Source organism: Ixodes scapularis, unplaced genomic scaffold (assembly GCF_016920785.2).
Source record: "Ixodes scapularis isolate PalLabHiFi unplaced genomic scaffold, ASM1692078v2 ptg000005l_1___fragment_1__unscaffolded, whole genome shotgun sequence".
Lineage (NCBI taxonomy): Eukaryota > Metazoa > Arthropoda > Arachnida > Ixodida > Ixodidae > Ixodes > Ixodes scapularis.
Window position 1 is genome coordinate 2,117,388 of NW_024609885.1, and position 71,927 is coordinate 2,189,314.

Genomic DNA, 71,927 nt, shown 5'->3' on the forward strand with positions numbered 1-71,927 from the left:
TCTAGCGTCTTGGTAGCTGAGATTGTGTTTGACCTTAAATGTAATTATCTCCTTTTCTTTCTTCCATTTCGGACATGTGCGTGAAAATGCGGGGTGTGGTCCGCCACAGTTTATGCATTTATGGTTGTTTTCACATATGTCAGCGACGTGGTCAGTGGCACTACATTTCGCACAAGTTTCTCGGCCACGGCAGTTTCGGGAGCCATGCCCAAAACGCTGGCAACGAAAGCACCGTTGTGGGTTTGGAACGAAAGGACGAACTCTGCAGTTTAGATACCCTGCCTTCACGGTGGAAGGCAGAGAGTGGAGTTCAAAAGTCAGGACTAGGTGTCGGGTTGGTATCTCCTGTCCGTCTCGTCGTAGCGTGATTCGCCGCACGGCAACAACAGCACTCCGACGCAGCCCTTCAAGGATTTCTTCTTCAGTACACTGAAGGAGGTCATCCTCAGAGATGACGCCGCGGAGAGTATTTAAAGTCCGGTGCGGGGTTACACAAACTTGGTGTTCACCTAAGCTGGTCAACTTCAGTAATGCTGTGCTTTGAGTTTTGTTTTCTACCTCAACGAGGAGGTCTCCAGCAAGTTTTTTTGCCTTGTAATTCTTTCCAATCGTCTGCTCTAGGACCTTAGAGACAAGGAAAGGTGACATCTTTGATAACGGTAGAGTCGTTCGCAGCATGAAGTACAAGAAATCGTGAAAAGGTGTCGGGTTCTTTGGCTTTTTCAAAAGTAGGGGGAGCGGGGCGAAACCTTTTGGGGGGTCGCTCTGCTCGGGGTTTAGAAGAGGGGGCAGCCATAAAAAGGCAAAGGGTGTTCAGAATCTGTGGCGCGCCGCCCACCACGGAGCCCAACGAGGGAATAGGTAACACCCCATAACAAATATGGCTTTGCTGGAAGCATTACTCTATTAGCGCTACCCAGAAACTATAACCAAGTGTGGATCTGGACGAGAGTATCTGTCACCACCCAAGGTTAGCCCTTGCCGCCAAAGAAGTTGAAAAGGAAAAAAGAGAAATGAGAAGAGTGAAAAGGAGGAGGAGATAAGGGTGAAAGAAGGGAGGGGATAGTAGAAGGAGTGGCGACTAGACTGAATCATCCTGGCCGGGCCTTACCAGGACTCCCGTCTATGGGAAGCAGGGGCCGAAGTGGTGTATTGCCTCGCCCGGGGGGCCCCGAAGGGTCCAAACCTACCCCGGGCTTGGCTCAACCACCAGGATGCCCTTTTCTTCAGACACGGGAAAGCCACGCACAGTCAGACGTGGGCGGGCGAACCCGCATGGCTCGGGGTCCGTGGAGACGCCACTCTCCAAACACCTGCTTTCACAGGTGCCCCCTGCGGGGCGTTTGAGCGAAATATCCGCCACCGAGATGGAACCAGCGACGCGACGACGCTACCTGACGTGGCTGCTAGTAGAGTACATTTTGACCTTTCCACCTTTCAAAGACTTTAAAGCGTCGCTCGCACCCTGGTTCAGTCTCAACACTAGGTTTACGCTCAGGTTATCTACACGCGAAGGCGAGTTGACCGATTTCCTCCGCGTGCCCGCAGCTCCAGTGCAGGACAAGATCACCAGGGACCGATACGAATACGTCCGCGAAGCCGGACTGAGAAAAATGGGGGTCCATTTTACGCCAAAGGCAAAACTTTATTTAAAGAATGCGTACGAAAAGTTGTTGCGCTTGATTCCCTACGACGTTCAGGGCGTGGTCATGTCCTTTTGGAAACGCAAGATGAACGTCCAGTGGGCACTGGTAGAGGTCTTGTTGACTTGCGTTTCTAATGACGTCAGGGCAGACGATTTGTTGGTCGGTGGCCACCTCGACGGTATCTGGCACCAGATCAGCGAGTACACTGTGCGCGAGGTCGCCGAGCAGATAGACGTGGCACCGGCCGTCGCCGATAGAGACACGCTTCGCCTGTTGAATCAGCGAGACGTGGAGCGTTACAAGATTGATTTGTTAAATTTAAACGCCACATTGAGGGTGGATCTGAATCGATCGGCTTCGTTCGTCGTGCTCTCGGACGCCGAGTACGAAAGACGAATGCGCTACGCGCACGAAAATTACAATCGAAACATATACTCCGAAGCGCCGAGGAATCAGGAGGAAGATGAGACATCACCTCCTCTTTCTCACTACGAAGACGAGGAGATAAAGAAGAAGGCCGGCGACACCAAGGTCGTCCTAATGTTGTGTTCGCCGTACTGCGTGTCGTTGACGGCACTCGCCTACGCTGGGTACGTCATGCTCAATAAATAATAAAATGGACGCCTACGTCTATTTGTACAATGCGATCAAAGAAAATTGGCCCGATGCGGATTGGATGTGCTACGCGTATTGGCTCGCCAAAGTCAAAAACGCGGACGCAGACGCCGCGTGGTCGCGGATACTGGCCAAGAACCGCGTCGTCGGTTCGGATGCTCAGGCTCTACTCGCCTGGCTCTTTGCAGAGTACGCCCTCACCATGCCCGGTCGTCGAGCTTTCCTCGAAAAGGTCGGCGACGTAGCCGTTGACTTTACCCCGGGCCTAGTCGACTTTAGAGAATTTGCATCTCAAAACGTTCGCGAATCCACTGCCGGTCGCCACGCGCACGAGACGTACGCCGACCACATAAAGCGAAACTTTGCAAAGTTGAAAATGACGCCCACCTCGTCCTCGTTCCGCAAGCTCGTCAACCTGTACGAGACGCTGTCCACAATCCAAGATCCGCTCGAGCTTAAAGGATTTTGTTTGCGAGCGTGGGCCCTGGACAAGGACGGCGTGTGGGTTGCGGCCGAGACGTTGAGCTTATTTGCGAAACAAAAGATTCCGGTCGGGACGCTCTTATCGTTGCACGGAGAGAAACTGCATTCTCATGCCGGCCCCGAGCAAGTCCGGCTCTTGCAAAAGGCCTTTGATTCGCAACAGCAACCGTCTACCAACGACGAGGCGAGCTACCGCCAAGATTTGATAGAGATGAACAATCGAATCCGATCGGCCACGCCGCTACCTTCAGTCGGTAGTCTAGTAGCGATCCTCGTTCCTTCGACAGCGATCGGATTGGTACTTGGAGTCGGGACGTATTTGATCACGCGTTGATCAATACAAAAATGTCTAGAGACGCGTTGAAAGAAGACTACGAACGGTTTTACGATTACGTAAAGGAAAATTGGACCAAAGTTGCCCTTCGCACTTTTCGATTTTGGCACCAACACGTCAAGAATATACAGATGTATGAATTCATAGGTCTGAGTAGACAACAACTTTTCTATATGCTAAATTCCAAAGTTCGCATGTGGATCGTCGCCGAGTATGCCCTGACTTTGCCGGGACGAACCAAGTTTGTGGAGACGGTATGGCCGTCCTACAGTCGAAGGGATCCCGAAATCTTTGACTCGTTTTACGACGACGACACCGCACTGACCAAAGAAAACGATGGCAAGAACAAATGGTGCTACGAACGGCAAGTCGACCAGTACTTTGCGGATAGATTTAGAGTTACGAATGCAGCGCCGATCACGTCCAGCACGGTCCGAAAATTTGTCGACGTGTACGAGAACCGTCTAAAGACGATCGAGTTGGCCAAACTGGAAGACCTGTGCGTGCGCGTCTGGTACAGCGAACACAAGGACGCGCTCTGGTTCCTCACCGAAGTGTTGGCGGCGTGCGCCGGTCGCGACCTGTCCACCGACCAACTCATGCTAATGTACGGCGAAGAGCTGCATTCGCATCTGAGTACGTCAAACTATAAAATTTTAACCGAAAAGTTGGACGTGGAAGCCACGGAAGAGGAACGCGGGTCCATATACAATTCGGACACGCTGTCAAATTACAGGGTGGACCTCGCCGAGATGGCCATGGAGCGGCAGATCACGTTTCTACCCAAACACTTTCGAAGTAGTAAATTCGCGACGACGACCGATGAGGAGCTGCCACCGCCCACTGACAGACCCGTTACGACCGACGACTCCACCCGTAAAATCGACCCCTTATTAAAACTCGTGATTCCGTCGGCCGCAACGGGTCTCTTTGCGGGCGTGAGCGTGCACCTCGTTACGAGTACAAAACAATAGAGGATGGATTTAGTTTCGTTTTATTCTTACGTCAAGAACAATTGGAGCAAAGTCAACGCCGCCGTCTTTCCGTACTGGCGAGTCCACGTTAAAGATTTGGACTACGACATGTGTTGGGAAGAGATAGTATTTCGCAAAAAGGGGCTCAACGGGGCCCTACTTTCCGTCTGGTTGGCGGCCGAATACGCCCTGACTCTACCGGGAATCACAAGGTTCGAGACGCACTTGCGCTCGAACGCCAAGATTGTGAGGAAAGACATCTTGGAGGAATTTTACGATTTCCGACCGCCCGCCACCGCAACGGAGCCGTCTGACGACATAAACCGTTACAAGTACGACGTAAATAGAAACTTTAATAGACTCGAAATTCAACTGACCTCGATCGTCTTCAGATTCTTTATCGAAGTGTACGAAACCTTCAAGACGGCCGCCCGCGAGATACTCGAAAAGGTCTGCATAATCACCTGGTTTCGCCACGGGAACCTCTGGCCCATGGCCGAAATCATGACGACCTTCGCCAACGAACGCCTACCGACCGACGAGTTTCTTCGCGAACACGGCGAAAAAATTTCCACGCAGGCGACGACCCTTCGAAACTATTTAATCTTGTGCGACGTCTTCGAACAGGAACAGGTTGGCGACTACGACGACACGCTAAGTCTCGCGTTACGATCGTTGACCACCTACGAGACGTCTCTCGCCAAACTTTCCGAGGCTCACGGCATCGACTTTATGGAGAAAAGCTTCACTCGTAGCGACACTCTGTCTACTTCTCGGCCCGAGGAGTCCGGCGCAATGACCGCGATTACGTTGAGCTCGACGGCCGTCGGCGTGGCTGCCGGACTAGGCGTGTATTACTTTACGGCTCACAGGTGAAATATAGTCTTGAGATACTTGTCGTCTCGACCTCTTTCGTCTCCCATCGCTGCCAGTCGAGCCTCCAAAAGGTTCTTACACTCCGTCAATTGCTCCTCTTCTTCTCTCCTCTGTTCGAATCTACAGTGATCCAACACGTTCGCGGCGGCATTATAAGCGTAGCGCAAAACGTCCGCGTCATCCACGTGCTTGGCCAAGACGTGCAGCAAGTGGTCCACGTTGCCCCGTATGGCCGACGCGGCCCTCCGTTCGGCACTGGGAGGCGGCGTGTAGTACATGAGTCCGTGGAACAACTTTCTATCGTCTTCGACATAAAAAGTGTCGTTTCCGAGCAGCGGTCTCACGTATTCTTCTAGGTAGCGTCTACATTCCTTGACTAGTTTGTCGTCTTCCCTTCCGTTTTCGCACAGCAGAGTGAACGTGGCGTAAACGGACATGTTTTTTTATCTAAAACAAAAAATGCCCACGTTCCAGGACGTATTGACGTCATACGTAAATCTCACGCGGGAACAGAAACACATACTAGACTCGCAAGTATCCAAAGACGCAGATAACGATCCGGACCGTTATTCGAAAGAGTACGTGTTCTTTGCGTCGCTGCGAGAGGCCCATAGGTTGAATCGAGACATATTGGAAACTCTGCGACAAAGCAAGGACGGCGTCCCGATCTGCGCCGACGAGTCCTTTTTTCAAAGCTTGCTCGATAGAATAAAGACGGCAAAAGACATTCACGACCACGTATCCAATTGGGGTATGGGACACCTGATGGCCCTGACAGTGAGCGTTCTAGGCCTGCAGCTCGTGGTCACATCGTTAATAGGCTACGGTTACAACGAGTACGTATTGAACAGATACGTACAGCGACAAATACAGGCGTTCGACGATAGAAGAAGAGACATTTCAGAGCCGAGAATCGCCAACCGACCGCTTCCACCGAGACCACAGATAGACAACGAATACGAAACGCTACCGCCCCCTTCGCCATCGGTGTACGACGTTCCGCGTAGTCCGGAATCTCTATACAGCGTTCCACCTCCGCCTCGGCCCGTGCAATAATTTTTCACTAACCTAGACGTATCTATAATAAAAATATAATGGCAGCAGTCGTACCAGGAGGAGGTGGTGGTGGTGGTGGTGCTGGTGCAGGGTCGCCGCCGCTCGCCGCAAATAACAATCAACATTCGTGGGCAAACGGAACTCTGCGTCACGCATATCACCAACCCGGCGCGTACACGGCCGAGGCCCCGAGTCCCGTCGAACACGTTGTTGAGGTCGTCCTCAGGGGTTCCTTCACGACAAACTACTGGGGTAGTTACGATCGAGACTCGTACGCCGACAACCCGATCGCCTTTAGACCCCACGTACCCAACAAGAGTCTACTCTACCCCTTTTTCAACACGAACGGCGATCCTCACGACGTGCACACGATTCCCTTCTTTCGCGTCTTGTACGCGGTACCCACCTTCTTTCACATTCCCGGAGAAACCCGTCGAATCATCCACGCCGAGAGCGACTGCGTGGAGAACCTGACCGCCAAGTGGCGTCTCACGATGGAACTGGACCCGAACCAAGGAATGCTCCTATTTCGAGTTGGCACGCGCTCCGTCATCGATAACGGATGGGTCCCCTCGCATGCCGTGCCCTTCGATCATGTATTGGCCCGCATGCTCTTTACCGACGAAATAGAGCCGCACCTCGGCGACCTGCCCTACGATTGGGCTCGCGAGTTTAGGGTAGGCTACGACAAGGCCCTGACTCTGATCCCCAATCACGACGAAATCTTTAGCGCGTGCAAGACGATCCTCAGGTCCCCGTACTTTGCAAATACAAAGATATTTGCGAAGACCCTCAACCCATTCACTTCGAGCAGGTCCTCGGTGTGGGACGCGTCGGCGGCCATCATGCTCCTGGCTGAGCGAGAAGGAGTCTTTTACGTTCCGGCTCTCAAGACCAGACTGGCCGAGCGGTACCCGTCGCACACACTGTACGGAACGGTGATCGACGTAGTGTACTCGTCGGCGACTCACGCGGTGGACAAGAACGTTTTGGGCCGATCGCACTATCACCTGCACGAGACAAAGTCTCTTTCGGACGACGTAGCCGAATGTCTCTTGGACTTTGTCGCTCTTCGCTACGTGTGCAAGGCGTACGCCCTCATGCGCGCCGGAATGGTAGTGTCCAACACCAATCTGCCCCGCCTGCTAAACTCGCAGACGGGCCGGCCCGAAGAATCGTCCACGTCGGTGCCGCCGGTGGTGGCCCAACTGTTTCCGCACGCCCTGCCTTTTTTCATCACGGGCGGCAGCGCCGAGAGCGACCTGATGCACATGGAGTACAGCTCGTCGGTTCTCTTTCGCTACCTCTACCATTTTGTGGTCACGGACCCGCTCCCCGACACGGACAGGCGCTTTGCCGTGACTAGGCGCGTCGCGGAGCTCTGGCTGCAAAACCTGGCACCGTACGTGATGCGCAGGGTGATTCTCACACACTTTTTACAAGGCACCGCCGACAACATCGAGACGCAGACCAGAGACGATTTCCACTACATGCGCATCATGAACAATTCGCGAAAACTAAACGAAATCATGGTACTAGTCGACGGACTCCGCAAGGCACTCGGCGTGGCATCTTCGATCGATAACGGAATAAACTTGGCCGTGTACGACGGAGACGCGCGGGTGGTCAAAAAATACCTTAGTCATCTGGGTGCCGGCGGGTCGGGCATCACCGACATGGTGGAAACGTACCACTTTCAACTCCCCATACACACGCACAACGGGCAGAGCCAACACTTGGACGCTCGTCTACCCTACGAGAGGGTGGCATTACCCGACTCTATGGAATCCCTCTGGGACAGGCGACCATCGGCACCGACGCAAGGGCGTGCGGCTCCGGCGCCCCCCCAACAACAACAACAACAACAACAAATCAGCTTCCCGGGACAACTCGTATTGCCAAACAAACTCATTATTTACGCCGCCAAGGTATCTACCGATTTCGTGGCGTCCCAAGTGGACGAAACGGTCGACTACGGCAGGAGACCTGAGAGAGACTCACCCGGCACCGTTGTCGGGACCGAAAACCCACCGCCGCCTCCTTCTCATTCATCACCAGCTCCGGCAGAGCATAGTGACAAGCCCAACAACGAAGTGTTTTACATGCTTACAATCGGGACGCTAGGAGGATTGCTGCTTGGCAGCGGTGTCGTGAATTACCACCAAACAAAAGAAAAACCAGCGACACCACAAACCAGAATCAATTAAATTTTATTTGTACCGCTTTCGATATATTCGCATTATTTCGTCGCTACTCATTTCCGTAACGGCCTTGCGCTTCCCGTACATCCTACCGGTCGTCTCCGACTGCATCGCGGAAGGGGACTTTGCATCTCGTCGTAGAGTAAACAGGTTTCCGGCCACGTTGCGGGCAAGCAGTCTTGCAAAGGGGGAATCGCTGACGACCAGTCCGTTGACGTGCAGTATCGCGTCGGCGACTTCGGAGCTGTTCTTGCCGAGGCTTTGTGCAATCTTGTACGCCAAGTCTTGGGCGTTGCGATTCTCGAAAGCGTAAGGAGCCATTCTCGCCATCAACTCGGTCATGAAGGTGGAAGAAGAGTCCATAGTGGCCTTGGCAGACGTCCTCGGCAGGACGAAACGACTCCTCTTGGATTGGTGGACGTACAACGAACAAATGGGAATTTCAAAGTTTATTCTCAAGAGAGCCAGCACCCGGACAGAGTTTAGTTTTCGTCGAGGCTGCCGAACTCGTCTTCAACGCACAGGACATGAACCTCAAACACTTGTTGCTCGTCGTCGTACCTGCGGTATATCACGTCTTTTCGCCGACACAGACCATGATGGCGACAAACACGCGCCTCGCCACAAACACCTTTTACAACATGAGAAACGCCCTGATCAAAGTACTCGAATACGTGGCCGTTCAAGCGCCGTCCAGGTGCGTCACGCCGTGCGTGTCCGATCTCGCACACTGCAGTCCCTTTGCCAAGCAACTGCTAGCCGACTGGAACCGCGTGTACCGTCAGCGTAAGTACGACGACGAAGGCGACGACGAGTGTCTGGATCTTCAGATCAGGTGCAGATTCATTGAGGCGCTGGGCTACGCGATCAAGGGCGACGTCGTCGACGTGACCGTTGGCATCAAAGACAAGATTACCAATCTAATGCTCCAATTCCTGTACGACGGCACCCTCGACATTTGGGACCAATATAGGCACGTGTGCGACATCAATCGACAGAGGAGAGAATTAAATCACATGTTTGATTACGCGAATCGGTGTTTCGAAATCCTATGCGAGGTAAAGTCGTGGATCAAGGGACATCGTCTGGTCGAGGCCTTCAAGGACCTGTGCGGAGCCAACCCCCGCAAGAGCTTCCGAGACTTGGAAAGCGTGGTGTTTCTCCTCCAAGACCTGGACGCCTTTGAAATTCGAGACGTAGCCGAGCAAGCGGACGGAGTTCTCGCCGACACGAGCCGTCACTTAAACTGCGCCGAGATGGACTTTAGCCAGTCCGTCAAAGAGTACGCTGCGCACGTATCGCTCGACGATTTTGTCAGAAACGAGGCCGAATACGCCAAGCTATACTTTCGAGTCGTTCACGATTTCTACTGGCGGCACAAGCAAAAGATGGCCAACGTCAATTACACTTACTGTCTGGACAATCTCAAGGTAGACGGAGCCGATGACCCCTATTATCCCCTGCAGAAACCGATCGAAGAGCTCGTCGAGGTCATGAAGTCTCTCGCGGCTCGACACGTAGAGTACAAACGGGTCTACTTTTCTCGAAATTGTCCCTGTAAACGGCACCGCCCAGAGCAGCAAGACGATGAACAAGACCGATGTTATCTATTTGACCTCAACGAGTACGCCGAGTGCCAGGAAACGGCATCCGTCCTCGAACTACACTCGATCCTCGGCTACTGCGATTCGGACGACTGCCGCTGCAAAACGGACAAACTCCTGTACAGCAAACACCTGTTGTACAAACAAAAGCGCTGTCACTTTTGGTTCATAGAACTCGTGTTGGAATTTCCCGTACGCGAGCACGTTCTGAATCTGGAATACACCAGATTGTAGATGGGCAAGGAGGGGTGGGACAAATATCGTCACGGAGATTTTGGGTCGTAAAATTCAAAGTCGTCCTCTTTTTCCTCCACGACGACGACCTTGCTGGTGTTTTGCAAGACGCCCACGTGCGAAATGTCGAGACCAAATGCAAAGTTGGTTGAAGTCCAGCCCCTCTTGCGTTCTTCGCACAGCGCCGACTTGACGAGCACTTTTTTGGGGTTCTCGAAACAGGCCGCCGAGAGGCGATCTCTCGACTTGCCAATGTACGATCGATTCAGAGAAGCAATTTTGTTTGGGTCTCGCGTCAGCATGTTGATGTACAAACGAATGTAGGCCAATAAAACGTTATCCTTGTTCGAATCGGCATCCAACACGGTCTTGAGACTCTTGTACAGGTGAGAATAGATGCGCCTGTTTGTTCGACACAATACAAACAGCGAAGACATGTGATCCAGTGGATCGATATAGTCTAGGTTCTTCAAGACCCACCGGGTAAACTGAGGGCACAGGTTGTTGGTAAAGTACTCTTGCGGAATGACAAAGACCAACTGCTCGTCTTCCGTCAAAAGGGCGCAGTCCAACAACTTTTCAACCACCACATCGCATCCGCTAAAGTCGACGGCGACCTCGTTCGCGAGACGAAAGTAGACCGGACTAAAGTCGCCGTTCTTGACCCTCTTGCCGTTAAACAGGGTGTACACAATCTGCTTGCCCTGATCGAGGGCGTCCACTTGCAGGCGCGACCGACCGGCCGCCCTCTGCCTAAACACCTGGATCGCGTTTTCACAGTCTCCTTCGCGCTCGTCGGGCTTGAGGTCCCCGTCCTTCACGTTGCGCATCAGATCTTTACAGGCCTTTTCTCGATTGTGCGAAGAGTCTAGATAGTCTTGGGTGAGTGGAGAGGTGATGTTTTGCGCCACCACGTCGCCCAGTACGATTCCCACTTGGGCAAAGGAAAACATCACGGTGCAAAACATGGCGGTGAAAAAATCCACGCCGCAAGCGTCGTCCACGTACTCGTCGTATTTGGGGGGCACGCGCATGTCCTCGTCGCAGTACGATATCAACACGAGCGTGTGGTGCAGCACGATCCTAAACATTTTGCGAGTGTAGTAGCGCAGGCTCGCAATCTGTTCCATCGCGTCGGGTGGGTCGCGATCGGTTGACACCAGAGTAGAGTGCACGACGGGGTCTAGGGGTGCCGCCACCGAAACGTCGTAAAATAGACAGCCGTCGTCAGTGGCATACTCGTACGTTTTCAATAACGCCTCTAGGGAGGGCAGACTACTGTTGGCATCCGGCTCCAGAGTCTGTAAATAGGCCTTTCGAATGTTACCCACTACTCTCCTGATTCTCTCCATAGATAAAATATGCGATGGACGGTATAAAGAGGGTGGGTTCGAAGCACCAATATATTCCAACCACAAAGAATGCCGAGAGCGGTGGTGGCATAAGCTGGAGCGTCGTCTATCTGGCGTCCAGCGTCGGATTCCTTTGCAGCTTATATTACGTTCATTACAAAAATAGGCGGAGGTTGTTGGAAACCTGTCGATCCTACAGACACCTTTGCGAGCGCAAAAACGCCAAGAAAAACGCCCAGATACTGACGGACGAGCAACTGCTCGAGATTCTAGACGGGCTCGCGTACGTCAAACTCAGAATACTCGCCAGCGACCCAAACAAGCTCAGAAAACTCGTTTATAAAGAAAATAATGTGGACGCAATATTCAAACATGCACCATTCTCTGTGTAACATAACGGCCGACGGTTACGTCTACAAGCACGGGCGGCTCATTGGCTACCCGAGCTGGTTCGTAACCGAAGAGTACGACAAGCGTCACATCGAGTGTAGGGTGGTCGATACCTCGGGCCTCCTCAAATCCGACCTCGAAGACTCGATGCGCCGAATGTTGGCACCCGACGTCATCCTGTCGCCCTACATCGACCGATGGGAGCAGAAACCGCCCGTCGTAGCCGTCGACGGAGAGTTTGTCTCACGAATTTACAGTGACCTCCGCGAGCTCAGAAACTCGGCCGCCTTTGTCGGTTTCGAAGACGCCTTCGAGCAGAGCCTCGTAAAAAATCTCCCCGACGGCGACGTAGTCTTCGATTTTAGATGCGTCGACCTGGCCTTTTCACTGTCCACCACTTACAAGACGGACCTCTTTCAATTTTTCTTCTACGTGCTCGTTCCCGTCTTGAGAAACTGCATCGTCCACGCCCAACTCACGCTCGACAACAACGAGTACGAAAACAGAACATTCTGCCACGCGTCCAACGTCCTCTACTACTTTCTGGAAAACCTAGTCTACCATCTCCTCACCAAAAATTCCTCGCGCAACAACGGACTTGCATCCCTCGAAATTGTAGACAAGTGCAAGCCCAGGGTCGACGACGCCAAAATCACCAAAAGCGTGCTCCAGCCCGTCTACGTCCGCAGAGCCATGACCGAGGCCTTTCGCCTCTCCTCGTGGGTGGGCGACGGATCCGTCGACTCCAACACACTCTGCATCCGCGTGGGCCATCTCAAGGCCCCGAGCACAGTCGAGATACGAAACGTAAACGCGCCCGTCTCGTACGTAAAGTACAACTCGGAATGTCGTTCGGAAGCCTATTTTGGCTCGGCAGCCACCTTTGTACTCGACGTACCCAACGACCGAGTCTTCAACTGGGCGGTCGTCAAGTGCAACGAGGCGCACGTCGAGGGGCTCCACTTCCCCATACCCGCCATCTCGGGTAGCCACACCGATCCCGTGTACATAAACTACCTAGACACGTGCGCCTCTAGCATCCGCGTGCTAGACATGGGCTACTTTACAGTGCCCGCCTTCTTTGGAAAACACGAATACAGCCAAAAGTTTACATCGCTCGAGTATCTCCGCTGCGGCAGCCTGCAAAGCGAAAGCTGGTACGCGATGCTACACGAAAACACCTCGCCCGTGGCCTTCGAGTGGAACAACATCGTGAGGATTCTAGACTCGCGTACTCAAAAGCCCTGCGCCCTAATCAAACTCATTTCGGACCACACGACCCACATTGGCCTCACTCACCCCGATGACCTATACTGGCTAACTCCAGAACTCGACGCAAAATCCTGGACCTCGGCGTCCTTCGTAGACATACCGCCGTACGAGTTGCACCACGAATATAGCGCTGGCGGCGACGTAGAAGAAGACTCGAACATAGTTATCATCACGCGAGACCGCTGGCCCTTCGTCAATCTTTTCAAGGTCAAGATATCCGTCGTAGAAGGGGGGCCACTCTGCAAGTATCTCGACTCGTGCATCTTCAAGCGCGACACGCCGCTCCTACCTCACTTGCAAACCTTTCACGTGCGGTGTCCCATAGACATGTTTACGCGCATATGCACCAAACACCTCAAGGGCGGCGAGCGACTACAAGAACTCACCGTCTACTGTGAAACCAGATTCTGCGACAACAGATACATTCAAATCATAAATCAAATATGCAAAACCGCCACGCGCCTGCGATCCCTGTCCATCTACAGCAACCCCTCGACCACCGCAGAGTATATTCTCAACAACATCCAGAGTCAAAGTCTCCAGTCCCTCTATCTTCTCTCCAACAACATTAGCGTACCTGGCATGAGCGTTCCAGTCATGTACGGCGAGTCCGAACTCTCTCGCAAATTTTGCGTCGACCTACTCAAAAAGTCCTTTCCGAATTTGCGCTACTGTCTATGCGCCTTCAATCACATGTACAACATGGACCTGTCACCCACGCCCGCTCTGTTGAGGCAAAACTTTATTAATCCGCCCACGCCCATATCGTCTGTACGAGAAGAAAACGAAGATACGTACCTGCCGGCAAAGAAGCCTCGTCCTCCGCCCAGACAACAGCAAAGGCCCGTAGAGCCACCCAAACAATCCAACATGTCAGAGACTCTCTTGGAACAAGACTTTATTCCACCACCCAGCATTTCGACAACTTCGATTGAAGAATTTAAAACTCCGGACCCACCCTTATCGTCCACCACGGAAACTCCTCTGATCAGCGAAGTAGACAGCGTTAAGAACTTTCCATCGTCCGAAGACGGCAACAGTATTAACCTATCCAATCTCGGCAACAAACCCTCCATTTCTACAGTCTATGCAGATGGCGCCGTCTACTCCGACACGTCGGTAGAGGCTAAAAGAGTCTTTGAAAACGACCAAGTCGGTCGAGACGTGGTGCAATCGATGCAACCCAAGCCCACCTTCCCAGTCAACCCCTATTTACTTAAAGGAACGGCACAAGAAGAATACGACGAAGACATTTAAAATAATAAAGTTTAATTATTTGCCTCCGACACCAGAGAAGCGGTCTACGTCCCGTCGGACAAGAGGGCGGCCGTGCAGTCTTTCCGCAAGTCTCTCTTTATTGACGAAGACCGGGTGTTTGATCCACCGCTGACCGACCGGGAAGTTAGCATTCGCCTCAACGACGACCGAAGAGGAGGGGGAGACAGGTTCGTCTATGCCTTCGAGATCGACAATCGACTCGTCGAGGAAACGAACCTACTATTCGCCAGGCACGTGCCTCAACTACTGGACGCTTCGCTATTTGTGCCGCACGAAGCGGAAAAACTCGTCTACCCAATCACAGACTCTTATCCGGCCGTCTGTTGGGTGACGCCCATCTTTTGCCTGTGCGCCTTTGCCGTTCTGTTTTCGAGCGAGTATGCGAATAATAAAAATGACTAATGAAACCAACAACGTCTACAGGGTCATGCTTCAGAGCATTTACTTATATAACCGAGACTTGCACGATCGACTATCCGACGTTGAGAATGGTTTGATAGTCGTTGGGATCTTATCAATACTTCTGTTTTTTGCTGTCGTTTTTCTCACCTTTCTCGTATACAGAGAGGGCCCGTCTTTGATACATAATAGTAAATAAGAAATGGAACTACCGGTTCTCGAGCGATTAGACATTTGGCAGGCGGACACAGAGCCGTCGCCTTCTGCATTCGGAGACTACATCGACGTCGGTTTGGACGTGTGCCGCTCCATAGACCCCACGATCCTGGTCTACGTGTCCCGGTACTTTGCGGAAAATCACCACGTCCAAGATCCGCCCTGCGAACAGGTAGACGCCAAAGACATCGTCCTGGTGTTTACCTTCAAGGCCACGACCACCGTGGACGACGACACGCGCTACAAGATGACGATGGTCGTAAACTTTGTGAACGCCTGTAGAGACGTCGTAATATCCGACATGATGTACAGCCGACGGCAGATTTTTCTACAACTGGAATATAAAAAGAGACTGTACGGCGGTCGTCACAAGTTTACAAAGACTCTGGGCCTGATCGACTACGTACTCAACGGCTACCTCAATTCCAAATCGGGATTTTACAAAATTTGGTACGATTATTACGACGTGTCCAAAGAAGACCGCGTAACAAAGACGATAAAGTACGTGGAGGGTCTAAAGTAGAAGGGCGTCTACAAGCAACAGGATTTTGAAAAATTATCATCTTCGTGTGGCGAGCGCAAGTGGATGAATTTGAGAAACGCCGTCATTTGCAACGGCGTCGACACGAACAAGTACTATTGTTACGTCACATACCTCGGTTGGGACCGATATGACTTTTACATAGTGCCGAGATAACCTTGACAGAAGACTACCGCCGTCTACGAAAAAAAATAGAATCGCGAAATACTCTACTCATCTACCCTCGCCTCCCCCCCTACACCGTCCACGCATGGTGTGATATTACGTGAGCGGCTCTCATTCGTCGGCTGATAACACGTGGGCTTCTCCGACGCGACTGCTTGTACTTACAGCAAAGTTAACCCTACCCTCTCCCCCCACATCGCTTCGAGCCAGCCCGAGAGTAGCACCATGTCCATCCTGAAGAAAATTTCCACCGCCGACCAGTGGGCCTCCAACTACGAGAATCTTCAGAAGATGTTCTCGTATGACGATTTTTTTAAACCCTACGTGGATGTGCCAAAACATCTCGGCGCCGCCACGAAGAACGTCCTCCAATATTTTATAGAGTGCGGGCACATTGTCTCCGGCAATGACAACTGTTTTATCAAGAACTTTGTGGTCGCCTTCGCGAACCCAACCGTCGACCCGGTGGATCAACGCATAGTCGACGTGATTAATATCATAAATGCGTGCCATTATCTGAATGTCTTTGAGTTGGCGGTGACAAAGTACTATCTCTTGATATTTGTGCGGATCGTGCCGTCGAAACGGACGGATGCTGTCGGGCTGCGGAGAATACTCTGTTTTTTACACAGCGTCATCACCAGCTACGTGGGAAACCACCACGTCGAGTGGAGCGAAGACTGCGACGTGTTGGCCCCGCCGCCCCCGTCCACGATCCCCATTTACGAACTGGACTACAGGGGGTTTTTGGAAGTGGTGGACACTGACGTTTTCGTGGCCGAGTTGAGAAGCCAGCTCAACCGGGAGCGTCCATGGACGACCCTGAGGAAACTAGTCGTGAGACACGCCGGCACTCCAAAATATTATATCGAGAGGGTACGCAACTACGACCGTGCGGTGATTTACTAGGAAAATAAAAAGAAAACACTCGCAAACCAGAAACTGTGTCTTTATTCCCACAAAAAACCAATCGCCCGGGTGGAAACGGGCGCATTCGTTCGTCTTTTCGGAAGGCAGTAAAGTTGTTCCCAACGCGTAACAATAGGCGCGGTAAAACGCTTTTCGAAATGGGGAAACACCTGCGCAGCGCAATTTTTGCTTTATACTAAGTCTTATATCGACCTTAGCACATCTCAATGTCAACGCTCTGGGACCAGGTGCATTCGTCTCTAGCTCTCCGAACAACTAGACTTCTGGAGGCGTTACCTAAGGCGGGAGGTAAAACATTCGCTTTAAAATTAAAAATGCATAAAGTCGTTTCCAACGCGTAACAATAGGCGCGGTAGAACGCTCTTCGAAAGGGGCAAACACCTGCGCAGCGCAATTTTTGCTTCATACTAAGTCTTATATCGACCTTAGCACATCTTAATGTCAACGCTCTGGGACCAGGTGCATTCGTCTCTAGCTCTCCGAACAACAGACTTCTGGAGGCGTTACCTAAGGCGGGAGGTAAAACATTCGCTTTAAAATTAAAAATGCATAAAGTCGTTTCCAACGCGTAACAATAGGCGCGGTAGAACGCTCTTCGAAAGGGGCAAACACCTACGCAGCGCAATTTTTGCTTCATACTAAGTCTTATATTGACCTTAGCACATCTTAATGTCAACGCTCTGGGAAAAGGTGCATTCGTCTCTAGCTTTCCGAACAGCAGACTTATGGAAGCGTTACCTAAGGCGGGGGGTAACCTAGGAACCCACCACGTCGAATGAAGCCAATACTGCGACGTGTTGGCCCCGCCGTTCCCGTCCACGATTACAAAGTACGAACAGGACTACAGGGGGATTTTTGGAAGTGGTGGACACTGCCTTTTTTTTTTCGTGGCCGAGCTCGGAACCCAGCTCAACCGGGAGCGTACGTGAACGACCCTGCGGAAACTAGTCGTGAGACACGCCGACACTCCGAAATATTATATCGAGAGTGTGCGCAACTACGACCGTGCGGTGATTCACTAGTAAAATAAAAAAAACACGCGCAAACCAGAAACTGTGTCTTTATTCCCACAAACACCAATCGTCCGGGTACCATGGGCTCGATTGAATAGTATCGACACGTCAGGCCGCCGGCGACGCTTCACAGGTGGGAGGGGCTGAGCTTGATACTATTGTAAAAATATTCTCGTGTTTATTATTCTCAAAATGAAATGAGCTCGTGCCGCGTAACGTCCTCTACCGTTGCTCGATCGGGCAATGGGATCCGGAACGTAGAGCGATGTTTGGTGACAGGCGTAGCGAGTCCACCACAGAGGGTTTCCGGTGGAGGAGGCCGACTTAACGGCCAAGAGGACGTAGGTGCTGTCGTGAGCGCCGACGACCGAAGATCCCTTGAGTGGTATGGGGAAGACGACCTTGACCGTCCTGGGCTCGGTGAACTCTATAGGTTCCTCGTCGCGCCCCAGCCGTATCTCGACCACCTCCTTGCATATGGTCACGGTGCTATCTTCTTGGGAATCGTCGTCGACAGTCTTCAAAACTACGTCCGCGCACTTTTCCACCTTCCAGACGTATTCTCGACCGCCGACATCGGTCAGTTGGATCGACCGAAGGTCGCACATTATTTAGATCTTTTCCACCACGGCAGATATTTTGTCGACGAGTCCTGATTCCATTAGAAGACATACACGCACCACGTGGACTCCGCGCACGCCCTGAGTCAGGAGGTGATCTAGCGGAATGACAGCCGCCTTTAGGAAGGAGAAGTGCTCAAACACGCTAATGTGCTCCTTTATATAGTCGGTGTTCTTTTTCAGCACGTGACAGAGTTCTGGGAAAGGGACGTACTTGACGGCAACGTCTTTGAGCTCTACCGTCACCACAATCTGCTGCATGTAGGATACGTACTTGAGGTCGGGATGCTCGGCGCACGCCTTTTGCGCGATGTGTACGAGCGCCTCGACTTTGGCGAGCGGCTGCGTGTCCTTTCGCGTGTGAAGCGACACGACACGCCCCATGCCGCCGACTTCTCCGTTGATCTTGGCGGCGATGCGTTTGAGTCTGTGCGACGAGTTGTCGTTCATGAGCGCGATGCGGAGAATGCCTTCGCCCGATTCCGTTTCGCAGTGATACACCGAGTCCAGTCCGCACTTCTTGACGATGTTTTCGTAGACCTCTAGTTTGGACTTGTTTAGCCTCATAAAGTCCGCGAGCTCCTTGGCACTGAGGGGCTTATCTCCGTCGAATTTTGTGGCGATGGGCACGTTAATCAGAAACTGGAGACATTCGGTGCTAAAGAGAGCCGAAGCGCCAAATCTTCCGTCAACGTTGCACGTTATGTAGTCGAGTATTTTGTCCAACCCGGAGACGCGCTTGTCTTCCACATCGCAAAGCGTTCGCACCGGCATGTTTTTATATAAATTAAAAACCAATTATGGAGTATGTCGTAGGGCTGCTGGCTTCTCTGCCTGCCGCGTATAATATACTGAAGAGGAAATTTAAAGGACTACCCGTATTTGTGTACATATATTCGAAAGAAAACCAGTGCGTTTTTTGGGATAACGTGGGTATGCGGTGGAACTCTCTAAATAATAGTTTATACCTGATGAGTGACGATTACAGTCCGGACAACCGCGGAACGACCGTCCTACTTTCGCCGGGCGAACTGGAAGTCGTGCACTCGAAGCGGGACAAGACAGCCGACGCGTACGTCCCTACGCACGAGAGCTCGCCTTATGCGAGCTCTCGGCTGCGAGGAGAAAATCTACGACGTCGTCTGGAATGGCGGTCAGCGCGTCGTCTACACTTCCATGGACCTGTTTCGAATGCTATACAACAAGGGCGTCTTTATTTGACGTCAAAGTTTGGAAAGTTGAGCGAGCACTTTAACAACCCGTTGAGCAGGCGCCTCGGAAGCCTGGCTCTGTACTCGTAAGGAGTCACGTCCGCCGTCGTCGGTCCGTAAATATGTAGCCACACCGAGTCTCGCTCGTCGCTTTCCGACGCCAATCTTCGGTTGGACGCGACGTCGTGGGGGCTTCGTCTCGCGTCGGGCGCGTACTTTACCATGTCCACCGGTACGTTTCGCGGTTCTAAATAACCCAAATTTCTGTTCATTGCAAACACGACAATCATGTTATCGTCGTGCGAGCGCCGCTTGTACGTTTCGTAATGTTCTCTGCGTACGCATCGTCTGATTCCTTTTCCGTAATTGCCGCATATTGCCTGCCCCGTGCATAGAGTCGAGCAGTCTCCGTCGTTGACGCAAGACACGTATTCCTTATCGCAATCCATATACTTTTTTGTTTGAAGAAGAGATGACCTTTAAAATTACTATACTCAAGGCTTCGGAAATAAACGGAGTCTATTTTCTGTGGGCTATGATACTGCTAGCATTTAGCGTTCTGGTTCTTTCGCTCACAATGTGCCGCGTCCTGTTTGCCCAAAGAATAAAACGGAAACCGAAAAAGGAATTGAGTAAACGGGACAAGCTCGTAAACAGCATTAATAACGACAGCGACTTTTCGGACGACTTGTACGAGAACGTTCTATAAATAAAAATGGACATGTTTAGGAGTGCATTCCTGCCTTCTTCGCGAATCGACAATTACAACAATCCCCACAGCACCACCACGGCCGCAACTCCCCCTTTCAATACGACTGCGCATACAACTACGGCTCCCATGACCACTATTACTACTACTGCAACTACTAGTACTACTACTGCTACTACTAGTAGTAGTACTAGTACGAACCACAGACTAGACACCGTCCCACTGACGACACCCGACCAAAGAAACGTAGCATCTAATGCGACCATAGTCTACGACATGATGCTGGCATATTTCTGGAAAAACACCGACAAGAACAAGCGATCCGACATTTACGACAGTCTCACTCTCCGGAACGCGGTGACTTCCGCGAGCGACCATCGAGCCGGTAGCGAACGTCTCTTTAGAAAACACGTTTACGAGGTTTTGGGCAGAACCTTTCCCTGGATCCTTAGCGTCGATAACGTCCGCGTCTGCGTCTCGGACCAGAGATCCGTACTGCCCATCGAGATCCTCATTCCACGCAGGGCGGCCTACACCAACGAGAGCGCAGACTTGGCTTTTGTCGGGCGCGTCCTATACGACCAGTACAAATCGGTGATTGATCCGTACGATCACGTCACGTATTTGGTTAGGAATCACCCCAAGCTCGTGGAACGCTACCCCATGTTCTGGTCCTACGTGTTTCTCAAAAACGTTCCGGCGTACAACGATTACGTGGAAGGCGACTGGAGCGACGAGAAGACAATCTTTTCGAGTCAGACCTATCAGGCGGGCTGGTTGAATGCAGACGCAATAACAATGCTGGCAAGCACAGTCACGAATCTGCCCTTTGGCGGAACGGGTGGCGTCGGCGAAGAGCCCGTAGCCCTGGGCGTGCGCGCCATGTACAACCTGGAGTTATTTAGTTCTGCCTACAACGGAGACTACCTGTTTACGGCCGCCGCCATCCGCAACGCGTACAAGTTTGCCTACGACTCGTGCCTCTACGTTCCGCGCGGCGTGGCCACGGCCGAGCTCCGTTCGCTAAAGAAGAGGGAGGTCCTTCTGGGCGTGCGGCAACCCACCATCTCCGACGTGGTCAACGACATCAACAACGTCAAGACGTCGTCCGTCATGGTCTACCTGGACGGAACCGTGAGAAAGAAGCGCGGCGGCGGCATCGCGAGTGGCGGCGTGGGTTGCCTCAAGGCTTCCGGCCTGCAAGAGGACGTGGTGGAGAAAATTGTCGAAAGCGTCGAGTCGACCGTCAAGACCATACTACCCCGACTGTGCGAGACGATAGGAATTCCGAGCGTGATTGCCAACGCCATGACGGCAACGAAAAAGATTCGGCTACTAGACGTGCTGCGCACCGTGGACAACGTCCTCTTCCAACACAGCGACTGGGAAGAGAGAATAAACAGGGGTCTTGCCGCGATTCCGTCTCTGATCAACAACATAACCAACGAGCCGATCGTCAGCTTTGTGCCGAGCAAAACGGCATACACGCACGTACCCACAGGCAGCACCCTCGAACTACCTGGCTTTGACAACTCGATTGTGCTCTCCACTCATCTCGATCCCGAAACAAACAAGCGCTTCTGTCCCCTCAAGTTCATTTTACAAGAGCCCTTCCTCTATCTAAACAAGGGGAGCGGGCGTTACTTTACCCACTCGAGTGGAGGTCACCCGATGCCCTTCACCCAGGTAGAGGGATTACGCATACTGTATCACTTTCTCGTCCAATAAAAAAAAAACACAACCTCCATTATTTGGCGTGACCTTGTGTGATGAGAGTACTTAAGCGTCGCCCTTCTACACACACAATAAACGTATTGACACCATGGGTATCCGAAATATTTGGAATACACTCAACGCAGTTTGCAACCGCGCCGTCGAGGAGGAACTGGCACCGTTACTCGAGTCTCAGTTACAGCTCTTGGACGACCCCGGCAGTAACGTCGAGACGGCCACGAACCTCGTTTTGCGGACGTATTTTTCGCCTACGCCGTCTGCGCGTCACTTCGACTATGAGAGCGTGACGTCCTCGTTCGTGATCGGAGAGTCGGCGCGCATTCAAGTCGTCGTCGACGGTAACATTTTTCTACACCACTGCAAGCACTCGCTGACGGACCACCATCTCAAGACGTTTGCGGACAAGATCGATGCCGCACGAGCGATCGCCGACCGAGAGGAACGAGAGCGAGCGTGGGAAGCCTTGAACCTCGAGATTATCAAACACTACGTTGGCGAGACCAACGGAGATCTGGTTGGCGATTACGTCGAAGACTATATCGAAGACGACGCGTTTGTTCTTCGAGATTTGGTCTGGGACAAGGAGTACGAGGCGAGACCGGGCGAACGCTGCATCCGATACGACGCCTTCTTCACGACGGTGTTTCATTGCATATCTAGGACGGTCAAGAGGGTCGTCAAGGGGCTGTCCCTAAACAGGCGTGTGGAAGTTGACGTGGTGGTGGTGTTTGACGGAATGTCGCCGACGGTAAAGTGGCCCGAGCAGTACAAGCGTCGCAGTAGAGAGCTGGCCAACGTCATCAAAAACTCGTCTGGCGAGGACACCAAGCGAGTTCGGACCATCGAAAATTCGAGACTGCAGTCTGTCCTGAACGGAAGGCTCAAAAACTTGGCACGCTACGGCAAAGACGCCATGGCCACAATCTGCCGATTGACCGCGGCCTCGGACGTGATGCAGCACGTCAGGGAATATGCCACGCTTCTCGAGAACCCACTCTACGCCAAAGAGGTGATTGACGGCTACTCGAACGAGTCGGCTGCAGCGTACCAACTCTCGTCCTTTACGATCCTGCCGCCGTTCTACGTGGGGGAAGGCGACGTCAAGGTCGTGGACTCTTTAATGTGTCCGCCGCCAAACGACGAGCGCTGGGACGTGTCCGTCGTTGTCACCGACGATTCGGACATTCTCCTCGGGGTAGCTGCGGTCGTGGAAAAGATACCCTCGCGAGACGTCTACGTGTATTCGGCCCGCCAGTACAGCGAGAGTAAGAAGCGACAGGACGAACACAGGTTCGAGTTTGGCGGCGTGCAACACGCCGTGTCTCTGCTGGACAAGTCTCTTCCCAGTCGTCAGGCGGGTTACTACCACATCAAGGACGATTTCTTTACTCGCGCTGTACGCGTCAGTAGTTCCGATCTTCACCCGCTGTCGTTTGTGGTGCCAATCTTGCTGTACGGCGGCTACGAGATGCTCCCGTTTATGATAAGCTCATCTAAAAAGGTGGACGGCAAGAAGGTGGACCTGTTTCGCGCAATGATGAACGCCGCAACGAAGGAGACTAGCTTCTTTGACATTTTACTGGCGGCGGTCGATGCCGCGGCACCTATGGAAGGGTCCACTACGCGGAGGCGAGCGGCCGCAATGTCCAAGGACTGGCCCAAGGCGAACGAGTGTCGGCAGAAAGTAGAGGAGATTGTCACGAAATACCTGAAGCTGCTTCAGTACACCGCGCTCTACACCACGCAGCAGGACCGGCTAGCGTGGTACGTAAAGCCCGTAGAGTTTGTGTACGAAGACCGCGTGGTAGAGAGGGACGCGACAACAAACGCTTTCGTCACGCGACCGATCACGACCATGGGGCAGAACAAGGCGTGCCGCGTGAGTCTCGCCGACGTTGCGAGCGTCATAAGGGCCCTAAAGGCCAGCGACGCGTTGGAATCTGCGGTGGACATACGAGCTTACGTTATCGAATCTAGCGGCGAACACCTTGCGGTTTCCAGCGCCATCAAGGCGCTTTCGGCGCTCTACATGATGGGTGCTATGGAGTTTGATGACGACTACGACAATTGGTCGGACGTGGAAGCCCTTGCTGCCGTCTACAAGTGGTACGAGACCCGCTGTCTGTGTCCCTGCATCAAGACGATGGATCTACGACGCGTCTTGTGCATCTTTAGACAGAGCAGCGACTGGTCTCGCACGTTCACCACTAGCCTCATCAGACGGGCCTATAAGAAGAACAAGCGGCGACTGAGCAACCTTCGATTTCCTAGTTTCGACGCCATTTACAACGACATGTTGTGAATAAAAGAACGTTTGTTTGGACACACACACACACAGACGCACACACATAGAGACACAGATGTATAGCAGCGTGCAAGCTAGCGTAAGCGTTTATTTTAGGCAAAGCAGACAAACACAAGCGAAAGCGAGTCACTTCTTGTAATACGACACTTTGTAAATGCCATAGTCGTTGGTGGACGTAATGTTTGACTTTGTAACATCTTTTAATATCTGCAATTTCTGTATAGTGATGTAGTAGAAACAGTCGACGAGCCTCAAGACGACCAGATTGTGTAGACACATCCAATGCTTCTCGCAATAAAGGCGATCTGACACATACTGTCCGTCTTCCTTGGGTTTGATTTTGGCCACGAGCGCCGGTAGAGAGGTGGTCACCTCGTAGGTGCCGTGGTACGTGACTGGAATCACGTCGAAGAAGGATTCTTGTTCTTCCAGGGGATCGAAAGTGTAATCCAGTGGCAAAGTGGTCGTCTTGTCGTTTACATAGCTTTGCAGAACGTGGTGGAGAAAGGGTAGAATTGCATGCACGTTGTGATGCGCCGACGAGTGACGGACGTAGAGGTAGACGTAGTGCTTGGTGCATATCACGTCGTGCACCTTGAGATCGCGCAGCACGTTGATGAAGTTTATGCAGTCCACCACCACTCGGTTGGCGTCCTTGTCCCTGTATGAAAAGACGAGTAGATAGTGGGACGACGAGCTGTCTTTCTGACAACACTCTGCTCCCTCTACGACCGATGGGACGTTGTTTTGAATAAAGAAATTTGCGATAGCGATCCAGATTTTATAGGGTATCGATACCGAAAGGTCCAGTTCGCAATGGAGATAGTCTCGCAGGGTCCTCATTTTTTGTTGCGAAAAGATATCGACGAACGTGACCTGTTTCAACATATTACTCCCTCGATCGTTCAAATCAGTCACCGAACCTTTTTGTTAATGTATATGGGGGCGTTGGCGGTTTTTTATTTCAAATGCATATGGGCGCGTTGCTGTCGTCGTCCTTGCTGTGAGGCGCGGACGTGGATGGATTGGAGAGCAGCGGCGCCATCATCGTGGAGACGTCTTCCATGGTTTTACGGAGCTTGTCTCGCATCGAGTTGGACAACAGGTCGTCGCTGTCGCATATCAGTCTGTTGAGAAACTTTGTTTCGACCGGAACGATGACTTCCACGTCGTCGGCCACGGACCACCTACAACGGGCTAGGAAGAGGCGCAAGGCCGTCGCCGAAACAAACTGCCCCCTAAACAGGTTGTAGCAATTAGACACGGAGGCAAAAGCCTCGAGTAGTTCCTTCTCGAGAAATTTCTTGTTGATGACGCTAATCTCGGTCTCGTCCTCGATAAAGAGCTTGATGAACATGTTCAAAAAGTCGGCTAGTACGCGTTGGTCCACCTCGCACGTGGATATGGCCGCCATGGCGCACTTCGCTCCGTTGGCGTCGCGCGTAGTGTGCATGGCAGTAGACATGGACGTGCACCACGAGATGATGGACGACGACACGCTAGGCGAGATGTGGTGTTCCAGACAGTTGGGCGACTGGACCCAGAGTAGAAAGTCGTTAAACAAGCGCGAGTCGTACAGGTAGGTGTTTTCGCCGCGGTAGCTCCTGCAGAAACGCGTGTGATAAAACAGGTTGGTGGCCATCCGAAATAGCGCCGTGTTTGAGTAGGTGGCAATTTCTTCCTGGCGCGGAGTGGGTATGCCCTTGGTCATCTTGAGGCACTGTAAGGTGGCCCCAAACATGTCCGAGTCCATCATCTCAAAGTTTAGGCACTGTAGAAACAGACCGAGGTTACGGGGCGAGACGCAACAGGCCTGGCTGTAAAATTTGTTGAGCTCCTGCGTGCCCTGGTCCGACTGTTTGTGCACTTCGACGAAGCGAGAGTCCACGCGCCCGTTGCTCGTGCACTCTTCTATGATGGAGGCGATGTTAAGGACCGACACCTCGGTGGCCGGCGCCTTCTCCTTCTGCAGGGCTAGCACGTAGTGGTTGGTACGCGGCACGGGGATCGTGTCGGAACTCTTCATGATGAGCTCGTTGTGGTCACGCAGCGTCGTAGAGACGGCCGGATCGATGATGTTGACGTCGTCCGTGACCCGCTCGGCCGGCATGACGGTCCGGAGCGTCATGTAGTCGGTGTCGCAGCGGGACACTCCGTTCTCGACGTTACTCGTGTACAACCTGTTGCTCTCTTCGACCAGGAGGTTGATGACGTCCTGTGGCTTGTTGTTTTGCGAAAACTTTACGCGAATGGCCCCGACAATGTTTTCGTTGACGGTGTGTGGCTGCGTGATCCTGTGCACGAGGCTGAGACCGTTGGCCACGTCGAGCCAGTTGTGGCCCATGGCGCTCTCAAACTGAAAGATGGGGTTGCACTTTACGCGCACCGCCGCGTAGTTGCACAGGGATACTAGCATGACCGCCGTAATCTTGGCTGCCGTCCTTGCGCCCACCGCCATACCGCGAGTCGCCTCGCGCGCATGGGAAAATATCTCTTCGATGTAGAGGAGTAGCAGGCGCAAAATGGCAGTAGCGTACGCGTCCACGTACGGCTTCAGATCCCTGATGACGCGCTGAGTGGTCGACGAGGAAGAGGTTTTCCTAAGTATGTTGAGACTGTTTCGTACGTATTCGATTCCCATTACGCAGTGAAATACTGTATTGTCATTCAGGAGCGTTTGGATGGCCATCTGATCCATGTCGACCGTCATCAGTATGTTACTACCGAGCTCGAAAACGCGAAAGAGCATATCTGCAACCGGTTCCACATCTCCGTTGGTCAGGAGCGTCGTGCGCGCCTTGGTAATGTGCTGCATGAGTTTCTTGGACGAGTAGCCGAGTAAGGTCGACGTGTCGTTCGGGAGCGTGGGCACGTATTTATCGCCATCTCTCCTGTAAGACACGTTTTGATTTTCCCGCTGCCGGAATACGGGTAATAAAATATCGGTGGCGTCTTCGTGATTCACCGAGTGTTGACATCGTCCCTTTTTCAACAGGTCTAAAAAATTTTCTGCGACAGACATTTTTATAATAAACAAAATTGCTACCGCCTATGGGAGGTCGACTCCGCTCCCAGTCGAGGTCAACCTAGATATGGAGAGAATATATATTGCGCACCGAGTAGAGGGCTCCTCTCATTATCGTCGCTATGGCGCACCTCGTTACGGATCCCATAAGCAAGGAAGTCGTGCGTCGCTTCAAGACGTTCGCCGAATGGCGACTTTGCACCAGATCCACGCCTCGAGACTTTGCCTATGCCGGCCTAGAATATTGCGCTGACCGGAAACACATCTACTGTCGGCACTGCAAATTTCAAGTCGCCGAACAGGACTGGGAGACGCTCACGTTTCACCCGATGGACCTTCACCGCCGAATGCCGTGCAAGTTTCTCGAGCAGTACAGGGACCCGCGGCTGAACGTAGCAAGGGTCGTGTCCGTCTTGCCGAGCTACTCTCACCCGGTCTACAAGAGATACGTCGACGAGAAGATTCGAGCCAAGACCTTTCACGATGTTCGAGGCCCTGCGTTCGCCAAGGCCGGCTTTTTCTGCTCGCACGACGACGAGCAGGGCTACCTCTCCCGCGAACAGATAGTGACCCGCATATTCGTTTGTTTCTACTGCGGGGTGCAAGTATTTTCGATCCTCGACTGCGAAGAAGACGATCCGTGGCTGCTACACGCCCGCAGGTCCCCCAATTGCGTGTTTCTACGAGTGAACAAGACCTATTACTACGTGCACGATGCAGTCGAAAAGTTTTACAGGAGCGAGATGTACTGGGCGTCTCACTTTCCCGAGATCGACGATCTCGTCAAGGACCCAAAGTTCCGCAACAGGACTATGAGTACTCTGTACACGGCCAACCTGACGCATCCCTTGAACGTATCGGCGATGGTGAGTGCCATTCGGAGCAGCAAGGCGACTCCGTTGGGCAGTCACACTCTGTTTGAGCCAGTGAACGCCCTTCCTTCGTTCGATCACAAGGCTATCGGTAGGTGGGGTAACTTTGTGATAGATAGCGCGATCTGTGATACGCACTATTCCGCTATAAAGTCACGAGACGAATCAACTAAGAGGTGCATCGTATGCATGAAGGCTCCGGCTAACATTGCCTACTTGCCGTGCGGACACTGCGTGTCGTGTTTCGACTGCACCATATTATTCAAACATTGCAAGGCCCGTAGACTCAAAATCGACTTTATTTCTAGAGTCTACTTTGCTTAAGAACATGTCTTTCTACTGGAGACTGTTCGACCACGACCCGACTGTGGCCAAGGTGATGTCCGACTTTAAAACTTTTGCGACGTGGCCTTTGCGCAACAGTACCCTCACACCCAAGGACTTTGCCATGGCAGGACTCGCCTACGATCCGGAGAAGCGGATTCTCAGCTGCTCGATGTGCCAGCAAAAGACTCAACTCTCTACTATCGTGGCCTCGGACGAAACACTTCCCCAAGGACTGCACGAATCCGACTGTGACGCACCGCTACGCACGCTGAGTCCAGACGTCTCGGCGGTGGTGACCGAACGAGCGCTTGCCTTTAGGCCCGAGTTTCAGACTTACACTGCGAGGTTCGCCTCCTTCGACGCTCGGCCGAAAGAAGAAGACGTCTTTGACGTGGATTACATGGCATCTGCGGGATTTTATTACCTGACCGATCGGACCGTGGAATGCTTTTGTTGCGGACTTCGGTTGCTTTCGTGGGAAGCCGACTACGACGACCCAGTCGAGGAACACGCCAAGTACAACCCTCGCTGCCCCTATCTTCGATTGTGCGCGAGCGTAACCTACATCAAGGAGGTGTCCGACGTGTATAGAAATAGCGATTTATTTTGGTTGCTAGAATATACCAAGGACATTGAGTTTGTCTCAAACAAATACAGCCTAGACTTTATAACAGCATTGGCCACTTCCAAGTTTGATCTTTCCTGTCCGAACAAGCTAAAGTCCTTTCTCGAAAACAGCGATTCTTTTTCGGCGCTGAGCGTAGGACGTCCGTATCCCACGCGCATCGACAAGACGAGCATCTCCATGAAGCGGTCCGATCCGTCCACGACGATTTGCGTCGTCTGCATGAACTGTCCGGTGTGTATAGTTACTTTGCCCTGTGCCCACGCCGCCTTATGTTTAAATTGTCTATTTCCAATGATTTACAATTCGAGAGAGCAATCTGTGTGTTGCCTTTGTAAATCTGCAGTGAGTGGAATGTATCGAATTCATTAAATAAACTATTTGTACTGGCACTAGTGTAGTGTGCATGCAAAAGAACGATTCGTGACTCAAAAATATAAGCACGCGAAATATTTATTTTCAAGCATAACTCAGTCGTCTTCTTCGCCCATTGAGTCTTCTCCTTCGTCGTAGTTGAAGGTGTTTAGGACGATCGGACCCAGCATTCTGTCGTCGTCCGATTCGAGATATTCGTCGGCGTCACTGTCGTAGTCGTCACTGTAGCCGTCGTCACCGTCACCGTCGTCACTGTCGAGGTCTTGGTACTCGATGTCACCCACAACACCGTCCACACCTTCGATAACGTCTAGGTCGGTTGGCGCAATGTTTCTTAGTGACGGAGACACTGTGCTAGAAATACACAAAGTGTATTCACCAAGGTAGACGTCCTTGTTGGGGACGTCTCTAGCGGTGAGTAGTCAGTCTTCGATGCACGTTGAGAAATTGGTGAAGCGTTTCTCGGCGTATAAATCCGAGTCCGGTCATGCAGAGGCTCCGTATGCCAACGTCGATGATCCTCTTTTCTGCGAGATATATCAAGGCTTCGTCGTCTAGGTCTAGGCACGATCAATCTGCAAGTGAGTCAAATTAGGTAGACCGTCCGCTAAGCACTTTACAGAGTCGTTGGTCAAGCCGGGTGCGTGACGTAGGAGCAAAGTCTTGATGTTCGGGTAGAAACGAACCAAATCACTGACGTGGCGGTCTCGCAGCATTGGATAGTGCACCAACTCCAAGAATGTGATGTGCGTAGGAAAGCTTCTTAATATTGAAATTTCGGTATACGCACAGTGAATTTGCCCTTCCACGTTGTCCCAAGCGTAGCCCTCTTTTTCGTGGTATATACTAAGCACCACTGTTTTCCAATCCACCGCGCTTGACACTCTGGACTGAGCGAACACTTGTACGCAGGTGTCGGCCAGCGGGAGAGATGGGGACCTGTCTAGTCGAGCCATTGTCGCTTTGGGTTATAGGGTAGTAGTCGTGTCGTGTCGTGATGTCGGGGGAGAGGGTAGGGTTAGCTTTGCTGTAAGCGTAGTACGTGCGAGTACATATATATATATATACCCTCACTCGCTATCTGAAAACGGAGATAACGTTTCGCTACAAAAAACAAAATCGTACATTTCCTGACTCAACTGATTCGAAGCGCAAAAGACAAAGTGCGTCACGTTATCTTTAGAGGCGAAGAGTTCCGTCGTTATCACCAAGATAGCGTATATTGATTCGTTGTTCTGCAATATCACTCGAAGGACAGCTCGACTGGCGTTTCTTATTCCAGTCAGACACAAACTCTTGAGTCGACGCAAAGGAGCCAGATGAATCAATCCCTCGTTCCTGATACGGCCACCGTTGTTGCTGATTTGAAGATGTTCGAGAGATTGAGCGTAGGTCGCCAAGTATTGTAGAGCAGAGTTTGACAATAGGGGGGCGTTCCTCAGGAGTATGGTCTTGAGGTGCGTATACGTACAAACAATGTACAACAATTGTGCGTCCTCCAAGGTCGGATAGTCGACAAGGTCCAAAACGGTCAGAGCGTTCGCGGACACATGAGAAAGTTTACAAATTTCGGAGAACAGGACGACCCTCTCTCGTTCAAACTCTTCCTCATTTGAGTCTTCCGAATAAACGTTGGCCACTACTCTGCTCCAGTCGAAGGTTCGCGATTGATCAAACTTGGTGGCCTCGCGAAACACTTTGGGCACGCTGGATGCTACTCCGGTCATGTTCTACGTTTGTCGACGCGCTTCGGCAGGCGCGCGTATATATACGTACGTTTTGTGTATGTAGAAAAATAAAGCCTCTCGAATGATTGTTTGTTTATTTCAAAAAAGACACGTACTAGACGTTGCGCAAAGCTCGCATAATGTGATCGCTTTCGGTGTAGTATCTCTTGTACTTGTAGCGCCTGATCTTGTCACTGACGTCGTCGTCACCGTCGTCACCGTCTTCAGCGTCGTCGTCGCTATCCACGTTGCGCTCAGCGTAGTCGTCGTCCGAATTTCCGTGAAACTTGGGCTCATTATTATTATTATTATTATTTGTCTCGTACACCGTCCGTCTGGTACGCAGAGTCGATTTGTAGCGGCCTCCGCCGGTCGAATGGAAGAAGCTATCCGTGGACGGACCCAGCGGTCTCTTTTCCGAGTCGTCCACGATCTTGTAGTTGGGGCGATTGGAAACGCGATACTTGAATTCCTTTCGCACGTTGTCGCGCGCGTTTGGACGAAACTTTGCACCAGACTCTCGGTGCACGATGTTGTCGGAATAATACGTGTCGTGCGTGGGCAAGTTTGTAAAGTCGCCGTTTATTGTCCTATACAACTCGCCTAGCTCGACCATCTCGTAGGCCACGACTATGGTTTCCAGAAAGGACGGCGGTGGGTCGCGAATCACGTCGATTCACTGCCCCACCTTGATCGAGCGGCTGGTGACCACGTCGTGAAACTTGCTAGATATCTTGTCAATGTTTACGTCCACCAAGACTCCCGAAACGTAGGGCGAATGATTATCTCCGGTGGTCCTACCGACTTTGGTTTCCAACAGGGCTGCGCCGTCGCTTCTCGCTTTAAACACGGGATAGAACGAGTTAGATCGAATAGCCTTGGCCGTTTCGGCGTACTCCCTTCCGCACATGACGTCGCCCTTCTTGTTACGCACGGGCACTATCGAGTACATGTCATTCAACACGTGAACTGGAAATTGATTGACGAAAATTGGGGCGCTGCGCTTGTGCATCTTAAAGACCTGAAAGTCTCTGATCACGTCGTTGGCACGCTTTATGAGACGGTTCTTGTCCGACCGCAACCCCTCGTGAGCGCTCGTGAGAAACCTGAGCAGGCTCGGCGGGAGTCGGTCGAAAGAATAATCCACGCGCAGTTGATACATTTTTTTATTACACGGGATACATGTACTTGGAGTCGCTGCTGGCGTTTCCGGACATTGTTCGCCTACCGACACTGACGCTGCGACCGAGTCGGCCTCGGTTGATGGAAATGCTACGGCTCCTCCTGTTGCCGACGCTGCGACTCCTCTTCCTTCCTCTTCTTCGACCCGAGGAGAGAACGCTCCTACTCCTACTCCTCCGCCGCGCGACGTTTCCGCTCCTGCTCCTCCGCCGCGCGACGCTTCCGCTCCTGCTCCTAGTCCTCCGCCGCGCGACGCTCTTGCTACGACTCCTCCTCGTTCTTTGACTCGATGGTCGAATCTTGTCGAGGATCGCGTGAGTTATCAGCGCGTGCCTGGCTCGATTGATCGGACATGACGCCGGCAGTCGGTGTTTGCGAGCAAAGGCCTGAATTAGTTTTTCCAATAAAAGTTTCAGGTAGGTTGGACTCTGTCCTCGTTTAACCCGCATGGAGCCGAGAATGCGCCTTTGATCTTCCTTGGTGAAATGTTCGAGGCGATACGGCTTTCTCGTATCGAGTCTACGACCGTTCCTGTTGCATCTCGAACACTTTGTTCTGGCGGTTCGTTTCGAGAAACCGCACTTGGAACATTTGACCATTTTTATTTACTCGTTAAAAGCCATGCCTCTCAACAGAGCCTCGACATTTTCTGGAACGCGCGTCGGAAGACGCTCTTTGTTCTTGAGTTTGTTCACGTAAGAAGAGACCTTGACGGCGATGGCGTTTTCGCGAAACGTTGTCGAAAGCGGGTGCTTGGTGACAGAGTTGTGGGTGACGACTCCCTTTTCAAAGTGTTCGCGGACGTCGCGGGGTATCTCTCTAAACTTGTAGCGTTTGGCCAGAACGTTTGTCGGGTACTGCGATATGTCGTACTGACGCTGCTTACAGTATTGTACGATCGCCTTTCTCAGAAGAAGGTTATTTAGCTGAGTCTTCAATTTCGGATTAGGAGTAAAGGACTTTTCAATTTCCAATCGCATGTCTGTCGGTAGACTACTAATGTCCGGGACTTTTGTCAGGGAATAAAATCCCTCACCCGTCTTCTTTGTCCGGCGGGCGCCGGTCCGTCGACGCTTATTCTTCATTCTCTCGAAACGAACGAACGTGGATATGTTTTCAAACAGAGCGTCTCATAGGGCTCTCGTAGGTTTTTTTTGCTCGTCGTCCATGATCATTCGGATGGCCGTTTGAATCCGCAAGTATCGCAACACGTCGCCCGTGTACAGGTGTTGATATGGTTTATAAACGACGGCAGTGTGTTCCCAAATGTCTTCACCAATCACAAAGTCCTCGATGAATTTCCTCAATATTTTTTTCTGCGAGTCCGATTCCATCATTTTTATAATTGTAGTATCGAGGGCCCTCCCTCGTAATCCATCACCGCATCACACAACGCTCGAGCGTTCAAGTCGCGATCTCTGGACAGTTCCTCGGCCAGGCTCGGTTCTGGTCCATACTTTTCTTTAAATTCGACTCGCCACTGCCGCTTGCAGATTTGCTTCTCCACGATGTCGACCCGTTCGTAGCACTTGACGTCGATTTTGTTGTCTTTCAACACGACGTTCATGACCCTGTAGTCATCTCGGCGCAGCACAAAATTTATAAACTCGATCACGTTGCGAAAGGCAACGTCCACCCTGGTCATGCGCTTAACTGCCACGAGCGCCTTGTAGAGGAATTCGCGTTGGCGCAACGCGCCGAGTTCCTCAAAGGCGCGTTCGAGTTTGTAGGCAAAACCCTGATCTACCGTGTAATGGTTTAAGGTCTCGATCGTCATAGGGCCCAAGATTTCTCTAAACTGTCGCCTGATGGCTTCCACCTTGTCCGCGTTACTTTCGGCCAGTTCAAAATTGTATTGCGGAACGTGAAACGGCGTCACGCCGGAATACCTGGGGGTTTCTATAGCGCTCGATGCCGGTGACTCCATCATTCCGTATTCTTCGTTTGTAAACAACATTGCGCGATCAGAGGCGTCGTCCAATTCCGAGTCCCTTTTCTTTCTAGCTGCGGGATGGGTAGGCGACGAAACGGGTGGTGGAGACGCAGACGACGACGAGGCGCTATAACTATCGAGTACCAGATACTCCGCGTCTTCGTCATCAGAGAATATGGGTGGTGGTGGTGGTGTTTGAGCTGCCCTCGCGGGTGGCGCTTGGGGTGGTGGTGGTGGTTTTTGAGCTGCCCTCGCGGGTGGCGCTTTTGCCGGTGGTGGCGGTGGCGGTGGCGGTGGCGGTGGTGGTGGTGTTTGAGCTGCCCTCACGGGTGGTGCTCGGTGGGGTGGCGGTGGTGTTTAAAAATAATTTGACATAAATAAGTGCTTTTTAGAGGCCTAGAGCTCTCTAAGAAGCCTCTATGAGGCCTAGAGGCCTTCTCTGCAAACCACTTCTCAAATCGCTCTAATGACACACCAAAGATGACAATGTCGCACTTAAAGTGTACCTTGTAAACGGAACCTTTGCGCCCAACTGGGAGTCCATGGCATTCATTTCGTCCTTCTATGGCATTGAACATGTGACATGACACCTGCGATTCTCAGTATTCTGATAGGAAGTGTATAGCGCAAAATTAGCAGATATGTATTTGATTGTGCATACTTGTTTGCAGGTGGTGGGAGCGATCAACATGTTCAGCTGCCTCAACTGCAGGATCTTCAGGATTACCATCTACAGGTGGAACCAGCCCAGTGTTTTCTAAGCATGATTCAGATTGCAGTGGAAGCCCACAACGGGAATTGGAGCTGCTGCGTAAAGCTGTAGAACTTCAGAAGAAGTGTTCAGTGGTGAGTTGGTTGTTATTTTGACTTGTTCCCAGCCATCTTTTGATTGCAGCAAAATGCAACAGAAGCTAAAAAGTAGGAACTCAAACCGAAAAACTGGCAGCTTTGTTACGGTTACAGCCGTACTATGAAATCGATTTTGTTTCGGTACGCTATTTACTTGAGTCTGAGCCGGCATTGATTTTATGCAGACCCCGAAAGGTAGAAAAATAATAAAAAATATACTCGAGTATGAGCCAATCGGAAGGTAAAGAAAACCGTGCATTTAAAAAAAAAAAAAAACCTGGCTCGTGCTTTCGACACTTCTTTCGCTTTTGCTTTAATGATTTTTATGATCATGGGAAGTGCTACTGCACTCTCCGTCGAATGGATCACTCGAAGTGAGATTCGCCAATAATAACAAAGTAAGTGAGTTTATTGCGGTTCAAGTAAGGTATCTGACACAAACCAGAATACATCGAAGTCAGGACAATGCTAAACTGGAGACGCGAGCTAAGATAACCAGCTCTTCAAAAAGTCGTAGAGGAATCAATCTCTTAGTTTTGCATAACCAGACCAAAAATCGAACCCAATTTTTCTTTTTAATTTTTGTTGGGAGGTGGTATTTTGAAACAGAAACTCGGGAAAGCATCAGAAAACCAGGTGATATGTCATTCACTAAATCTGCATATCAAAAGCCGAGCTAGTCGGATAATAAAAAAATATGTGCCGACTGACCTGCGCCGTCGCAGTTGGGGTCAGGGAATCCGGGATGCTAGTTACAGCCACTCACTGCCAATAGCGGAAAGACTAATTCTGTGGCAGATCAAAATTAGTACGGTGATTGTAACACACGCCGCAGTGCACACATAGAGCCTTAGCTCCCTTAGAGCACCTGTCTTTCAGCACCAAAACAATGCACGTTTCATGGCTGGCCTCTCTAAATTCGCAAAATAGGAAATGCTCTTTAAGGACATCCAGACCGATGATCTCGGTACTTACAGTCGAGGCTTTGCAGCCTACACGTGCTTCCTCGAAGGTGGAGATGGTTGCACACAAATCACACATCGCGAAGTTTGCGACTTTAGGACACAGCACCGGCCATGGGTATCTTCAAATATTCAGGTCCAGCTGAGAGGACAAGTTTCTTCGGAGGTCATGAAGGCATCCAACATTCAGAGGATTCGTTACAAGGCATTTGAAATTTAAGCATGAGTGCATTTGCTTTGTTTTTGAGCATGCTGCCCCTTGTCCCCGAGCGGAGCTGTGTTTGACGCTGGGGAACCGGCTGCTCTTCTTTCTAATGAAGCTGAAACTCGGGTTGAGCTACACTGCACTTGGTGTACTTTTAGTGTTGACAGAACAACGGCATCACGCCACTTTCGAGCTGTGCTAACAACGCTGACTGCTGCGACAGCGAGGTGGAGTTTTCGGCCTCCATTTAGCATTATGCGGGCTATGTTGCCAGAGTGTATTGAAGCCCACTACCTTAAATTCAAAATGAATATTGATTCCAACGAAGTGAGAACAGAGACGCCGAATAGTGTAGGCCAGCAGCGCGTGCTGTACTCGAGCTACGTGAGTGGCTACACTCTTAAGTTTCTGGTTGCTATACCCCTAATGGGGCTATTTGTTTCCGTTCAATGGCGTACGGAGGCCGATGCTCCGACATCCATTTTACGGTGGACTCTAGGTTCTGAAACATTGTGCAGCCCGGGGACGTAATACTGGCTGACAAATGTTTTCCGGGTATCAGGGAAAGTCTGGCAGACACTGATGCGGTGCTCGTGATGCCGCCTTTTTTATCGGTGCATGGGCAGTTCAGTGAGCCAGAAGTGTGCGACACACTACTTTGCCCAGGTCCGAATTCACGTTGAGCGAATGATACAGCGAATTAATATACTCGGGACAACGGTGCCCATTACTCTGATCCCCCCGATGGATGACGCTTCAACATGTGCTGTACGCTGGCAAATTTGCAACCTGCCATTATCAAGCCAAAGGAATAAATGGCAGCAAATGTAGGTACATTCAGACGCATGGCGAGGCTAGGTACAGAGCTCCAATTTCTCTCGTGGGGTTGGCTCTTCCTGGGTACCAGCGTAGGCTTCTTATCCGCAACCGAATTCTGCGCCAGAGATTGATTTAAGTGTTTCTGTATGATATGTGATGTCCTGCCGTAAAAGATGGCTAACACCTTTTTTACGAGATGCAAAGATGATTGATAGCAACGAGTGTATTTTCCATGCCCTTGTGGTTCTATTCTATAATGAAAGTGTCAAATCGGAGCACGTTTTATAAGTAGCATTGTTTATGCCAATGAGAATAAAACAACAGCAAATAAAAATAACACACTTTAGCAGAAAACTAAACATTCTGATTGCAAGATTATATTTTGTGTACTGGACTTTACATTTCAGCGTAGTTCTAAACCACCACTTCCTAAAAAGACCGGCAAGTATGCAAAAAAACACATGGAACGTTGTCGCGAGTCATATTGTCTGCAGTGAATTGAATGCAGTACTTTATTGTTCTGTCTTTTACATCACTTGTACTGACATGCTTAGAGCTGGTACTTTTGTGCAAGGACTAGCAGTACCAGCTGAAATAAAACCGTTCTAGAGAGGGAATCGCATTGCTCAAAAACTTGTCGTTCCTGGGAACGAACACAGTGGAATCGTGCTCACCGCATGTGTAGACATAAAAATAACATGATTGCAAGTCCAGCACAAAGATCAACACATGCACTTGTGCATAGTACTTGTGCGGTGGCTTCAGGCACAACTCGTCATTAACGTAACTCCGGAGAGTTGTCCCAGCGCGCTAGCGCCACCCGCGGTGCGCAGGTGCGTCACGGCTGGATGTGTGCTTTATTGCCAAAAGCGTTGTAGGCGTTGGAACATATTTCATGTTTATTTATCAGTTCAAATATATCAGAATAAAAAATTATACCTGAAATACATATTTATGTTTACTGTAGTAACCAGGAAGGGCGAGTTACCGAGTTACTCCACTACTAGATTATAATGCGCGCCTCTTTCCCGAGATCCGAGTCACCCGGATTCCCATTTCCTCACTTTGTGTACATTCATGATTTTGTTTGTCATATTCGCTGTCCTGTTTCTATTGCCGCACCCGAGCTGATCATGTATATCGTCTGAGTCAAGTATGTCCTGGATGGCTTTAAGAAAACTGCTGAATTCTTCCATAAAGGACTTCCAACCCGAAAGTGTAAACGATTTCGATGCCGACCGAACTTACTACTGTTGGTGGCGTGGAGACGGCCGAACTCGTGCAGAATTTTACGACGAGAAAATTATCACCACGACCGGTACTTTCAACTTCACTAATAAGCTATTTCACGAATGTATGGACTCTTGCAGTTTGCTTAAAATTTTTGTTCATTTCTGTGCCTCGGTCCACAAATACAAGCGAGCGATGTGGTACAGAAACGACCAAGCGTGAAGAGAAGCATCGCGCGGCCTTAGTATCCACACACACAAATCAATTTCTTTCTGGTGGGTAACACGCATAAAGCTGTTACTGCAACACTGCTGGCCACAATCAACAAAAACTATGAATTCCAACCACACAAGTTTGCCCGGCACTTGGTGCGCATTGTTTTCACCGTGGAGGAGAGGCGAACAAAGTCTCTACATGAAAAGGCTTGCACACTGCTCGAAAAGACATCCCCGCGAAGCAATGCATCGACAAGGAAAAGAATGCCATCATAAGTAAGTCCAGAAACTTGTGTAGTTTATTTTGTTTCGTTCTTATACTTTGCTGATACCTAAAGCTCTTATACTTACGCTTTGAGTGACCCACTCTTTGTTGGCCGGTCAAAATAAATAAATAAATACTGTTAACTTTTTCTGCCCCAAATGGTCTAAAATTTGTCATTTATTTCTAAAAACAGTTATCTCCTTACTATTTTCCTAGTTCTCTAATTATATATTTTTTAGTATAATCTAATCAATCATTTATTGATAATACCAGCTTTGCTGCATAAATATATTTTTAGTTACTTAGCCGCTGCTTTAATAAGTGTAATATATAGGTGTCATGTCACACTTAGAAAAAAGTTGTTGCAACCGGGCGATGAGGAAGAAGAGAAGCGGCGGGAGCTCATGCATTTTGTAATTTTTATCAGTCTGAAAAACGAACAGTAAAGGAAAAGGTCGCACCGACCGATTTGTCTAGCGTAATTGCCTTCGTATTCCTTGGTTCCTCAACATATGGTGCCGAAACCCGGGAGTGTCCCGCTCACAAGGGCCCAAGCTACACGCCGCATGGAAATTTCAAACCTGCAGCTGCAACGGAATTCAGCAGTTCCTTGGCGGGAGCAGACCACTGGGAAAAGAACAGCGACGGAACCTTGGCAGGCGACCGTACGGCCTCGTAAATACGAATAGTCAATGGAGAGGCTGAAGGCTAGGCGGTCGGCTCGGCGGGCACAGAACACTAGGATAATGAACGACGCCAATCGGATTCTCCAGGATCCCAGCCCCGACCTAGCAAGAGTGCGTTCGATCAAGGACAGACTCACTACCAGCAATGCAGAGCTCCGACTACTTGACGGTGAGATAGAGCCGCTAATTCCAATCCAAGAGCTGGAAAGTGAGTGCACCGCCACTGCAGAATACCAAGACGAAGCCGTCATGGTGATCAGCGAGTTCGAGACCAAGATTGAGTCCCTACAATCGCAGAGAATAATAGCTTCGGCGGCGAGCACCGGAAACCAAACCGGCATTCAAGACAACGCAGCGAGACGTGGACCAAAGCTTCCGAGGCTGGAGCTATCTACCTTCGATGGAGAGCAAAGCAACTGGCTCACATTCTGGGAGCAGTTTGGTGGAGCCATCCATACCAATGCAACTTTAACAACCACAGATAAGTTCCACTACCTTCGTCGGTGTCTAACGGGAGATGCTGCTGCGGCGATAGCCGGGCTACCAACAACAGAAATATGCTATGCCGAAGCGATCACCATCTTGCAACAGAGGTTTGGAGAGAAGAGGAGAATAGAGCGGCAGCATCTGAATGCCCTCAGAAATCTACCGCACGATGCTTCAGCTAATGACGTGAGAGGGTTAAGAAACCTGTATGACACCACACAACTCAACGTTCGGTGTCTAAACTCTTTGATTGTTCCCACGTCAAGTTTTTCAGCCATGCTCTGTGACATTCTTGTCAGGGCGTTGCCTTACGAGGTTACAGTGGAGTATCACCGGCAAGTCAACAACACCGCTTTCACCAACGCAGCGGCTCAAGACCAAGGAGACGGATCGGCGGCTGGAACTTCAAGGTCAGCGGATACTACGTCGGAGTCAGTGACCGAATTGAATGGAATGCTTCGCTTCCTGCTTGTGGAAGTAGAAAGCCGAGAAAGAAGTAGCCTTGAGGATGCTCGAGGTAAACACGAGACAAAGGTAAAGTCGTTTGCATCAGCATCAGCTTTTCATAACGCAACAAATGCTACACATTCTCAGTGTTTTTTCTGCCATTCAAAGAAGCACACCACGCCATCTTTTGATTGCAGCAAACAGAGAGAGGAAAAATTAAGTATGTTATCAAAAGACTGCAGATGTTTCCGGTGCACATTGAAAGGTCACCGAGCACGAGATTGCAGAAAAAACCTCAGTTGCGCAGTTTGCAGAGCCAGACATGCAACCACAATGTGCGATCCTGAGTTTGTTAGGCGGATGAAGGAACGTTCGCCCCAAGGTAACGATACGATTTGCGTGTCTGCATCCAGCTCGGGCGCGCGCTCAGAAAAGAAGTTTAGTGACGGCATATATCTCCAGACGTTCAAGGCATTTTTAGTGACCAACGCTGGCAGCTGCTATGTCAAGGGAATAATCGACGGTGGCAGTCAGCGCACATTTATAAAAGAAGAGGTAGCGCAACGCCTAGGGCTGAAAGTCCTGCGGAGAACAAAGATAGCACTCAACACTTTCGCCAGTAATGCTTCGAAGGTTATAGAGCGCAGTCCCGTTGTGGAGGTAAAGCTCAAAAGTCAATTTGACAATACAGAAATAACCTTTGAAGCAATTTCCATCCCGGTCATTTGCCAGGACGTATCTACGCCAACAACGGACATCCCGTTTGTGCGATTTCTGCGAGAAAGCAGTAAGAATTTGGCAGACGACGTGATTTTCCCAGATGTAAAAACAGTTCCTGAGAAAAGTCTGTTGATTGGATCCGACCAGTTGTGGAAGTTCTGCACAGGAGACGTGATCAGGTGCGCAGATGTGGACGGATTGGTAGCGATCAACACAAAGATGGGCTGGACGCTGCAAGGTCCTTCAAGACAGGTGGGAAGGCTCCAATGGGATTCAAGTCTGATGATATGTGTCCTACAAGCGAAGGCAAAGGAAACCCAAGTGGAAGAGGCGCTACAGCCCTTCTGGGAGTTAGACAGAATGGGAGTTGCCGACAGTGAGCTCGGAGACACTGATGCAGACACCATTACACACTTTGAGCAAAACATCATTAAGAAAAACGGACTATACGAAGTGGCTCTGCCGTGGAAAGAAGACACTTTTGATATGCTGGCAAACAACTGGGAAGTTGCCATTTTACGTCTAGGGAGCTTGTTGAGAAGAATCTCACGAAAGGAGGGATTACTCAAGCGGTATGATCATGCAATGAGACAGTATTTGCGTGATGGGCATGCAGAAGTGATAAAGAGCAGAAAGGAAAGCGACAGCGCGCAGGTCATGTATTACATGCCGCATAAAGAAGTAATACGTGAAGATGCAACAACAACAAAGTTAAGGATCGTCTTCGACGCATCTTCTCATGCCAAAGGGTGCAGGTCGTTGAATGAGTGCCTAGTAACAGGACCCAACTTGAACCCCGAGCTTCTGCAGGTCCTGCTTCGGTTTAGATGGTACTCAGTTGCAATGACCACCGACATTAAGAAAGCGTTTTTACAAATTGCCATCCGTGAAGATGATCGTGATGCTTGTAGATTTCTTTGGTTTGCTGAGGAGCCAAGTTTCCCTTTCAACAAGGAAGAAATTCAAGAGTGGAGGATGACTCGGGTTCCTTTCGGATCCACGTCTAGTCCATTCATGCTCACAGCTACAATACAACATCACTTGAAGTTGGTCTGCGAAGACCCACAATTAGCAGAGAAACTCAGGACATCTTTCTACGTTGATGATCTACTGCTCGGAGCCGACGATATTGAGGATGCCGTGAGGCTCTACCACACTTCCAGGAACGTCATGAGACAGGCAGGAATGACACTCCGGAAATGGACTGCGAACAATGAGCAACTGCAGGAGCAGTTCAACAAGGAGGAGCCAACATTTATGACCGAAGAAAAAAGCCTCTCACCTTCACCAACCTCCAAGGTACTTGGAATGATGTGGGATCACGAAGGGGACTGCTTTATTTACAAAGTTGAAGCTTTGCTTGAATTCCTCTCAGCAAATGTGGACACTAAACGGTTCATCCTCAAGGCAGCCTCAAGAGTATTCGATCCTCTTGGATTGATCGCGCCCTTCGTCCTAACAGCTAAGCTGCTATTTCAGAAGCTGTGGACATTGGGAATCAGCTGGGATGAAGAACTCCCCGCTGATTTGATCACTGAATGGCACGCTCGGACGGCGGACCTTGTTCAACTGCTCTCGTTAAGTATACCAAGACATGTCAAGCGAGGCATCCAGGCAGGAGCCAACAAAGTACAGCTACACGTCTTCGTAGATGCAAGCACGAAAGCCTACGGATCTTGTGCGTACTTTAGAACAGCCGATGACCAAGGAGAAACAGCTACCATGTTAGTTGTTGCGAAGACAAGAGTGGCACCGATAAAACCTTTATCACTGCCTAGGTTGAAGCTGATGGGGCCGAATATTGGAGCCAGACTCCTACGATATATAAAGCAGTCATATTATGACGTGGAACTTGATTACATTATGTGGACTGACTCAACGGTTGCCCTCAGTTGGGTGAGAGGAGTCCCTGAAAAATGGAAGCCATTTGTAAAAAACAGGGTGGCAGAGATACGCGTCATGACATCCCCGGACCACTGGAGGCACTGCCCCGGTCAAGAGAATCCGGCGGATCTCTTGACCAGAGGACTAGGCGTTCAGGAGCTTCGTGCTAACTCTCTTTGGTGGAAAGAGCCGAGTTGGCTGAGTCAAGAACCTTCAGAATGTCCTGAATCTTCAGTGTTCTTGGAAGACACGCCTCAACTCGAAGTAAAAGAAGAGACACATGTGCTGTTGGAGAAAGGCCAAGAAGTTCCATCATTGTTCGACACCGGAAGTTACGAGAATTACCAGAAGGTTCTGAGGATCACTGCCTGGGTCATCAGGTTCGCTAACAACGCACAGAAGAGAAATGACAAAATACGAGGTGGATTAATTGCGGCAGAGTTGGACAAAGCAGAGCAGTATTGGATCAGGCAGATACAAAACGAAAGGTTTCAGACGGATATTATGCTCCGCGAGAAAAATACGACAGAGGTTAATGTAAGACTCGCAGAGTATCATCCTCTCTTTGGCGAAAACAAAATCCTGCGGGTCGGAGGACGACTGCAGAGGTTGACGGAAAGTCTCGATGTGAAACATCCAGTCCTGTTACCGAACGACCATGACTTTGTCAAGCTAATTGTGATGCACGCTCATTGTAAGGTTATGCACGGGGAAGTAACAAGCACAATGTGTTACCTACGAGAGAGGTACTGGATAATACGTGCTAGGCAGCTGACCAAGAAGGTAATAAAAAGTTGCCTCGTATGTTCACGGTTGAATGCGAGGCCAACTGCTGTTGAGCAAGCTCCGCTACCGACAGATCGAATCAAGAAGGCAAAGCCGTTCGAGGTAACCGGAGTCGACTTCGCAGGGCCGCTGTACGCAAAAAGAAACGACGGTAGCTGCAGCAAAGCGTACATCGTACTTTTCACATGCGCCTCCACGCGAGCAGTTCACCTCGAGCTCTCAACGGGCCTCACTGCTGAAGCTTTCTTGCTTGCATTCCGGCGTTTTATAGCAAGAAGAGGCATACCACTGGACATATATTCTGATAATGCACTAGCCTTCAAGAAAGCATCAAAAGACATCCAGAAGGCATTGGGTGCACTGGAGCAAGAAGTTTTCAAATCATACATTGCAGAACACAGAATCAACTGGAAGTTCATTGTGGAGGCCGCTCCATGGTGGGGCGGGTGGTGGGAGAGGCTCGTTCGATCTGTCAAGGCAGCACTTAAGAAAGTGTTGGGCAGAAGCAGCCTATGCTTCGAAGCACTGACGACTGTCCTTGCTGAGGTGGAAGCAATGGTAAACTTAAGACCACTGACATATCTCTACTCGGGAGTAGGAGACCCCTCAGTCATCACGCCAGCACATTTCTTAATAGGGCAAAGTTTGACAGTTCTACCAGAAACAAGCTTGTCTAACGATCGCCCAGGATGCGTGACACAGAAGGAAACAGCTCGCCAGTTCCAGTATCGAAAAATAATCATGGAACATTTTTGGAAACGCTGGCGGTCTGAGTACCTGTTGGAGTTGCGGTCAGCTCATCAATATCTCGTCACCAATACTTGCTCCCTGAAAGTGGACGACGTAGTCATAGTGGAAAATAACCGAGCATCCAAGCTGTTCTGGGAACTGGGGAGAATCGTAGAGACGTACCCCGGAACTGACGGAATTGTTCGTGCCTGTCTCGTGAAACAGAAAAACGGTACGCTCATAAAGAGACCCGCGCAGAAACTTTATTTGCTGGAAATTCGTCCAAGTCAACTTCAGGCTCGGGGAGGATGTTGCAACCGGGCGATGAGGAAGAAGAGAAGCGGCGGGAGCTCATGCATTTTGTAATTTTTATCAGTCTGAAAAACGAACAGTAAAGGAAAAGGTCGCACCGACCGATTTGTCTAGCGTAATTGCCTTCGTATTCCTTGGTTCCTCAACAAAAGTATTGATTCTGGCTGATTGTAGCAAAAACGTTTTCCTTCCCCAGCCTACGTCTGCAGCCATTGCAAGGTGGATGACGCGAAGTAAAAAAAAAAACAACAACATGCTGTCAGAGGACTCGAAAAAATAGACTTGTAGTATTGGAACTAATAAACTTGAGTGAAATCCAATGGCACGATTTCAATCATCAGGAATAGTTATAAGTACACAAATGACGTATCACAACCATCTCAAATTTTTTTTTAATTATACAATGTGATCAAAAGTGCCTGGTAGTCAGTTTTTTGTAGGGACTACAAATGCAATGGAAAGGCAGCAGAAGAGGGTTAATGAATGACATAATGTCAAAGGCAAACGTGCAATATGAATAGCCTCGAGTAACCAAGAAACGTGGTACAATATTCACTAAAGTAAATTGAAAAGCTAATGAAAAATAGTTGCCATCTCATATCTTCCGTGTCACTTTTCCATTGAGCCAAGAAAACATCTGATGGTACAGTGCTCAACGAAACGAAATGGGCCAGCGGAACGCGTGGCCTCCAGAACTTGCTGCGCCATCTACCGATAAAAGACGGGCTGCCTGGTGACGCGAGTCGGAGGTGTGCAAAGCTGATACGAGCGCTCATCGGCTGTTCCCACGCTGTGCACAACTCCCGATGGGTAATCTCTGCAGAGTGATAGCCTTTTTTTATTATTTAATCGCCGCGTGGTTTTATCGCGATCTGTTTGACGCCCTGTGCATACTTTTATCTTGGCTCAAATATGAAAGAAAAGGAACAAAAGGGCAATATTTTTTTCTTTTAATAAAAAGCACAGTGCCATTTCACTTCACATTTATTTTTCTATAAATTGTCGGTTCACTGCCATCAGTATCCATTCGTGAAGATGCCGTCGCGAGTGCCAATTCACGAACGCTGGCGAATTGTGGCCCTATGCCGCGCGGGAATGCCCCAACGAGAAGTCGCCCGGATGACAGGAAGGACCCGAACCGCAGTGGCCCGAATTTTCACGGCGTTTCGAGACGACAACGGCCGCATCCATGACGCCCCTCACGACGTCCGCCCAAGGTCCACTACCGATGAGGAAGATCGATGGATCGTCGCGGCTGCAGTCGACCAGCCTTTTATTACGGCCCGTGACATTCGAGGCGAACTTGGTCTGAATGTCAGTGACCAACTTGTGCGACGCCGTCTTGCAGAAGCGGGTATTAGGAGCTATGCTGCGTGCAAGAAGCCAATTTTAACTCCTCGACAAAAAGATATCCGCCTGCGGTTTGCCATGGAAAAGACATCATGGACGATTCAAGACTGGAAAACCGTTGTTTTCAGCGACGAGTCCTCTTTCTCAACTGACTGGCACCAAGGAAAACAAGTTTGGAGACCGCGAGGTGCACGGTATGTTACTTTTGAGCAACACGACAATTTTTAACAAGCCGGATCTTATAATTTGTGATTTTGATGTTTCAGGTATGATGCCCCTTACTTGCAGCGTGTGGGCAGGAGTGGCCGACAAACCGTTAACGTCTGGGGGGCATTGTCAGCGGAAGGACTTGGTCCACTTGTAAGAATCCAGAGGCTTAACTCCGAAACGTATTGCGACGTCATTGAGCACGAGCTCATTCCTTACGTTCTTGAGGGACCTTTCCCTGACGGATGCTTTTTTTTTTCAACATGACCTTTGTCCTGTTCATCAGTCAAATCGTGTGCGTGACCTTCTAGAGGAACGCGGAGTGGCGGTTATGCCATGGCCCCCAAAAGGGGCTGACATGAACCCCATCGAGAACATCTGGGGAAACACGAAGATCCAGCTATCGCGGCGAGGACTTCACTCCGTCACGACTGACCAGCTATGGGATGCTGTGAAGGAAGAATGGGACAGGCTGCGGCAATGTCCAGAGTTGGTGGTGAATCTTTATGAATCCCTTCCGCGTCGCATGAATGCTATTTGTGAAGCCAATGGAGAGTTCTGCAAATATTTGAGTAAGGTGCTGATAATAAAACAAGCACGTTACTTATATTATTTTTTTTCTGGTAGGCGCAGCATTGTGTAACATGTCAAATAAACTATGTTGACACAGCACACGCTTTTTAATGACTGTCAGACGCTCGCTAAAATTGAATAAAACCACGAAAAAATAAAACTCTGCATTAATATATTATAGCTGCAAAAGGCCGGACGCGCTGGCTCATCAATCTTTTATGGAATAAAAAATGAAGCTTTATCTTTTCTTTTTTATATATTTGAAGCAAGATAAACTCATGCACATCATCACGACAGTGTCTCTGAGGAAAAATAAACGTGGTCACTCCGCAAAATCATGGCCTGCGCAGATTATCGGGGGTTGCGCGCCTGTGTGCGAACAGCCGCTGAGCGCTCGTATCAGTTTTGCGCATGCGCGACTCGCGTCACCAGGCAGCCCGTCTTTTATCGGTAGATGGCGCAGCAAGTTCTGGAGGCCACGCGTTCCGCTGGCCCATTTCGTTTCGTTGAGCACTGTACTTTTCTTTTGAAATGCTGTAAAAAAAGTCAACAGGGAATATTGAATGTCAACAGCTTTTCAACAAAAAGCATCACAGAATGTCTGTTGAGTTTCAATTAATAAGTGGGCCAATATTCAATAAAAAGCCAACCGACTTTTTACGCTTTTCTTTTGAAAAGCTGTTGACATATAATATTCAACCGTGACTTTTCAAGAGATTTTCAATAGAAAAGCATCACAGAAAGTCTGCTGACTTTCAATAAAAAAGTGGGTCAATTTTCAATAGGATGTCAACAGACTTTCTCTGATGCTTTTCTGTAGAGAAGCTGTTGACATTTAATAGCAAGAGACAAGCTGTTGACATTCTATATCCTCTATTGACTTTTTCGGAAAGTTTTCTATAGAAAGGTATAACAATTTTTGTAAAGGGGAGAGAGTAAACATTGCGTGCCCAGTATGAGAGTGACGTCAACATAATTCTTGTTGACACCAGAGTTGTTTTTAGTGTTTCAGCTCTTCAAGGCTGAACTTCACAGCTCGAAGAAAGACATTGGAAGCCAAGCTGATACCCTACAGCTTGAGAAAGAACAAGTGCTCGGGATTGTACGGGTTAAAAACAAACCGGCCCTTGTATCACTAACCTGTGTGCCATTTTAAGTTATTCTACAACATTTGCGACCTGTATGTGGAGTCTCGCATGTCGAACAAGAGGAAGGACTTCAGCATCAGTAACGCGGACGCAGTATTGCTAACGATGATGAAGCTCTATCACAATCTGAAATTTTCCCTTTTTGGTGTACTGTCTGGTGTCCAGGATGACAGCTTTTAAGATATTCAGAGCGTCAGTACCAGTCCTGGTAGCAGTGCTCAGGCACGCCGTTTTCTTGCCCGAAAAATAGGCTTTGCTCCAGTCCCTGACCAACTACTTTAAAAGGGCAACTCCCCCAAAACATAGATTCTATAAAAGGGGCCGATATCGCTTTAGGAGATCAAAATAAGGTCATACCCAAAATATCACGTGGAACCAACGTCGCATTCCCGATTAAAACCAATATTAAAAATGTTGTACCAGCCGAGTTAGCAGCCCGACAGCGGGTGAGCAACGCTGGCAGCAGGTCAGCTAGTGAAGCATCGCAGGGCAATGATGTAGGTTTCGTCCTACGCTCTCGTACGAACGCCGCAGACGCTTAGTTTCCTGTGGCACTCTGCGGTTCTGCTTACGGCGAGAGGTGCTTACAGCGAGTCGAGAACTGAGCTAGTTGGTCGTTGTGAAAAAGAAAAAACACAGCGCCGGAGACACCTTGCCTCTCAACCAAAAATAGAAAAATGAAAGCATGGACTAAAACAGCCTGAACTTAAGAAAAAACATAGAAAGAAAACAGGAGATGAGATGAGACGGCTGACTATCAACGAGCTCTAGTGAAAACTTCTTCCTCAAGTTGTTTTTATCCAAGTATGTACCAACCGCGTGATGATGATTGGGGTTCAATGGCGCAAGAGCGACTGTGGCCATATTGCGCCAAGAAAGTTAACTTAAAAAGCCTAGCATGCAGTTACATCTAAACTTACTTGTCTACCTATATCAGGTGCAAAAAGCAAATTGCATGTAGGAAACTTAAAACGCGAGCAAATGGTACCAAAGGTCTATCACCAAGCAAAAAATAAGGATGAAATGGAAGGTGGTTTCTGAAAAGTTAAGGAAACTATCTTCGGCGTTGATGATCATGAAATCTACAATTCCAAAGGATGTGAAGGGCAGTTAACACTTTCTCACACTTTTCACAGAGCTTGACATCTTCACCGTAGAGCAAGTGCAGGTGTGTCAATCGAGAATGACCAATTCTCAAGCGGCACAAAAGGACTTCCGAACGGCGGTCCTTATGGGAGGAACTCTCCCTTACTTCTAAGTTGGGCTTAATAATGTGGAGTTAGTTATCGATCTGTGTGTCCCAATCCAGCTGCCATAACTTAATAATTGACTTGTTTAAAGGGTAACTCCGGTCCATACTTTCCATTTTGGGATTATGACTGTTTTTAGTCCAGTCAGCGTCCCTTAATTACAAGGTGTAATTTTTTTCATGTTACTGTGGGTATTTTTAAAGATATTGAAACCTCAAAGTTTTGTTTGAGGCGAGGCCAACAAAACCGAAACTAGCCGCTCGAGGCTCCGGCAACACTGGAAGTCAGCCACTATGTGAATGTGACGTCAGGATCGTTCTCGTACAACGAGTACGCAGGCCGAGCGGCACCTACCCCTGTTGCGCTAGCCGTCTAAAGATAGGAGGTAAGCTGATTTTGTTTTAATCCTGTATAGTGTAGTTATCCAGCATATGTAGCAAGAGTTAGTGCGTACACCCAAAGGCTATCGACTGGAAAACGAGTGAACTCGTTCGGTGCCGTACTCGCCGGCTGTCGCCGTCTGTGCGGTCTTCCGTACTCGTTGCTAGGCCTAAATTGTCATCGGGGTTGATTGAGTGATTGATTGAGTTTTATTGGCGCAAAAGCATCTAAGGCTATAGAGCGCCAAAGTCCGTGACTATTTCATAAATGGTTTCTAGAGAGGAAAGAGGGCTCTAGTGGCCAGTGATAGAATAAAAGGATGTGCATGAATCTGTATATAAATAATGTGGATGAAAAATTTAAAATTGCAAAGTAAGTTTAAAGTCGATGTAAAAGTCCAGTGTTTTCTAGGAATTTAAAAACATTTGTATGATTTATAAAAGGTTCATCTCCAAGCAAAAGAGCAAGGTGTAAAGGCATCTGTGCTGAATAAAACTGGGCAAAGTAGAATTGGCGGTATCTGTGATATGCGGGGCACTCAAGAAGGATATGAACTACTGTTAATGGTTTTGAGCAGTGTTCGCATGCAGGTGGATCCTCTCGACGAAGCAGATACCCATGTGTTAGATGTGTGTGGCCAATTCTTAGCCGACAAAGGATTACCTCGAAAAAACGGTCCCTATGACGGGCACTCGCCCACTCCTGTAGCATCGGCTTCACAACATGAAGTTTGTTGTTGGTTTCGCGGGACCATTCCTCTTGCCATTTACACTTGATACTTTTCTTTACAGTCGCTTTGTAGTCTTGGTAGGGTATGTCGTCAAGATCAACCTTCCTTGTAGCACATGTGGAAGCGGCACGATCAGCAGCTTCATTGCCGGGAATACCCGCGTGACTAGGCACCCAGCAAAAGACTATCTGCAATTTGTTGTCCCTAGCCGCAGCAACCACTTTATGTTGTAGCTGAGTTATTATAGGGTTTTTCGCTATCTCAAGGGATCTGAGTGCTCTCAGAGCACTTAGTGAATCAGTGTAAACTACAGAGTATGTATGCCTATTTTTGATAATATAGTCTGTGGCCAATAGTAAACCGTATAACTCGGCAGTCAAGATAGTTGCACTGGAATTAATCCTCCGCACACATTTAAGTGATGGTCCAATCACGGAACGTCCGACACAGGAATCGGTTTTTGTGCCGTCAGTATAAAAGCTGGTGTAGTCTTTATATGTATTTTGTAGCTCAAAGAATTCCTGTTTTAAAACTTCTGGTGGGGTATTTTTCTTAGTGTACTCAGTAAGTGACAAGTCTGTGATGAGCAGACCATGTTCCCATGGTGCCACTGTTCCCAAAACCTGAGCAACAGGTGGGTTTGTCTGAAGGTTAGCTGATGCGGCCGCAGTCTTGTTCCGCAAAGAAAAGGGAGGCTTAACAGCGGGCTTGCTTTGGAAGGTTCGTTCAAAACGTGTTCCCTCGACTAGTTCCCGACACGGATGTTGTACTACCGACCGTATCCTAAGCGAATACATTAGACCTAGGACATCTCGCCTTTTCTCTAGAGACATTTCATTAGCTTCGGCATAGAGGCTCAGCACAGGGGATGTACGAAATGCACCAGTGGCAAGTCTGATCCCTGCATGATGGATTGGATCCAACATTTTCAGTGTTGATGCACTCGCTGATCCATACACCAAACATCCATAATCTAGGCGTGACCGCACAATCGACCTATAGATTCTTAGAAGGCACAGTCGATCGGAGCCCCAAGTCATGTGGGAGAGAACTCTTAAAATATTAAGGGATTTATGGCGTTTTTGTTTTAGAGTTTTGATATGCTGGCTGAAAGAGAGCTTGGAGTCGAATATAAGCCCTAGAAACTTATACTCAGTTTTTATCTGAACTGGTGCACTGTATATGGTCAACGAAGGCGTCGGCATCACACCAAGTTTTCGTGAAAAACAAACACAAGCAGTCTTCTCCGTGGAGAACTTAAATCCGTTATTGTCAGCCCACCTTGTCACATTATTAATAGTCAGTTGAACACGCCGTTCACAGATTGCAAGGTTACATGAGGAAACAGCGATCTGGAGGTCATCTACATATAGCGAATAGTGGACCGATGGTGGTATGACACGCGCGATAGAATTGATTTTTATAGCAAACAGAGTAGCATTTAGGACACCGCCCTGTGGAATACCGTTTTCCTGTACGAACCATCGTGAGTGTACAGACCCCAGCCTTACTCGGAAGGTGCGTCTACCTAAATAGCTTTCAATGGCAAAGAACATGCGGCCCTGGATACCAATGTCAATCAAGTCCCTCAAAATTCCATGCCGCCAGGCAGTATCGCATGCTTTCTCGAGATCGAAGAACACAGAGAGGCAGTACTGTATATTGACAAAGGCCTCTCGAACAGTTGTCTCCAATCGAACCAACTGATCCTGTGTTGAGCGGAATGAGCGGAAACCGCACTGGTATTTATCCAGGATGCAATGTTTTTCCAAGTGCTGCATCAGTCGTCTATTAATCATTTTTTCGAGGGTTTTACACAAGCAGCTCGTCAATGCGATTGGCCTGTAACTAGTAGCAGCATCCGAGTTTTTTCCAGGTTTAAGTAGAGGGATAATTGTAGCCGTTCTCCAAGCTGATGGAAAACGTCCCTCCTCCCATATTCTGTTGAAAAGGTATAAAACCAAATCAAGTGTAGACGGGTGGAGATGATTCAACATGAAGTAGTGGATACCGTCAGGACCAGTTGCCGAGGGTTTGACGTTATGAAGGACCATCTTTAGTTCAATAAGGGTGAAGAATCTATTGTACGGCTCCCGTGCACTGCCAGGTGCCTTTATGGTCCTGGCTTCTTCCCGTTGTTTTAGCCGAAGAAATGATGGTGAATAGTGCCTGGAACTTGAAACAAACTCGAAATGTTCCCCGAGAATATCGGCTTGTTCCTCTAGACTTTCTGGACAGGTTCCGTTGCAGGATAACAGGGGGATGGTGAAAGCAGTATAACATCCATTGATTTTGTTAATTCGGTCCCAGACCTCTTTCGGGGATGTGTGGCTATTTATTGATGTCGCATACCCTTGGAAACTTGTTCTTTTTGATTGCCGGCGAATGTACCGTGCAGGGGCCTTCATTTGCTTAAAGTGAAGATGATTGCTCGATGTCGGATACCGTCGAAATATGCTCCATGCCTTGTTTTGTTTTTTTCGTGATTCTGAGCATTCTTCGTTCCACCAAGGCTTGGGACGGCGTGGGAGGCGTCCCGAGGTCATGGGGATTGCCATTATGGCTGCCTGAAGGATACAATTCGTTAAGTATTCGTTCACTGCATCCATTGAAAGCTTGTCAAGAGATGTGCATGCCAGCAGTGAGAATTCACTGAATTGTGACCAGTTTGCCTTCTCAAATTTCCAGCGGGGAGTTCGGCTGGGGAGGGTCACACCTGGGTTATTTCGTCTTAAAACAATCGGCATGTGGTCACTACCTAAAGGATTATCTGTAACCTGCCACGAAAAGAGTGAAAATAAAATAGGTTCACTTATAGAGAGGTCAATTGATGTAAATGAGTTTGTGGGTTTCTTTTCGTTAAACAGACACAAATTTGTAGATAAAATAAACCGTTCGACAATTGCTCCACGAGTATCGCGTCTAGTACTGCCCCATAAAGGATTGTGTGCATTAAAATCGCCAAGAATAATGAATGGTTGGGGGAGTTGCGCGATGAGTGACTCAAGATCTTCACACCTTAAATGAAAGTTTGGAGGAATGTAAAGTGAACAAAGGGTTATCAGGCGGTCTGACAGAATGCGAACAGCTACTGCTTCCAAGGCGGTCTGCACGGAAACCTCAACACATGCAGCTGATTTTTGCACTACTATGGCCACGCCGCCAGAAGAGTAAGACGAGTGATCTCTATCCTTGCGGAAAAAATGAAAGTGCCTAAAGACTCCTGACTGACTTCCCTTCAAGTGAGTTTCCTGGAGACACACTGCCAGTGGACGATATTCCTCCAAAAGGGAGCAAACATCGTCATAATTATGTAGGAGACCTCGGCAGTTCCATTGAATAAGACTCATTGTCGGTTACAAGTTTGAAACTCGGGACCTCGAGTTCGTAGCCTTAGCGCATAAGCAGCTAAAGCTGTAATGCACCACTCACAAACTAAGGTTCTAAGGAAAAATCGAAAAACTAATTTAATAAAAAACGAAAGAAGACATGAATGGGTGTGGATGTCAACAGGAGGGCAGTTCCGACCAAGCCTTCGGGGAAAGACAAATAGAGGTAGTGCCCCAGGCGAGGGAGTCGCCAATAGTCCTCTGGCTGATCCTTGTGGAGCTGCCCCCTCTGACCTCCAAGGGGGTCGAGACTTTGGGCCAACGCCACTGGCGAGGGAGTCGCCATCATTCCTCTGTCCCAACTGATCCGTAAGAGTGAGTGAGGTAATGCAGGTGAGCGACAAAGAACAGTGATGCAGGGAGGTGTATGAAGTGTTAATGAAAATTTTTGGGTGTTGAAACAGCGTCCACGACTAAGCACTTGCTATGTGCCAGCTTCTGGACCTGTCGCTTTGGTCTTTTTCTTTGGGTCCTCAACTTTTGACGAGAATTTACCAACCTTCGGGGCAGGTGGAGGCTCCGGCGGACTGCTGGAGACATCCATTGCCTCAACCTCGCGATGCGAGGAACATGAAGGGCGCCCCTCAAGGCACTGTGACTCTGTCGTCACAGTTTTCTCACGAGGACGTGCGGGCATACGGCGCGGGGCCGTCGCCTTTGAGGATGCGGTTTGAGTTGAATCCCTCTGTTCTTGAGGGATTCCAGGTGAGATTTTGGGGGCTTGAGGTTTGCGCGGGGCAGAAAGGTCTAAAAGGCAGACCTGTGTCCCCACGGAAGCCGTTGTCGGTGCAGCCCCCTTGCTGACCGCAGCGGCGTAGGTGCCTCTCTGTAGGAATGAGAGGCGTTTTCGTGCTTCAAAGTAGGTCAGATTTTCTTTGGTTTTCAGTGTTAGTATTTCTTTTTCTTCTTTAAACTTTGGGCATGAACGGGAGTATGCAGGGTGAGCACCTGAACAGTTCACGCATTTGGAAAATTCACTTGCACAGCTGTCAGTAGGGTGATCATTGCTTGAACATTTTCCGCAGGTTGTCCGTCCCCTGCAAGTGGCTGCCCCATGTCCGAAACGCTGGCAGCTAAAGCAACGTCTCGGATTGGGGATAAACGGTCGAACCTTGCAGTTGAGATAGCCAGCCTTGACCGTCTGGGGGAGGGTCGTGGAGTTAAATGTAAGCACAAGGTGCTTCGAAGGCTTCTCTTGGTCTTCTCGACGAAAGGTAATACGCCTCACTGCAATCACACCCTGATTGCTTAGTCCTTCAAGGATTTCATCTTCAGTACTTTCCGACAGATCATCTTCGGAGATCACGCCCCGAATGGTGTTGAGAGATCGGTGTGGCGTTACTGTGACTTTGCGATCAGCTATACTAGTAAGTCCAAGGAGCGCTTTACTTTGTTGCTCAGTTTCAACCTCGACAAGGAGGTCTCCAGAGCGAAGCTTCTTTGCTTTGTAAGATTTTCCAACACATGATTCCAAGGTTTTTGCCACAAGGAATGGGGACAGCTTTCCAAGTGGTAGTTCGTATTCGCAGTGTATTACTAGAAACTTTGAGAAGGCTTGAGTGTTATCTGTAGTCTTTAGAGGAACGGTGGCTTCGGTGCGAACTCTTTTCAGAGATCGATCAGAAGGAAGTTTTGCTTTGGAACCCATATAAAAATGGGAGATCTTCGACATCTCCGGTGTGCCGCCCACCATGGAGCCCAACATGGGACAGGGTAACGGCACATAACAAAAATGGCTTTGCTGTGCACGTTACTCAAGTAGCACCTACCCAGATGTTATACCCAAGAATGGGTCTAGACTAGCGTCCTTCTCCGCTCAAGGTTGGCCCTTGCCGCCAAGAAGGTGAAAGGGGAATGGAGAGAAAAGAGAGAGGAGAAGTATAAGTAAAGGTGGGAGTGAAAGATCGGAGGGGATAGTAGAAGAAAAGGCGACTAGGCTGAATCATCCTGGCCGGGCCTTACCAGGACTCCCGTCTACGAGAAGCAGGGACCGAAGTGGTGTATTGCCTCACCCGGGGGGCCCCGAAGGGTCCAACCCTACCCCGGGCTCGGCTCAACCACCAGGATGCCCTTTTCCCCGGACACGGGAAAGCCACGCACAGCCAGACGTGGGCGGGCGAACCCGCATGGCTCGGGGTCCGTGGAGACGCCACTCTCCAAACACCTGCTTTCACAGGTGCCCCCTGCGGGGAATTGTCATCGGGGCTCCGTGGATGGAGCGGCGTTGCTCTGCGCCGTGCTGCCAGTGACGTAAAGTACTGGGAACCCTCTCGCTATCGCGCTGCGGGTCAGTCCGAGACACAAAGCTCCGAGGCTCTCCGGCGCGGGCCGCGGCGCCCGAACAGACGTGCGCTGGGCTGCACACGTCTGTTTTTTTTGTGTGTGTGTTTTTGTTCTTTTTCCTCGGGCGCGTAAAAGCCGAAATCCAAAGTCCACTCGCCGAACAGCGTTCACCCACACCTTCTCCAATTTCCGGTCCGTTGGAAACTTGTGAAAAAGCACCTCCGGGTTGTGCAGCGGGTTGTTTGAGCAGCCGACAGAGCTTCAAGTTGTACTCGGCATCTTTCGAGGAACAGCTGGGCAGTCTGGGACGCACCGAGTTGCTCACTAAAACGAGTCTTGCAGTCCTCACAAGCAAATAAACAAAAGGCTATAGCGGAGCTACACGGGCTCCAGATAAAAGCAACGGCTAAACACGCCAATCACAAGCCGAAGTAGCGCTGGTAGCGGCTCAAAGAAGCGCACTCCGCGCAACGCCCGGATCAGAGGAAAAAAAGAGAACGATACTGATGTTACGGCCCAATGTTGCTTTACAATCAGCAACCCGCTGGCCGCCCGCTAAGGAGCAGCGGCTCGCGGTGAGTCTCATTTTTATTATCGGCATTAGTTAAGAATGCGGCGTCCCACGGACGTGATATTTTGGCTGGTGTTGTATTTTGTGTCACTACAGCGATACCAGTAATTTATTTCATTTTGAGTTTCGGGCAGAGTTGCCCTCTAAGGCTGGCTTGAGGTCTTGGTGTGGCAGGCCAAGAGACGTTTCCGTATAGTTTTTTGCAGAAAGTGCAAGGTGGTCTGCATTCTCGTTACCAGGAATGCCCACATGACTGGGCACCCAGCAGAATTTTATAACTTGTCCTAGATGGAAAGCTTTGTTTATCTGAAAACAAACCTACTGCACAAGAGCATTCTTACTGTCTGCTAAAGATGAAATAGCTAAGAGAACACTTTGGAAGTAAACAGAACTGCTTTGTTAATGTTATTTTCTGGAATATATTCAACAGTAATCAGGATACCATACAATTCGGCGGTAAAAATAGTTGCTAGAGGGTTGAGTTGCCTAACTTAACTGTAAGCGAGAGAACAAACTGCACACCCTACGCAAGTCGACGTTTTCGAGCCATCAGTGTAAAAGTGGAGATAGTCACTATATTTCTGCCCTAGCTCTGCGAACTCCCGCAAGAGAACAAAAGGAGGAACAACCTTTTTGCTGTACCTTGAAAGGGACCAATCGTAAGAGATTGGCACCAAGTCCCAAGGAACAACCCTATAGGCCTGTCTCAACAAGGGAGGCTCATCAAAAGAAAGGTGCAGCGACCTTGCCATGCTCTCAGTCCGAAGGCTCAAGGGCCAAACAATACTAGGCTTATTCTCAAAAAGCCGCTGTGATGCAGAGGTCCGCAGAGCGGAGAATGAAGGTTGGTACGGATCCCTATAAACTTTGTAGGCATAACACAGACTAAGATATTGTTTGCGTCGCTCAAGCGACATCTGATGCGTTTAAGCATACAGAGTCAGCACGGGAGACGTGCGAAAAGCACCTGTGGCTAGACGCAGCCCCAAGTGTTGGATTGGGTCTAACATCCTCAAAGCAGATGGTCGTGCCGACGCATATACCGGTGCACCGTAATCCAACCGGGACCGCACTAGAGTTATAAATTCGCAGCAGACATTGTCTGTCAGGCCCCCGAGTAGTGTGTGACAGCACCTTAAGAATATTGGAAGATAGTAGGCATTTTTGTTTTAGTTCTTTCAAGTGAGGTACGAATGTTAGCTTTTTGTCGAATATCACGCCTAGAAACTTATGCGCCTCCTTTACAGCGATGGTAAGGTTATTCAGATGCAAGGTAATATCCGGTGACAACCAGACTTGTACGTAATCCGTTACAAGTAACGAAATTACTTGTAATCCCTTACATTTATCAGTAATTTAGTAACGAAATAATTACATATTTTCTGATGTAATTTTAAAGTAATTCCCTTACATTTTTTACGTAACGGATTTCTTTTAATCCGTTACTTTTTTATTGAAGACCCCCCCCCCCCACACTTTTTTTTTTCTAAAGGAAGGGTTGTTTTTATTTTGGTAAAGTCGAGCTCAGTGACACTCTCACGCGCAAAGCGAGGCTTGGCACCCTTCAGTTCCGCAAAACCATTTTTGTTTTCAACACCAAGCCCCTAAATTTATATTTGTTTAGACCCTAACAACAATGTAAAAAAAAAAAGAAATAAAAAACATTTTTACACAAAAAAGGGGGGGGGGAGTGGGGTCAAGTTATATCCGCTTTTTTCAGACCCTTTGTTTTTTTCTTTGCTATTGAAGGCGGGAAGAGGACACCAAGTGGGTGTATGCCTCTTTGAAAAGCTCGAGGCGGTAAGTGCACAGACAAGAATTAACAATGTCCTTCTCGGTTTTGAGTGACTACGACCATTTTCATTGTGTTACAACACCAGACAATGCTCCGTATACCCTAAAATTCACTAAAAAGAGATGTGATATTTATTATTATTTATTTACATTGTACCTACATCGCCCTGTGGGCATTATTGTAGGGGGGTTTTAGAAAACATTATAAAGAGTGGAAAAAGAAAACGTCATTATCATCAATGGACACAACATCTTCCGGGAGATCGTTCCACTCTCTCCATGCTGTGAGGGGGAAAAGAAGTGTAATGAATCCAGGAACGAGTAAAGGTTACTGTAAATAATTTGTTCAAACAACTTACATGAGATCGATGTCAATGAAATAGGGCGATAATTTTCAACACTGGCTTTAGAACCCGATTTAAAAACTGGTGTAACGTTTGCCATCTTCCAATCCATTGGAACCATCCCCGTCTTTAACGTTTCACTAAATATAACAAAATGATAACGCGCTATGGATTCACTGCACTTAAGAAAAATAACAGGGGAAATGCCATCAGGTCCGACAGCCTTGGTTGCATCAATTCCGCGCAGCAACTTCACTATACCATTCATGTCAATTGTAATGCTGGGCATTACGCTTTGCTGCGTTCGGCAAGCCACTGGAGATAGCAGATGCGGAGAGTCTTCCGAAAATACCGACTTAAAATACGAGTTAAAGCATTCAACCTTCGCGTTATCAGACACCACAGTATTACCATCAACTTTCAACGCAGGAATAGAAGTGTCTTCCTTTCTGTTCGCGTTGACGAACTTCCAGAATTCTTTAGGGTTTCTTTTTAGATTTTCGTTAAACTTGTCAAAGAACACTTTTTTGCTTAATTTTATTTGCAATTTGAGAAGCCTGTTAATCTCTTTGTACTTCTGCTCAGTTTGGACTGACCAACTTTTGGTCAGCGTTTTGTAAGCACGTCTCGCTTTACCTATAAGTCTGCGAATTTCTACATTAAACCAAGGCTTATTTTTTTTACGCTTCCTCATTTGTTTCGATGGAATATACACCTCCGCAAGCTGTAATATTTTATTTCTAAAAGCATGCCATATAGTTTCGACGTCACTATTTTCGGACAGACGACTAAATGTATAAAAATAGGATTCAAGCTCTGCATCGATCGCTTCGTAATTACCTTTGTCGTACAAAAATACTTTCCGTGGACACTCCGCTTGCTTTCGCGTTCCGGGCTCCGAGAGCTTAGCAACAACCGCGCAGTGATCACTTATGCCGGGAAGTACAGTGACCTCGGATACAACGCCAGGAAAATTGCATAAAATTAAATCCAAGACAGAATTTTCTCGCGTCGGTTTTTTAACATATTGTTCAAATCCAAATACACTGATTATGTCAGCAAACATCGAGTAAGCGCGGGGTCCATCTGTATCAAGAACTTCATCAGACCAGTTGAACCCTGGTAGATTAAAGTCTCCTCCCAAGAATACACTATCTGGAATTGTCGTCAACAAGTCACCCAATTTGTCTATCGAGTACGCATCACTATCTGGGGGGCGATAAAATGTACCAAAAACTAAAGTGGTCCCCTTAGGTAAAACTACTCGACACCATACAGACTCAGTGTCGTTTTCGGAAAAAACTAGTTCACTACTACTCCAGTCTGATTAAATTAGCAAACAGACACCACCTCCGTGTCCATTTCTATCTTTGCGGTATACGGAAAAACCAGGGGGAAAAACTTCGCAATTAGAAACCGAGTCATGCAGCCATGTCTCCGTTCCCATAATAACTTTGGGTCTGATTGTCTCGACTAGAGATAAGAAATCGTCCACTTTATTTTTTATGCTACGGAAGTTCACAAGTAATACCGAGACATCTACATCTGATAAAGCGGCATTTTGACAGATATCTCTCGCACGGCGTCAATCCTGCTGAATCGGTGGAGCCTTTTTACGAACGAGTATAGGCATGCTTTGTTCGAAATCCCAGGCGTACGTGTCTCCGTTGATAACGAGCTTGTCGTAGGTAAGATATACTTTGTTGTTCTTATCTTGTCGTTTTTCTTTGGAATAGTCCCATAGCTTGCGCCTTTTTTCTCTGACAAGTGCACTGAAATCCTCGGAAACGCTGTAAGCAGAGTTTTTGAATTTAAAGGCGTTGCGCATGATGTTGTCACGTTCTTTCCAATTTTGAAAGCTTGCTATAATCGGCCGACAGCTACGTTCCTTGAAAGTACCTAGACGGTGGGCCCTTTGTATTGAGGTGACATCGATATCTAGATTACCTTTACAGATGCGTCTAACAAGAGTTTCTGACTCCTCCCATGACTCTCGCACTGTGTCATCAGGTATGCCAAAAAACACCAAGTTTGTCCTGCGGCTCCGATTTTCAAGGTTGTCTAGTCTTGCTTCCAGCTTTCTTCTATTTACTTCAATATCTGAGATCCGTTGTTCAAATTGCTCGTTTTTTGCAATTAAATTCTCTATTTTATTGTGAATCTCCGTTTGTTTGCTTTCAATAACATTTAACTTCGAGAGGACACTTCTTTGACCGTTTTGCAGTTCAGTGAACATAGATTGTATGAGTTCCATTTGTTCCTTAGTTGCAGGACCAGGATTAGTTTCTACGTCGCCACTTAACAACAGCAACAAGAGCACAAATAACACTTTTTTCCTGTAATATAGTTTGCGTCTATTACCCACTATGGCATGAAAGTGCTTATTCCTAGTGCTCGCAATCAAGAATAGTTGGTTGGGTGGAGCTGGCAGGAAACCACCAACAGATCGGAAAGGGCCAGATGGCAAATCACTAACCTGCATCAAGAAAGGTTTTCGTGAGCACATGGCCTCGTTCCTGCCAGCTCCGAAACCCAGGGATTCCGTGACACGCGTCGGCTTATATGCTGACTCGAACAGTCCACTCGGTTGACTGGAGGGTGGGACGGGTGGAACCCTGAAGAACTCCGAAGAACTTGGAATCGTCTGACGGGAAGGCTGATAGGTCGTTGACGTCGCATGCAGCTGACGCTGCGCTGACGTTGGACTCAGGAAACTGATGCCAGCGGTGACGAGGCAGAACGGAACAATCGCCTGCATCAAGAAAGGTTTTCGTGAGCACATGGCCTCGTTCCTGCCAGCTCCGAAACCCAGGGATTCCGTGACACGCGTCGGCTTATATGCTGACTCGAACAGTCCACTCGGTTGACTGGAGGGTGGGACGGGTGGAACCCTGAAGAACTCCGAAGAACTTGGAATCGTCTGACGGGAAGGCTGATAGGTCGTTGACGTCGCATGCAGCTGACGCTGCGCTGACGTTGGACTCAGGAAACTGATGCCAGCGGTGACGAGGCAGAACGGAACAATCGCCTGCATCAAGAAAGGTTTTCGTGAGCACATGGCCTCGTTCCTGCCAGCTCCGAAACCGAAAGTGCTATTGCCACAAGCATCCTCGTTCGTTGCTGCACACTTATCTTCTCGAAAACAGGATGTATTTTTTCTTCTGTTTCTTTCACCTTACCCTGTTTTAAAAGCTACTTAATTTTTTGTAGTCCAACTTCTAGAGTTGGCCCACTTCATTTGTGAATTCCAGCCAGGTTATCTGCATCTCAGTCACCCCTTTTGTGGGTCAGCTTTTTGTGAGCACTTTCCAAAATGGTAATAGTCTTCCTTTCTTCTTCTTCCCGTTTTTCCCCCAGCAGGACGCATCTTATCTCAAGCAGATATTCTTACAAATAAAACATAATGGTGGCTGACGTAGACTTGATATTCTGGGCTTGGGGAGAGAGTGAAACTCAAGAGTGGGGCCATAGCGCGGCTTACTTCGTTCTATGCCCTTCGCTGCCCGTGGCATCAGCGGACGTCTATCTGGAGAACACCGGAGTAAAATGCAGTCGATTCGTGCTCCGTGCGTTTTTAAACGGCACCAAAAAAGGTACACACGACAAACGTGCGTTTACATTTCCTTGTTTTAACCGACGTTCTAATTAATTGTTGTTATGAGTTTCCTTTTTTTCGATTACTATATTCATTTACTGGAAACTTTTATTCATTCACCAACGTCTCAACCGAGGCTCGACCTGTTCAGAACCAAAGGAAGGAGAATATCGAGCCAAACCTTATTTACTATTTAATTATCACCTTACTGTTACAACGATGTTTTGCTATTGCCTGGCAATATATGCCGGTATAGTAAGATGGGCACAAATCAACATGCATGCATGGAAATGGGCTTAATGGGACGATGCCCGTTTCAAGCTCGCACCGTGGCGAGAGAGGTTGGGACAGTCAGGTCAGGGAGGTTGGGACAAAAGGCGAAAACGAATCACCTGACTAGGTCCCCAACCCCCGTTACAGCACTCAGCAGCAGGGCACAGGAAATGAATCAAAAACAGCATAAATAAAAAATAAAACAATATCTGAGAAGATAAAAATATGACACTCAAAAATGTACAATCTATTTTGATGTGAACTATAATAGGAATACACACTAGGCACATTGAAGTATACCGTAAGGTATTTTTTGAAAAGAAACACGGACGCTATTGTCTGGGCTAATTCGAATACACAATAATTTCTGTTAAGAAGATCGGGTATCTGGTAGGATGTTTTTTGTGTACCGTAATTAGTTCTTATTTTAGGTTTTGAAAACTGCTGGTGTCTCAAATTGTAATTTGTTTGCTTAAATAAATATGTTTCGTAAAATATTGCGGGATTCCTGTTTATTTGAGTATGAACTAAAATTGCAACCTTTAGGCAAAAAAGATTGTCTAACGTTAATATTCCATGTTTAATAAAGCTAGGGGAAGTCGATTCAGTCCAAGGTAAATTATCAATTGACCTAACTGCGCGTTTTTGCAATGTAAATAATTGCTTAATATTACTTGCTGTAGTCGTCCCCCAGACCAATAAACAGTAATGCAGCCTCGAGTTCACCTGCTATTTCGCAGTATCGCCGCAGTTCTGGTGGTAGAGCTCTCATGCTCGGCCAGCCCGTAGAGCAGAACTCCAGACGTGACAGGATCCTTCCCGATCTCATCTTTGATCCGTGAGAGCGTGTTGTTGACGCAGGTAACAGATCCACTGTGAGAACTTCATACTCCAGAACGGCTTCCTCCAGGTCGGCAGCTTCCTTTTCTCCTGCTCCAGTAAGTGGCTTGCGTTACAGCACATCTGCCGGGTGGATCTTCTTTACCGGGATGTGGGAGATCGTTAAGCCATACTCCAGTAGTCGCATGCGGAAACGTTGCAGAAGAGGTCTGAGTTCATCTAGACGCTTCGTGGTGAGAAGTGGCACAAGGGGCTTGTGGTCAGTGTCAATATGAAATTGGAGCCCTAGGAAGTATGTGCGGAAATGGCCACTAGCCCACATGATGGCTAGTGCCTCCTTCTCAATCTGGGCATAGCGTTGCTCAGTTTCCGTTAGTGCCTTGGATGCATAACTGGTCATCGCTCGCCTTGGGACTCCTGGAGGAGCGCAGCACCCAATCCATAGGATGAGGCATCGACCAAGAGTGTCAAGTGGTCTCTTTGGTTGTACATTGCCAATGCCGAGTTTGTGATGAGAGCTGCCTTGGTCTGCTGGAAGGCTTGCTGCTGAGCCTCTCCCCAGTATCAGACTGCATCATGACGAAGTAGGTCTCTCAGTGGTTTAGTTTGTCAGCGATAAGAGCAACAGTAGCGGGCACGGCACGCACAACCGAAGCAGCAGTGGGAGCAGCGGACACGCGTAACTGCGCAACAACGCCGGTCCAACATGACGGATCAAAAAGCAGCGGTTCAAGCGGGAAGCAGCTACTTCAACCCGATTTCAACACAACTGCTGGAAAAGTTCGACCTTCACCAGCCGCACACGTGGAAGACGTGGTTCACGAGATGGCAACGCTACAGGATAATCACCGAGTTGCGTCTCCGCTCTCAAGAAACGCAAGTAAACACGTTTACGTCATGGGCCGCGAAGGGGAGGACGTTCTTTGTTCTTTGAAGCTGACTGAGGACGAAGGCAAGAACTACGAACATGCCACCATGTACCGGTTGGGCAGGGAGTCAGTACTGTCCGGCGAGTTTGCGTTTATTGTTTTTTCCGGGCACCCCCCGTCTCCCAAGCGGTGGCGCCTTCTCTTGGCCACTCGCCTAACCCTCCGGCACTTTGAATAATAAGCATCCATTCATTGACGTGCTGTAACACACTGGATAATTTCAAAAATATATTAACTTATTGGTGGTTCCCAGAACTGATGAAAAAAGTGGTTCTTTTGCTAAAGAGATTATATGGAAGTGATAGATTCCAATGTCTAATGCACTACAAGTAGCAATGCCAACGTGTCTAATTGTTTTTCTTCCGTATTCTATGTGCCTGCTTAAGTACCATTCACTTTACTTTGTATGAAGCAAGTTATGAAGGACAGTAGTTGCGCAGGCATGTAGAACACATAAAAAAAGCATTTCAATTTCGTGTCACTGGCGAAAGGCATTTAAATTTTGTGTCACTAGCGAAGAGCAATCGTGATGTTGCAGTCAAGAGGCAATTGCGTCATTTTCTGTTTGTTTTTAATAAGGCGTCACTTCCCGTACGTCGCAGGCCAGCATGACTAGCGGCAATGCCGCACACCTCACAAATGGCGCTGCACCCAATGAGCCGCCATATTCGCGCCTTATGAGCTTCCATGGAAGCTTTGTTACCATTTATACATAGAGCTTGGATTAGTGATGTGCGAATTATTTGCGTTGGTGGGATATAAGATAGACCGTGACGACAGCGGTTGTCCCTAGAAGAAATATAAGACTTCCGCCCCGTTACGTGCGGGGATTTCAACCCAGACTTTTTGTACAATGTCTTCTGGAGCGGCAACATAACAACCAAGGGGGGCTACTACCACGCGCAGACTGTCAACGTGCCAGGTATGCCGAAAATTCTCCCCCCTAGCATTCCTCTTTTTATAAGTAACTGGTTGATCGAAGTGCATATAACCAAATGCACCTTAATTCAACAATTCCAGAATCTGAAGAACTGTGCGATGTAGTGAGGTGAACGAAGAAAAGGCCGCTCTCAAGCGCAAAGTCAACAGAGTTCATCGAGATGCGCAAGAAGCCTGGAGTGGTGAATATTAAAGGCAGCTTGCTCGGGTATCGGGTTCCAGTGCGCACCCTGCGGAGCTGCAGACGAACGGGCCCCTGTCCCGAAGCGATGAGCCGCGAGGCTCAGGCTTGTGAGGTGGAGTCTCAGGAGAGGTGGCCTTCTAAGAGCCCGAAAAAGAAGGCTTGCATGATCCCGTCAGTCCTACGCCGCTTTAAAGAGAGCATTGAAACTATGGACAGGCAAGCTCAAACAACTTCCTAAATACATCTTTACCCGCTGCCCTTCGACAGACATCCACAAGCTTGCGAGTGGCAACGCCCCCTTGCTACTCTCGCCACGTGACGCTGCAGCCTTAGGCCACAGTTCACACAGTGAGAATAAAAACACTGAAAATAGACGAGGGACAGACACAGTTCTTCCTGCGTGAGCTGCAGTCTATCCAACACACTCTGCTAGAAGTACCTAGCCTTAAGCCACTCGTCGACGCTTGCCGTCTGTGTTTTCTCCAAGACTTCAACACGTACAGCTGTTATTGGCCTCTTCGCCCAGCTGCCCGCCACGGCCCAGTACGTGCTGACCACCCCAGGCTCCGCCTGGGTGCGAAACGGGTGCGACGACAATGATGTCGAGGCCAATCCAGGTCCGGTTCGCACCCCGTTGAGCATGTCTGGGGTCGCTGCCGACTGTGGCTACTCAGACTGCTTTCCTCAGAATTTCCAGCAGCGGTCGTATGCACAATTTAATGCGGAGGAAGCGTGGTGTGCCAACATAAAAATAGCTTTTTTGTTGTTGTTAGTGTACTGCAGTGATTTTACCAGTTTACATGTGGTTCTCAACAAATTCCGCTTTTTGTGTGAGTCCTTGCAACGAGACATTAGTTTTTATTTTTGCTAACATATCCATGTATGAATGTGTGCGTTCTACGCACTGATTATACTCATCAACTTAAAAAAGCTAGTTTTGCACATAATTCATGCGCTGTACGATGTAGTTCTGCCATATACAGCTGCTACAAAACAGAAAAACACAGTTCTTTTGCATCAGCACCTTCATTACACTGCTCAACAATAGCTTGCCATATTTTCCAAGGTCGATCTGGTAAGTCCTAGCACCAATACCAGACAAGCCATTGGTAATTCAAAAGGAGCCTAACAATGCCTTTCGGTTTGCGAGTTCGTGTGCATGCCATTCAGAGTGAAAAGCACTCCGACGAACTTTCCGTGATCTGTGGACCAGGTGTAACAAGGACTTCCATTCCGTTATGCCTACATTCACCATATTCTCGTTGTACTGATGGCATCTTCATATTCTAGTAGCTCTTTTTAAGCTGAGTGTCGTCATGCACTCCACAAAAAGAAGAGGTGCAGCAGATTAGTAACCATCCGAATGTTTAGCTACTTACCTACAGACTTATTTTTAATGTTGAAGCAGATTACAGTCATGCTGAGATGCTGGGACAAGAAGTTAACTGGACAAGCTCTCCGAGCACTTAATCTCAACGCTCTTCATACAACTCAACTTCTGATGCCATGCTTCAACATGCATAAACCCTGTCCTAGAAAAAGAAATCTCTAAGGTGCCAATTTCCCGCACAGCTGGATCCGAACCGCAGCAGAACACCCTTTAGTCCAGGGTACCGTCCTAGGTCATACCGTTACTGCTGTGGCCGAGGATCAGTTGTAACCATGGTGCCACCTGCTCAGCGACCATGGTGAGGGATACAAGGATTCAGCGTCTGGCTGCTCCTCTTCAAGTGTCATCGTTTAGCACGCCATCTTACACTGATGACAAGTTTCCGTATCAAAGTCATATAAAGACCTGATTGTCTCCTTAGTTAGGAATGCCAAGAGTGCAGAAACTTGTTCCAGTTGGGGAGAAAGAGAGGAAGCAGCCAGCACTTGGTTGTATGGGCTTCTGCCTTTTGGCTGCCTCAGGCACTCGGCTGTGTGGAAGTTGTGCCATTAAACACCTTGAACCTTGAACCTTACTGCATATGAACAATTTATTGATTACAGTGTGACTGCTGGAGATAATTTTTGCTCACTAAACAAGGGAAACTGCTGTTCTTGCAGCTCCTGCCATGGAGCTAATCAAAACCCTCATGATCTTGAAGGACTTCGCAACTTGTCTTGTCGAGGAATTATGGTATGGAACTTCTGCCGATCTCTTAAGACCCCAGCTCTCAACAGAACTTTCTTTGCTTTCCGATGGGGGAGTAGACAGGGGCGGGGAGCCACTGCCGCCCTTGTTGCCTTCATAAAACTAACACGCCTGTTTAGCAGGAGGCTCCAGCGGTTCTGACATAAATATATAATCTTCAATTTGATGAACACACACAAAGCATCACAAAATGCTGGCAGAGCAGTTTTCAACAGATGAAGCCATGTAGAAACTCAACTTATTGGGCACACTTCACCTCAGCATTACTGGACATACTGAAGGATGCGCTCTGGCACATAATGCGCGTGCCCACAGCTGCCTTCAGAGTGGTGCAACCAGTCCATGCCACATGCAAATCAGAAATTCAGAGCCCACATCTATTGTGCACATGCATGATGGAGTGGTGCATGTGAGTAGCTCACTAGCTATCTAGTAGTTTCAGTTATGGCACAGCTTCGGCTCGCCACGATGCGTGCTTTGTTTTGGAATGTGGCACTTTTTTCAATTTTTTGAACACTGACCAATCGAAGCTGTATGTTCTTGGTTGGGCTACTGTTATATTTATTTCGCTTCTTTTTTTTTTGAGTTTGTGAATTTCAGTAGGTACAGTTTTTTTTATATTATTAAGGTTTAATGGTACTTTATAGTAAATTAGCTTCATGTAGAGCTGTAATTACAATATTTAATCAATGGTGTCCCCAAACTTAGAGGTTACCTGCATTTGCTAACTTCTAAAGTTGTGAAATAAACTATGATATACGGTAGTCAGCATTGAAATACAATAGGTTGCTCAAACTAATTAAATATTAAGAACGTTCCTAACATATTGTATACCAATTGGACGAATGCCCCCCGATATCCCCCGAATGTCTCCGATGTCGGAGGCCCCAATCTAAAAATTGGGGGCCTCCGATATCGAAGACATCTGATCTGTGGGAGAAGGGTCGGAGAAGGACGTTCCAGAGAAATCCTGGACGCACTTGAGGTAGCGTCGTACATCTACGCGAATTACGGTTTAGAACAGTTGTTGCTCGTGAGGCTGCTTTGTTCTTATCCGTTCGTGGTTGAGTCTCAGAGAGAGGACATTGAATAAGTTTTTAAGAACTCCCATGTTCTCTTTCAAACCTCTTCTCAAAAGGCAGTATGGCCTCGTTCTCCGTGGGAAGGGGAATGCCGTCGAACTTAGAACAGTGGAGGGCCGAGATGCGGCCAGGCTTGACGATGACCCGTTTGCTACTGTCATGTGGGCTGTCCGGCACCGTCTGGTAGAGTCCACGCGTATTAGCACTCGGCGCTTTCCACTGACTCCCCTTTGCACCAACAATCTGACTGGCATCATAGACCTGCAAGGATCATGGGAAGATGATCTGTTTGCTAAGCGTGTCGAGGCACTTGAGGCAGAGCAGGACCCGCTCATCAGGGACCTGCTGGAGGCCAGAGCGGCTTGGGTTGCCGACCCGAGCCTCATTAACCCTATGGCCTTGTCCACCACTATAACTCGTGCCTTTGGCACTCACAGAGTGCGTCGTGTCTTTCCGGATCTACCAGACCCAGTCCTGGCCGATATCTCGGTTGACGACTTCTTTGCTGGCAAACGCGGGTCCGTGACGCTGCCAGACATTGGGGAGGCCAAGGAAGGTCTTCGCGCGACCTTGTCGGCAGTGGCCACGCAGCGGGGTCTGGCAGTGACGTGGAAGGGAGATCAACTTGAGGTGGTCGGAGCCTTCGACTTGTTTAAATGTATCAACGGTCCCACCGTTGACATACCAGACTTCCCGGCCGAGTGGGTACAGCAGACTCGACGTCATAGCGAGACTGTCGGAGTCTCGCGGTCGAGAGGAGCCCTAAGCTGCCGCCGCGGGCCCCATTCGTTTGGGACCCGTTGCTCCGGCTGGTGCAGACGGCGGGGAAACATCAGGAGGGGGGCTGCCCGATCCTGCCCTTGTCGTTCAATGTCAGGGATCTTGTCGCCAAAGATCATAACTCGCTCTCTCCGGCGGAGAGCCTCAAATTCCGAGGAGGCGAAGACGGTGAGGCCGCCTGGCTGGCTCTCCCGAAGAGCAGAAGGAGAAGTTTTCAAAGGCGTTTCCGATGGGCTATTCCCGGACGGCTGAGGAGGTGGCCCTAGCTGCCATGGCCTGCCTTAAGCGGATCGGGGGCAATATCATACCCCCCGATCTCCTCGTGCCTGTCACTCCTGGCCCAGCGGGGTGCTTGGTCCCTTCGTATGTCGGTGTGGACCAAGAGGGTCGGCGGATAGTCGGCCGGACACCGGGATGGGGTTGGGGGCGATGGCGCGGCCGCGCCGGTGTCTAGGTGAACGAAGGAAGTCGGGCCCAAGGTAGCCATACGTGGTGCGCGTCGGGCTGTCCGGGGGGCCTTGCTGAGAGGGGGTTCGCGGAGAGCAGGTTTAGCCTGGTGGCCTTCGTTGACCTAGCCAGAGGGGAGACTAACCGTCACGTGCCCGGGGCGTCCCCGGCCGTAGCACCCGCCGTTCATATAAAGCTAACGCTGCCTGGTCGGAGTTCGGGTGTCAAAGCCGGTGGCGCTTCGGCCGCATTCGGAGCCCCCCTATGTCCTTATCCATGGATGCGACCTCACGCCTCCAAAACTGAAAACCGGACATGATCTCAAGTTTCAAGTTAAGAACTTCCATTCATCCTACCCCTAAGGCTAGTCTATATAGAGCTATGACTTTCATCGCTATGGGCAGGAGCCAGCTGAGTTTGTATTGCTTGGAAGGTGGAGGGGTGATGTGCTAGGGAGCTAAACCCCGTCCCTGTCTCCCATATTGTCTGCTATAATAGTTTAAAATGTCAGTCAGAGAGAAGTGGGAGGGCGAGGCAATTGCCCCCCTTGCCTTGCCCTCTTCTTCCGATGCCACTAATAGGGTATGCAAACTTGGGGATTCCCTGCCATAAATAAATGCAACCCCTTATGGCTGCCACTGCATACAAAGGAAAAAAAGAGAGATGTGGTTCATTTTTCTTTTAGATGTTCATATCAGAGGGGATACAAACAGTCGTGGGTAGTTGCGGCTGAGTGAGCCAGCAGTGAGTGCTGCCTAAGTGTTCGATTCGGACTCTCGTTTAATCGGCAAGAAAACAAGTACCAGACAACTATTGGAACGTATCCTGTGAATGGCTCCTGGGATTTTCGCAAATGGTCTCTTGTCTTACAAATGAATGCACTCCTATTAACTAAGGGCACTTAGCGAGCTATATATCCGAGGGTAAAAGACTAAAAACGATGGAAAAGTAACAGAAACCAACAACACTTCTACTTGTTCATTGTTTTTAACGCTTTTTCCCTCGGAAATATGGATCACCAACTAGCCCAAGTGCATACCCTTCTACACTTAGTGAGTTGCTTCCTCCCTTCTCATACTGCTGAGTCTACATTTAAGCATTCATTCTTCACAGGAGGACCGACACGACAGATTGACCTATCCGGTGATGCGAATTGACAAAGAGGACTCAAAGGCAATAACTGCGGTGTTGGAGAACCACTTATTTGAGGTGACGGACGGATTGGGCACTTCATTGATTTGAAGTACGATATAAAGTCTGCCTTGGCTTTGGATCTCATCACAAAGTAAGAAACTTGTTCACCAGAGGGAATATGTGTGCCATTTTTGCCTTTTTTTCCCATGTCCTAACATTAAAGTGTTGGCTTATTGAGCTCTATCCTACTTTTTTTATCCTTTCTATGCTGACTTTTCATGAAAACCTATGGCCTCCGAACAGGCTCATGCTCCCTCTTTTATGTCCTTTTTCAGCTGCACTTCCACATTTCCAATGCAACCCTCCCCTTGTGAACATATACATAGCTGCCTTTAGATTTTAGGGCTACTGTTCATTGCAAAGTGCTTGAGTTGTCTCAAGTTGTATGTAGCAGCTCCCATAATAAGGACAGAAGTACTATTCCACATTACAGAGAAATCAAGGGAGGTATTGAAATTTGATACAACAGCTGCAAAAATAAAAGTACAGTGGTCGCACTTCAACAGGCTAAAAATGCCACTTGCCAGTAGAGTTTTTTTTGTTTCAGCAAACGTTTGACTAACAAGGAGCCAATTGTACACTTCCCTTCCCCTAATTCTGTTAGCAGGCATTTACGTTACTTTTTACTGGGTGATTTTACACTCAGCACATAACACTATACTTGAGCAGAGTTCGTGTGAACCCTTCC

At 49.1% G+C, this 71,927-nt stretch overlaps 2 protein-coding genes and 1 long non-coding RNA gene across 3 annotated transcripts in view; all 3 read left to right on the plus strand.

Moving 5' to 3' along the window:
* The first annotated feature begins 27,305 nt into the window (after positions 1-27,305).
* On the plus strand, positions 27,306-28,379 carry LOC120847430 (E3 ubiquitin-protein ligase XIAP-like). Its single transcript, XM_040219181.1, has one exon. The coding sequence runs from the start codon at positions 27,306-27,308 to the stop codon at positions 28,377-28,379; it is 1,074 nt and encodes a 357-aa protein (XP_040075115.1).
* A 4-nt stretch (positions 28,380-28,383) lies between these two features.
* Positions 28,384-48,277, plus strand: LOC120847436. The gene is made up of 4 exons (XM_042287566.1): positions 28,384-28,967; positions 40,802-41,680; positions 42,272-43,706; positions 48,107-48,277. Exons 1-4 carry the CDS (start codon positions 28,384-28,386, stop codon positions 48,275-48,277), a joined length of 3,069 nt encoding a protein of 1,022 aa, XP_042143500.1.
* Positions 48,278-71,229: 22,952 nt separating this feature from the next.
* The window catches only part of LOC121833866, a 14,093-nt gene continuing 13,395 nt past the window's right edge, over positions 71,230-71,927 (plus strand). Inside the window, exon 1 of the long non-coding RNA XR_006076902.1 lies at positions 71,230-71,330. This is a non-coding gene — a long non-coding RNA (uncharacterized LOC121833866). The remainder of the gene's footprint in view (positions 71,331-71,927) is intronic.

What these genes read in the sequence shown, in the direction of transcription:
- LOC120847430 (XM_040219181.1), top strand. Translation starts at nt 27,306, where the DNA reads ATGGCGCACCTCGTTACGGATCCCATAAGCAAGGAAGTCGTGCGTCGC.
- LOC120847436 (XM_042287566.1), top strand. Translation starts at nt 28,384, where the DNA reads ATGTCTTTCTACTGGAGACTGTTCGACCACGACCCGACTGTGGCCAAG. An exon ending in ATCAAGGAGGTGTCCGACGT is followed by an intron (nt 28,968 to 40,801) that starts GTATAGAAATAG and finishes GTCTGCATCCAG; the next exon opens with CTCGGGCGCGCGCTCAGAAA. An exon ending in GTAAGGTTATGCACGGGGAA is followed by an intron (nt 43,707 to 48,106) that starts GTAACAAGCACA and finishes TGCCATTTTAAG; the next exon opens with TTATTCTACAACATTTGCGA.